The 72089-nt window shown below is 47.1% G+C and overlaps 2 long non-coding RNA genes across 2 annotated transcripts; both read right to left on the bottom strand.

The window, feature by feature from the left end:
- Nucleotides 1-28479: 28479 nt before the first annotated feature.
- On the bottom strand, nt 28480-49477 carry LOC121291742. Its single transcript, XR_005946062.1, has 3 exons — nt 49367-49477; nt 37030-37148; nt 28480-30893 (listed from the first exon to the last, which is right to left on the bottom strand). It is a non-coding gene; the product is annotated as an uncharacterized LOC121291742 (long non-coding RNA).
- Nucleotides 49478-51499: 2022 nt separating this feature from the next.
- LOC121292009 lies at nt 51500-71708 on the bottom strand. The gene is made up of 6 exons (XR_005946143.1): nt 71568-71708; nt 56401-56421; nt 56287-56313; nt 55882-55926; nt 52662-52754; nt 51500-52025 (listed from the first exon to the last, which is right to left on the bottom strand). It is a non-coding gene; the product is annotated as an uncharacterized LOC121292009 (long non-coding RNA).
- Nucleotides 71709-72089: the final 381 nt, after the last annotated feature.

The following is a 72089-nucleotide window of genomic DNA, read 5'->3' as shown; positions in this document are numbered from 1 at the left end:
ACTGGGGAGTACACTTGCTAATTCTGCTCCCTATGGGTGCCCAAGTGGCCCTAGCTGACTCCGTGAGGAGCTGGAGTGAGATCAAGCTGCCCTGCACCCCTCTCGCGTACACACTGTTGGAGGCCAATTATGGCGTCAGCGATGGAGTTGAGCCCACACAGCAGTGCAGGAGTGATGTCCTGGATCATGGTCTCCATGGCAGCTGCTATCCAACCAGTGTTGATCCCAGTGTGTTGACATGCCGGTGCTATCACCTCAGCCTGAAGGCGGACAGACTCCTCCATTGTGCCTTGCAATCTGAGGAGTGCAACAGACATCCCTTCCTGATGTTCCCGAGCTTGCTTTTGCAGCTCCAGCAACTGCCAGACACCTGGGAAGTCCCTGCCACCAGCTGCTGTGGATCAAACAGTGCTATGTGCTCACCAGATTGTGATTTCGAGGCTGCTGTAAAGCTAGGTCCCACCGAGGTGTGTGTGTCTCTGCGCTAGTCGGGGGTGTGGGTGAGCGCTGTGACGGGACTTCAAGGAGGGTGCCTCCAGATTACTCTTTGGGGATTGATTGGAGGCCCTGGGTCATGGACTCCATTGGCTGTTTCTCAGATGTGCCTGTGGAAGCAAAGGGAGACAATGGTGCATGGCAGTGGCTTGTGAAACAAGACACATCACTCACAGAATGGTTGTCTGATGGATATTGCACTGCTGGATCCTCACTTGGTAGAGCACCACCAACCTCACTGTCAGCACAGGACCGGTCCAGATCTTCAATGGCCAGCTGGAAGGCTTTGTTTTCAAAGTTCGTGAGGACTTTCATTTCAGGCATTCCTTCACTGGTCTGCATCTTGTTGTGAGCCAGCTAGTCCTGCATGAATAGAGATGGAGAGACCGTAAGCAGGACACCTGCAAGGCCAGATGGTGAGTATGCTTGGCATGTGTGGGTGGTGACCACCCCATGGATGGGATGAGGACAATGACGGTGAGTGTGAGAGAGTGAATGGTGATGTCCCTTGAATCGGCAGTGAGTGAGGATTCTGTGGATATGTGATGGGTTTGTAAATGCGTGAGTTGAGAGTGATGAGAAGAATGACTTACCCTGGCATAACGGAGGAAGTTATTCATCCTCTTGCGTCACTGGGTGGCTGTCCTCTTTTGAAGGGGTTTGGTGCTGACCACTGCTGCCACCGCCTCCCAAGCCAGATTAGTGAGGTTGCTGCCGATCCTGCAGCCAGAGCAGGGGGTAGAGAACATCACAATGAACCTCCGTTGCATCCAAAAGGTGCTCAAGGGGCACGTCATTGAACCTGGAGGCCATAGCCTTTTTGTCTTTCAGGACCATGTCTTCTTTGCAGCAGTCCTGGGTTGGAAGCACTGAGAGGTGTGCGCACAGCTGGACTTTAAATATGGCACCTGGTGTGCTGAAGCAGCGAGGTGATGGTGTGGCGGGCGAGTGACAGCCCACCCGTCATGGAAACGGCGTGTTTCCCGGGAAAGCATATTTAATGTGGCGGGTTTGGGACAATACAGTGTGAAAAGCTGCCATTGCAGCCAGCGGATAAAACATTGTTTTACTCACCAGCCACCGCACTTAGTGCAAATCTGGGACAATTCCACCCTATAAATTGAGAGACAGAAAGAGACATCAGAATTAGAGAGGGAAAGACACCAGGATTAGAAAGGGTAGCACCAGGAGTAGGGAGAGAGTCACCAGGTGTAGAGAGACACCATTTTTCTGCCTCTGTAAATTGTAGCTGAATCAGAGCTGTGCTGTAATGTTAATATTACCCTTGTAGAGATTGGTTCTGTGTGCTGTCTCCTTGATCTGACCTGTTGTTGCTGGTGTAACAGATTTTGGAGTGGGTTTAGGAACAAACAGCAAGCATGGTTATCAGACCCTAACAATTGAGGAGATCCTTTTAATTCTGGCAGAGCCGTAAGAATATTCCCAGTTCAACAGTGCTGTTTGTCTCTCACCCTCCCCAGTGCAGGAGGCTGACAGTGTTTGCAAGGATATGGAATAAAAGCTTGTCAGGAGGTATAACAAGGAACATTGTACAAGAAGCAAGGTGAGTACAGCGTGTTCTGTGTGCTGTCTCTTAACAAATGCAGACAAGTCGAGTTTGTCTGTGAGCTAGTGGCCTAGCAACATGCTTCCCCCTAGCAACTGACGTGGTGAAACTGCAGTGGAGCTTCCCTCTGTATATAATTGTTGTACAAAACATGGCCTAACACCAGCCTTTTGTCGGGTGAGGTTTGAATACCTTATACTTGCGACAAGTCAACATGTATGCGGACTTGCAGAGGAATTTAAGACAAGGAATTATCAGTAAAAATGAGAGCACGTGGAATTGGAGAGAACCTTGTGACAAGGTTTGATAATTAGTTGGGAAGTATGAGACAGAGAATTGGGCTAAAGGGCTTGTTCTCTGATAGGCAGAATGTGACAAGTACTGGTGCCTCAGCCTTTCACCATATAGATCAGTAACTTGGATGAAGGAATGGAGAGATGTACATCAATATTGAGTTTGAGAATGAAGTACATAAATCAGAAACTAGAGTACTGAACTTAAATAAAGCTAATTAAATAAGTATGAGGGACAAGTTGGCTAAAGTTGATTTTGAAAGTAAATTAAACAGATGATGGTAGATGAACAATGGTGAGCATTTAAATAAATATTTCATTGTTCAGAACAAATTTATATTCCATTGAGAAATAAAAGCACCATGGGGAAGAAAGCCCTCCAGGCCTAACTAAAGAGGTTATGGATAGTTTTGGATTAAAAGAAGAGGCATATAATATTGCCAAGATTATTAACCCTGAAGATTAAGAGAGTTTTAGAAACTAGCAAAGGATAACCAAAAAAAAAATAAAGTGGGAGAAAATAGAATGTGAGAATAAACTTGCCACATATATAATTAAATATAAAAATATACTGTAAGAGCTTCTACAAGTATGTAAAAAGGAAGAGGGTAGCAAAAGTAAACATAGGTCCCTTAGAGGCTGAGACAGGAGAAATTATAGGTGTTAAACTCGAGCACAGAACCATCTTCCTAGAGCAAGATGGCTCCCATCCCTAGATTGCTGGCATCAATGGCCACTCTAAAAGGTTTACTAAAGTCTGAGGCAGCTAGTATGGGCTCATTTACTAGGATGTTCAATTTTGCAAAGGTCTCTTGGCACTCCTCTGTCCACACCACCTTTGAATTTTTTTTTAATGCAGCTGTTAGTGGGGTGACTAGGTTGCTAAAGTTCGGGATGAACTTCCTGTAGAACCTGCACACCCTTAGAAAATGCTTGATTTCCCCTGGGTTTTTGGTAGTAGGGAAATTGACCAGGGGTAGCACGTTTCCCTGTCCCACTATATGTCCCTTGGCCTTTGTGAACTCGCATTTTGCTCTTTTCAGACCCTGGAACACTACCTTGAGATTTTCAAAGTCGTCATTCCAGGTGTCGCTGTAAATGATCAAGTCATCCAGTTTCACTGCATAATTGCTGAGTTCAGCTACTACCTGGTTTGTCAACCTCTGAAAGGTTGCTGGGGCATTTTTAAGGCCAAAGGGCATAACTTTACATTGGTACAGGCCATCTGAGGTGAAAAAGGCTGAGGTTTTTCTCACCTTGGGGGCCATGGGGGCTTGCCAGTACCCTTTTGAAAGGTTGATTTTGTTGAGGTAGGCTGAGTGGCCCACCTTGTCTATACAATCCTCAAGGTGTAGGATTGGATAGGGGTCAGCTCTGGTTACTGCATTTATTTTCCGTTGTCAATGCAGAGCCTTTTTGATCCATCCAACTTTGGGACTAGTACAATGGGGGCGCTCCAACTACTCTGGCAAAACTCAATTATATCATTATCCAACATGTACTGGATTTACTGTCTGACCTGAGCCAGCTTGTCAAGGCTCAGTCAGTAAGGGTTTTATTGGTGGGGTGACTCCCATGGCAACATCATGGACTGTTAGGGTGGTACAGCCTGGCAAATTTCTTTGAATTTTCTGAAAATGGTGGCCACATTCTCCTGCTGCTCTTTGGTCAGGTGTGTTAACTGGGCACATAAGTCTTCCAAGACTCCAATGTTTGCCAGTGTGTTAGCCAGGGGTTCAACCAGGGGACTCTCCTGTCCCCCCTCCTCAGTTGACTCCAGGCTGCCCTTAGATACTTCCCTCTGGCAAATACTCACCGGTTGACTGGGTTCTCGACTGTAATATCTTTTGTTAAGATAGCATAATCGGTGCTCTTTCCTCCAGATCAGATAATTGACTTTACTGATCCTTTTGACCATGCAGTATGGCCCACTGAACTCAGCTTGGAGTGGATCAGTGTATACAGGCAGCACAAGGACTTGGTCTCCTGATTGAAGAATCCAGGTCTTGGCACACCTGTCTGCCTGCTTTCTCATGGTCCGTTGGAAAGCTTCTAAATGCTCCTTGGCCACTGCACAGGCATTGAGGAGACGTTCCCGGAATGTGGAGATGTACTCCGGCGTGGAGGCGTCCTCCTTGGGCTCCAGAAAGATCTTTTAGTAGCTTCAGTGGACCCCACATCTCATGCCTGTAAATTAACTTAAAGGGGCTGAAGCCAGTGGAGTCATTTGTGGAGTCCCTGGTAGCAAATGGCAGGAAGCTAAACTCTTATCCCAGTCATGTGGATATTCGGAGCATTTGGTCCTAACCATGGTTTTCAGGGTCTGCTGATACCGTTCTAGGGCCCCTTGAGACTGAGAGTAATATACTGAGGACTTCAGCTGGGATATTCCCAAACTGTGTACAATCTCTTGAAACACTCAAGACATGAAGTTGGTTCCCTGATCTGATTGGATCTCTCTTAGCAGGCCATACTGGGTGAAGAATTGGGTTAGCCCTTCGATCATGGCCTTCGCTGTGATTTTCTTGAGGGGAATGGCCTTGGGGAATTGGGTGGCTAAGCCCATTATGGTAAGGAGGTATTGATAGCTGGTCTTGGTTTTGGCTCCACACAGCCATCCCGCACTGACTATCAGTATTTGGTCAAAGGGTTGACCAAATACTGAAATAGGTTTGAGGGGGGACAGTTTTATTGCGGCCTGGGGTTCCCCTGCAACCTGGCAAGCATGGCAGATTTTGCAGTACTCGGCCACACTGAATCTGAGATGGGGCCAGTAAAAGTGCATGCTTATGAGGGCTAAAGTTTTACGGTTACCCACATGTCCAGCCATCGGGATAGCATGGACAATTCTTAGAATTTCCTGATGGCATTCTGGGCGCAATACAATCTGGTGGAGCACTGTCCACTCCTCATCCACAGACCTTCTGTGGGGTCTCCACTTCCACATTACTGCCCTTTAGCAGGTAGTAGCACTCAGGGAGCTGGGTGGCTTCAGCTTCAGAGCAGGCAGTCTGCACTATACGTTTGACTTTAGGATCTGTCTCCTGTGATTTCATCAGGGGAGGTTCAGCTAAGCACCTCCTCCCCTTCAGTCAGGTTTTTGAAAGAGGTATCCGCTAACCAGACCTCCAGCTCACTCAGCTGGGGCACTGTTCTCTCTCAACTAAGCTTGCCTGTCTACCTCGGGATCAGGTCAGTACACAGCCAGGGAAGATCCCTGGAAGGACCCCCTGCAGCTGTTCAGTCTCTCTTTTTTTGCTTAGATGCTAACACCTTACTGCAAGCCAAATCATTCCCAAGTAAGAAATCTATCCCTGCTCAGAGACAAATCCTACAGTCAGTGGACCCGAAACTAACATCTAGGATTGAGAGGCCCCTGTGTCCCAGAGTAGTACAATCAACTTGCTCGCATTCTGGGAAGGGTACAAGTACACTGTTCCTTGGATGACAAAACTCAGATAGCTCTAAGGAATTTTGTCTGACTCAGCCACACATAGGGCAATAACTTCAGAGGGGCTAATTTCTGCAGTTAGGGACCCTGCCTGACCTGCTGCAGTACCTACTACTTTTGTGGAGCCCTATAAAAGCCACAGGCTTCCCTTTTAGCGTCCAGCATTCAGGTCTGGAGTGGCCTATTTTGTTACAGTGGGAACACACCGGCCTCCAGGTGTTCTCCTTTCGGGCTTGGGGAGGACTTCTCACACCCTCATTTGTACCTTCTTTTCTGGGCGTAGCCGCCTTCCTATCCAGTTCTTCCATCTTATCTTTCCAATGATTTTGGGAGTGGTTTGGAAAGGGTCTGTCTGAGTTGCCAGGCCTATGGGTGAGGTCAAAGCTATCTGCCGTGACTGTTGCATCTCGGGCTGTGAGAACTTTTTACTCCTCCAAATGCATTCTGAGGTTGAAGGGTAGGCCATTTTTAAATTCCTCTAGGAATATTAATTCTCGCAACCCATTGCAGGTGTGCTATATTTTTAAAGAGCAGACCCATCAGTCGAATGTGATTTGTTTTAGCTGTTCGAATTCTAGGTAGGTCTGCATGAGTTTCTTACGAGTGTTCCGGAATTACTGGCAATATGCCTCTGGGACTAACTCATAGCATTAAGAATGGCAGCTTTGGTCTGTTCATAACTAGTGGACATTTCAGGAGACAGCATAGAATATTGTCACAAAACTATAACAAGTTTCATAATATTATAGTGGTTTATTGTAAAGTAGTTTTGTGGGTGTGAGTGTAGATGGTTCTCTCTATGTGATTTAATTAAATTTGAGTCAGATAGATTGCAAGCTTGAAATTATCAAAAGAGGTTATGGGTAAAAAGCATTTGAAATGCTAATGAGTAAACATGGATGAGGTCTTAGCATGAAAGGTGTGAAAGGAAATTTGCATTTTTAGATAAGTGAAGGAATTGTTTGGATTTCAAAGGGATGGTAGGATGTTTACAACTAACAAGATAAATAGGGCAAGGTTATTATGTTTATTTTTCCCAAAAGGTACTGACCATATTGGCAATATGAAAGATTTTTATATTATGGGAAAAGTACATTTCCAAAGACATATAGAACAATAGAAGTTACAGAGTAAAGAGAGAGAAACATATATAAAGAAGGAAGGAAGGTGATGTTGTGGGGCCATATAAGAACTAAAAGGAATGTGTAAAACAACCTTGAGGAAGCCTCCAACCATGTTTGCAAAAGTCTGCCATGTCCAGTAACTAAAGCTGGAGAAAAGCCTTTGGAATTCCATTGTCGAGTGGGTGCTGAGGTAAATTTGCTGGCTTGCTATTTAAATTTAAAATCTATTTTGCACTATTGCCTGAAAGGGGGTGTGTATTTGGGAGTCAGTTTAATTAGGAATTTTGGGATTTTTAAATAGTATTAAGTAGCTGTAATCTTATGTATGTGCTTGAAATTTTTTTTTGTTAATAAATATTTTAATTTAGTTTTTAAAATTTCTAAAGGTGTTAGTGGACATATTACTTCTGAATTCAGTGCCTAAATCTTCTCATAATAAATACAAATTGCAAAACCATAGTGATAGTGTGCCAAGTTTCCCTTGTGGATCTGGTCTGCCTGGCACACATCACCTGCCATATCATAACAATAGACCTCCTGGGCCTTCCCTGTCAAATAACCTTATATTGTAAGGGTTCAGATTTCTGGTGGCCATAATAGCTGTCCTGCTACCTTCTCAAAAGTGGTGAAAAAAGATTCCACATCACCCTCTTTAAATTTGGGAATGAATCAAGCGTATTTAAGGACTTCAAAGCTTGGTTCTGGAGTAGGGTGATTTGGATGTTACCAGGTAGAGAGAGGTTTTCCTTAGCAGCTTCCAACTGTCTGATCTCTCTCTCTTTCTGAGCTTGTAACTCCATTTCCAATTTTCGAAGCTGCAACACCCTTTCCTTCTTTTCCCTTTTTTCAGCTTCCATTACTTTCTCTCTCTTTCTCTCTCTTGAGCTTCCCTTCCTCTGTCCTTTTCTCTGTCTTGAACTTCCCTTTCTCTCTCCCAAAACTCTGGCTGTATTTTAAGCTTTTTCAGCTCTATTTTGGCTATGGGAAGTTGATCGGTTTCAAGTTCTAATTCCTCGTCTACCTGTTCTGCTTGACGACTGAAGCCTAAATGCTCAACCAGCACCTGGAATAACTCAATCTTTTTAACTTACTGGGTAGTTTTAATTGTACCTCCCTAGCTATAGCTTTCAACTGTTCGGCACATCTTTGTGCCGATATTTGCCATTTTGCTCTAGTGTACGGTAAGAGAGTTTGCTGCAGTAGTTTAACTGTTTTAAAGATTGTTTCAGCTACTAAACTTTCCCTCTTGCCTTCCAATCAGTTCCTTGTGGTATCAGATTCAGCTCGTTTCTTAAATTTTGACTTCAGCTAGCTTCTGAGTTGCAGAATTCCTTTAAAGTTAATGGTGATGCAGCTAGATGGGATTGGTACACAGAAACTTGGTCTGTTCAGCAGGTGATGGCAGGAACCTTCCAGCAAAACAGGCTTAGACTTGATGCAGGTTGTCGATCAGCCTGGAGTGGTGTTTGCAGGCTGGAAGTTAAACAGCAGACCGAGTTGCAAGTCTAGAAATGTAATATTAAAACTTTCCAGTGGCCAGAAGCTTAGGTCATGTGATGTTGCCCATTAATGAGTCAGTTGCAAGCTAACAAGCAGCTGGTCAAAGTCCATTGTTTGCCTTAGGAGATAAATAGTGACTATTAGTGCTTCTGCAGGTATAACAAATTTTGATGACTCTCCCTTTGTTATAGGACCAGGCTGGGGAGATAGATTGGCTGCTGCTCCCTGGCTTTGTTGATTGTAATGTGTTCTCACAATGAGAGGTGTGAGATGCCACAAGGATGATGGTTGAGCTTTTGTCCTGTAATAGCTGTTGGAAATTTCCCGAAACTATAGCCAACTTGTGAGTCATGAGACCTAAAGTAGCCATCTTTTGGTTCAGCCACGTCCACTTTTTAAATAAGCATAAAAGTAAGCTTTGATTTAAACACAGTAAAATACACTAAAAAATACTAGAAATAGTGAGGAAGCAACATTTTAATGAGAGTGAGGAACATATTGTAATTAATACTCGTACAGAAAAAGTACTGGAGAAATTAATGGGACTGAAAGTGAACAAATTCCCTGGACCTGACAGCTACACCTTAGGCTTCTAAAAGATAATGGATACATTGGTTGTGGTTTTCCAAAATTCCTTAATTTTGTAATAGTCCCAGTGGATTGAATAATAGCAAATGTAACACTGGCATTCAAGAAATGAGGGAGAGAGAAAATAGGGAATCATAGGCCAGTTAACCTGACTTCATTCATCAGGAAAATATGGGAATCCATCAAGGTGGAGGTGGTAAGAGGGCTCTTAGATATCGAACTATGATTCAGCAGATTCAGCATGGTTTTATGGAAAGGAAAACAAGATTGACAAATCAATTAGAGTTTTTTGAGCATCTAACTAGCAGGGTCGATAGTGAGCCAGTGGATGTAATATATTTAGATTTGAAAAGGCATTTGATAAGGTGCCACACAAAAGGTTGCTGCACAAGGACCCTTGGGGTCGGAGGTAATATATTATGGAAAACAGTAGGAACAACTGAACTAGAATTCTTCAGTAGAGTGCATACCTCCACCAGGCTTTGTTAACTCAACGTTATTACAATGATGCAGCTCTTCCTTGAAGCTTTTCACTGCCTAGTTGATGCTCTGTAACCACAGAGCTGAAAATAAATATTTTTATTAAGACATTCCAGTTCACTGAAGAAGCTTCAAGCTAATCTACATCCAACAACCAGTTCTGAAAACTCTGCTCACAGTTTGACATCTGTGACAAATTCCACCACAAAGCTGAGGCAATCCACAACATTCTAAAACAATCAACATTCTAAATCAAACAGCCCACAACATTTTCCCAATTTTAATAGATGATTTTAAAAAATTCCAAGATCCATATGCAGATCTGCATCTTTTCCAAAAAACTAGTTAGTTCTTCCTTAGGCCATACCCTATCTATGCACCAATCCGTCCATTAGTCTTTGAGATACATTTTTTACAGACAAATAAACTTAACGGGAAAGAAACCATTACTTCCACCACCTTCAATGGCAGAGTTAATAAAAAGGTCATTTTCAGGTTGGCAGACTGTTATTGATGAAGCGTCACAAGGATCAATGTTTGGACCAATTATCAACAATTTTGGGCCCCAGCTATTTACAATCTATATTCATGACTTAAATGAAGGAATCAAGTGTAATGTTTCCAGGATTGCTGGTGACAGATGGGAAAGTAAGCTGTGAGGAGGATCTAAAGAGACTGCAAATAGATATAGATAGTTTAAGAGAATGGGAAAGAAGGTGGAAAATGGAATATAATGTGAAGGAATATGAGGTTATTTAGTTTGGTAGGAAGAATAGGAAAACTGAGTATGTTTTAAATGGTCCTGTCTCTCCCTCCTCCCCTGGCCTGCACAGGTAGCGCTGAGCACTTCTGGGTGTGTGTCATGCTGGGCGGGCCTTAATTGGCCCACCCACCTAAAATGGCGGAGCTGTCTCAAGGAGATTAATTTCAATATCAAAAATTGAAAAAGAGAATAAATAAAATTATTCAAACACGTCCCCTCATGTGACATTCGGCCTTCAAATGTGCCCAACACTTGTGCCAGCAGCAAATACCTGTGCGTTTTCCTTGTCGACAACGGCCAAGTCTACCGGTCATTTTAGATGTTACAGCAGATACACAAACTTTGGTTTGACATTATGTGGTCAGGAGACATGGTGATAATTTTTATTGTGACATTGTCACATGAGCTGGGACATATTTATGAATTTTCTTGAAACATTTTATTGAATTAATAAACCCTGTGGATGAGGTTCCATTAAAAATGCATAGGCCGCCTGGGCACTTCGCCTGCTTAAGGTTGGATGGCAGTCATTACACTTACTTAGATTAGATTATAAACAGCCTTAACAGGCCTTTGACAGTTCGGTGGACATGCAGCCGACTCCAGTGCCGCCCGCCAAACTGAAGATCAGAATGACTCGTGGTGAAGTCAGGATACACGCCTGACGTCACCATGCATCATTTTGTGTGTCAGTGTGCGGGCCCCTCCCTCGCACGCCGAACAGAAGATACTGACCATGGAATCTGTACTACCACTCCCACAGCCATTTCGGAGCGCTGAAGGCTCACAACGGGCCTAAAACTGGGACAGCTGGAGAAATTGGTTCACAAAGTACAGAAGTGCTTCTGGCTTACGCAAAAAAGATTTTAAAAACCAGGTCAGTACATTACTTTATGCAATTGAATCTATTGCTGACGACGTAATAGAAAGGCAGGGGTTGATGAGACTTCAACTGCTTACAAAGAAGTCCTGCAAGCTTTCAGTTCATACTTCAGTATCCATTGAAGCTAATAATTGAAAGGGCTAAATTTAACAAGAGAAAGCAAAGACCAGGTGAAAGCATGGATTTGGTCATTAACAATCTTTGTAGACTGTCAGGGAATTGTGATTACGGAATCTTAAGGAATGAGTTGATTCATGATATAATTGTTGTAGGGGTCCTAGATGAAGCATTATCAGATCTCTTACAGACAAAAGAGGATTTCACATTCGTAAAAGCAGTACAAATCGCAAGGCAAACTGAGCTCAGAAAACAGAATAAGGCTTTTGTTCACTGAGAAGGAGGTCCCACAGAGAAGATCAAGTGAGACCATCCAGTATGTAGGCCATAAAAGAGAAAGCATGCCAAAGCCTAAGTCTGCCAAAACGGGGAAAGCACGCCAACTGCCATCTTGAAATGTCATTGGTGTGGCAGAATGTCCAGCAGGGGGAGCTGTGGAAAAATAGGCCACTTCAAAACTGTTGTTCAAAAATACTGACAACCTGTAAGAAGAAGGAGAAAATGTTAAACCAAAGACAAACACAAAAAGTGGAAGAACCACAAACAAAGAAAGTAACCTTCCTAGGAGAGGTAAATGATACTGCAAATAAATACTGGAGTGTTAAATTCAAAGTGGATGGACACCCCACGGAGTTTAAATCAGACATAGAAGCAGGGGTTTCTGTTTCATCAGATGAAGTCAAATGGCTTAAGCAGATTACATTGAAACCCTCATCTATCAAATTACAGGGTCCTGGTGGGACTACATTGAAATGCATAAGCCAACTCATGGCAAAGTTGAAGTATAAACAGGGAAATCTTCAAACCTTTCTACGTCATTCAAAATCAAGAATGCTCTCTACTGAGCAACAAGACGTGCTTAAAATTGAAGCTAATCTATAAAATGGATGGAGTTGCTGATGAACGTTACAGCAGTACATTCAGGAATGAATTTCCAAAATTATTTACAGGCCTCGTAAAACAAAAGACAAAATACCATATCACCCTATGAGCTGATGCTAAACTAATTTGCCTCTTTACACTGAGGGAAGTCCCTCACCCGCTCTTGGACAAAGTCAAGGGTGAAATTGAGAAGTTGCAACAACAAGAAGCTATCTCACCAGCCACCATACCAACAAAATGGTGTTCAGGAATGGTCACCATTCCAAAGCCAAATGGCTCTGTAAGAATCTGAATGGATTTAACTCAGCTAAACAAATCAGTGGAATGTGAGATCTGCCAAACAGCCTTGGCAAATGAAAGTCTGGCCAAACTAGCCAAGAGTACACTATTCGCCAAATTGGATGCAAACAGCAGATTTTGACGGTTGCCTCTGGACAAAAAATCCAGATTGCTGACCACATTTATAATGCCATTCAGTCATTATTGTTTCAATAGATTACCAGTTGGAATTGCGCCGCTCCTGAAAGTTTCCGGCAAACAATGTCTCAAACTCTAGGCGGTATGTAAGGAATAATATGCCACATGGGCGACATACTTGTACATGGCTCCATGAAAGAAGAGCATGACTGCAGAGTCAGAGCAGTCCTAAGAGTCTTACAGGATGCAGGCCTAACATTACATGGACATATGATCAAATTTCTAGTTCACATAGTACAAGCCATTGGAATCACAGTGGATCCACAAAAACCAAAAGTAACCAGAGAATTTCCATAACCCAGGAACATTACTGAGCTTCAGAGGTTCCTCAGACTGGCCAACCAAGTGGGCAAGTTGCTACTAAATTTGGCAGAGGTTAATGAACTGTTGAGACAGTTGTGGAGACAGGGTCAACAGTGATGCTGAAACGTGGTCCAGCAAAACGCTTTTGAAAAGATTAAACAAATGTTAATCTCCTCTGAAATGTTGGCATATTTCAACCTAGAACTATTGATCATAGTAGCTGCAGGTGCATTGTCAACAGGTCTGGGAGCAGTATCATTTCAAGTGCAGAGAGATGGCAAGCGTAGACCAGGTTACTGTGTCTCAAGGTCATTACCAGAAACAGAACTAAGATACGCTACGATCGAAAAGGAAGCGCTGGCAGCAATGTGGGCGGGTGAAAAATTCTCAGTCTATGTTATACTGGGATTGCGGTTCAAAGTTGAAACAGACCATAAACCACTATTCACTCTTCTGAACATGAAAGAAATTGTGAAGATGCCGCCCAGAATCCAGCAGTTCAGATTAAGATGAATGAGATATGACTCCATAACAAAGTATGTTCAGGGAAGCATCAAATGACAGAAGACACACTGTCACAGATACCATCAGAAGGAACCAAAAAAGAGGATTTACACTTCATCAAGGAGGTGGAAGCAGATACATCGCTAATTATTCAACACTTACCAACTATTGTAAAAATGTTGCAGGAAATAAAACAAGCACAGCAGCAAATTATTAAGTGTCTCCAGATAAGAGAATATTGTCTGGAAGGATGCCCAGACTATATAGCCAATAATCCAGTACTACATCAATACCTGAACAATGCAAGCACCTCACAGACATTGACAATTTACTGTTTTTCAATGAGAGAATATTCATATGGAGAGCACTTCAACTTCATATTCATCAAAGACTTCACCAAGGTTCACTTAGGGATAGCAAAATGTTGTGTGAGAGCCCAGCAATCAGTCTGGTGACCAGGCATTACCCGTTCTGCAGAAGAAATGATTTCTAATTGGCTTATGTCTGCAGTAAACAACCAAGAGCAAAAAAAAAACACTATCACCTTTTACTTTTCCATCAAGGCCGTGGGAGCAGCTTGGAATGATTTTTTTTGATTTTAAGAGATAAACATTGCTTATTGTCATTGATTACTACTCAGCGTAGATTGAAGTAGAAAGATTGCAAAGCATCATGGCAGAAGCAGCATTGAATCACTGAAGAGAATTTATGCAATACATGGCATTCCAGACATCAGGCTGCAATTTGCTAATGAGTTCCACTTTGCAGAGGAATATGGATTCGTTCACATAACCAGTTCACCTGGTTATCCTCAAGCTAATGGAGAAGCTGAGAGAGGTGTATGAACCATCAGATTTGCTGAAGAAGAATGAAGACCTTAATCTAGCTCTTCTGAATTACCGAACCTCACCACTAGAAAATGGTTTCTCAACACTTGGTTATTGATGAGGAGGTGATTGAGAACACAACTTCCATCTCTGACACACAAACTTAAACCCAATATCACCATGAATAAAAAGGGGTGGGTAAAACAGCGTGAGGAAGAACAGAGAAACTTAAACCACAGGCACAAATGACGTGAATTACCAATGCTGAAGCCTGGGGAGAGAGTATGGGTACGAGAGCAACAAAGAGAAGGCGCAATCATTGAAAGAACTCCACAACCGAGATCATACAGGATTGCAGACCAGGATATCATAAGGAGAAACCACAGAGCCTTAATATCCTTGGAAAGAAAGCCAGTAGAAACTTGGGCTTACTGCTCAGATCCTGAAGAGAAAGTACAAAAGGACAAGTAAGACAAAGCTTCATAGCCATCCAGGAGAGGGACACTCACACTGACAGAAGGGAGAGTACGGAATATCTCGACCGATTGGTCAAGGCACCTCAGAGACTAACGCTGTGAAGCCTGAGACCTTGGTGGGAGATGTAGGAGGATGTAAATATGATAGGGATAAAGACTTGGCAGGGTGGGGGGAGATATAGAGGAAAGGGTTAATATCAGAATCACATGATGCTGATGTAATGATGATCTAACATCACATGACTGAGAAAGAGATCTGGAAGGAGAGGTTCCAACCTCATGCAGAGGTCCCAATAGGTACATAATTGTTGTAAATAAAACGTAATAGTTTTAAGAAACTATAATCTCGAGCAGCTTACTTTGCGAGAATAGACAGGCGCTAAAGAGCCCCATCTAGACTCTGACTATACAATGAAACACATGTGAGGAAGTGTAAGATCGTCCACTTTGTACCTAAGAAAGTCAAATTGGAATAGATTAGAAACCATGAAGGAACAAAGGCATTTATGGGCCTAGGTTCCCAAACCACTAAAAGCAAGTGACAGAATCAAATTGGTTAATGGAATCTTGGCCTTTATCTCAAGGGAACTAGAATTCAACCATGAGGAAGCAATGCTTCAGTTGTGTAGAAGCTTGGTCAGGACCCCATCTGGAGCACTGAGGAATAGGGTCTGGGGGAGAAAGGGTCTAACTGCCAGTGGGGTCTGGAGGAGCAGACTACCCTTTAGGTTCTTACTGTGGGACTCAAAATTGAAGAATTGGAATTCAGTTTAAAACAAAAATCTATAAATAAAAAGATGGTCTTAGTAGAGGTGACTAAGAAGCTGATGGATTGTTGTAAAAACCCAACTGGCTCACTAATGTTCTTTAGGGAAGGAAACCCTTGCAATGCTTAGATGGGAGTCTGGCCTACATGTGACTCCAGTGCAACATGGTTGGCTCTTAACTGCCCTTGGAAGTGGCCCAGCAGTGAAAAGCCATTCCATTGAATCAAAGCAATTCAAGAAGGCCCATCACTTTTTCAGGGCAACTTGGAAACAGGCATTAAAATTTGGCCTTGTCAGTGAAGCCAAGATCCTGTGAATAAAAGTAACTGGTACCAGTGGTACACTCTAAACAGCTGGAAGGAAAGTAAACAATGTCTTAAGAAATAGTCAGAGAGAAAGTAGAGTCTGTACAGGCATGTGCAGCTGCTGCTATATTGAGTATAACTCTGGTCCAAGTATAATAGCTGGGATTGTCCAGGAGGAGTGAGGCAGCGCCTGAGACTGAGCATTGGGTGGCGGTGGGGGGGTGAGGGGGGAGCCTGAGGTTATTTATTGGGGGAGGGACATTGTGTTATTGTGTTGTTTATTGGGTGCAGGGCCCTGTGTGGGTTATTGGAGGGTGGGGTTCAGGGTCAGGGATTGAGGCAGGCAGTGGGGATAGGGTGTGGCAGCATGGATTTGGACAAAGAGTGGAGGCAGAAATGGGGCAGGAAGTGAAGAATGGGCATGAGGTGCGTGGCAGGGAATGGGGAAATATAAAAGGAGAATTGGATCAATATCTGAAGGCTAGGTGTTTGAGAGACATTACTACTGGGTCAGGTTGGGTGAACTGTGGAGTTTTCTGCTCTTGTATTTTACTATGTTGAATATGGAGGACACAAGCTGACCTGGTGAGAAGGACGACTGGAGAAATGTAGCTCAGTGGTGACACCTGGAGGGAAGTGGAACAGTGCAAGAAAAATTCATACCAAGTGGGAAAGGAATGCACACCAGAGCTAGAAAGGAAAATAAAGAATTAAAAGGAAGAAAGGATGGGAAAAAGAAGAGAGGATGGTATGAAAACAGGGAAAGAACTGAAGGAAAAGACCAGGAAACTGAAGTAAAAACTTTGACTTACTGAAGGATAAAAATGAGTGAGAGAGAGGAAGATGGACAGGACCAAGTTGCAAATATATATATCTAGTATAGATTGAGAACCATACAACTAATGGAGGGGAAAGTGTGTAGATTACTGATAGAACGTTTGAAACAATCCCTGGGCTTTCTTAAAGCAACATTGTCAGAATGTTGGACACAACAATCTGTTCACATAATCATGCAGCAGCTGCTACAGCTCTTGAGAGCGGAGGGGGAGGAGGTGGAAAGTTTGGAGGCTGATGTCGATGAGGTAGCAGGAGAAAGACTAACAGCAGGAGGGGAAATGACAGATGGTGGCTGATTTACACACCCACTGGATCAAAATTCTCCATGTAGATGTTTGCGAACTCACAGGTAGAAAATAGCGAGCACAACTTTGCACAGCCATTATCTACACAATCTAGTGCTGCCTTAATTTACAGATTCAAAACTGAGGAGAGGGAGAACTGATTTGTGAATCTAGTTTAGTTTGCTCATAATTCTTATAATACCTGCTCATACCTGAAAACAGAACAACAACAATAACAACAACATGAAAAAGGGAAATAATAATAATGAACATACGAATATAGTAACTAAGAGCAGGAGTAGGTCATTTGGTTCCTTGAGCCTGCTCCGCCATTCAATAAGATCATGACTGGTCTGATTATAATCTCAAACCCACATTCCTGCCCACCCCCGATAACCTTTCACCCCCTTGCTTATCAAGAATTATCTCTCTCTGCCTTAAAAATAAAGACTCTGCTTCCACTGCCTTTTGAGGAACACAGTTCCAAAAACTCACGATCTTCTGGGAGAAAAAATTTGCTAACAATAACAGCAAAACAAGCACTTGCATTTTTATAGCACCTTTAAGGTAGTAAAAAGCCCCAAGGTGCTACATAGAAACATTATCAAACAAAAATTGCACCAAATCACATAGGAGGTGTTAGGACATAAAGGTAGGTTTTAAGAAGTGCCTTAGAAGTCAGGTAAGGAGGTGAGAGGTTTAGGGAGGGTATTCCAGAATTTAGGGCACAGGCAGCTGAAAGCATGTCAGTGGTTAAGTGATGAAAATCAAAGATGTGCAAGAGACTGAAATTGGAGGAGTGGGCAGATCTCATAGGGTTGTGGGGTTGAAGGAGGAAGAGCGAGGCCATGGAGAGATTTGGAAACATGAATGAGAAGTTTAAAATTGCAATGTTTCCAAACAGTAACAACAATAAAAGTAATGACAACAACAACAAGTTAAAATAACAACAATAATAATAACTTGCATTTATGTAGAGCCCTAACATAGTAAAATGTCCTACAGTGCTTTACAGGAGCTTCATCAGACAACACCAATAATAACATGAGTAAATTTAATAACAATAACATATCTGCTCCTTTACTAAGACTGCCTACTTCCATCTCTGGGACATTGCTTCACTCTGCTCTTGCCTCAACTCATCTGCTGCTGAAACCCTCACCCCAACCTTTGTTATCTCTAGACTTGACATTTCCAATGCTCTCCAGCCCAGCCTCCCATTTTCCACTCTCTGTAAACTTGAAGTCATCCACAACTTTGTTGCCTGTATCCTAACTTGCACCAGGCCCCATTCACCCAGTATTTCTGTGCTCCCTGACTGACATTGGCCCCCATAGCAATAGTTCAATTTTAAAATTCTCATCCTTCTTTTCAAATCCCTTTGTGGCTTTGCCTCTTCTTATTTCTTCAACCTCTTCCAGCCACATGATTGTCCACTATCTCCTGGCCTCCTTGCACAGCCTTGATTTTCATTACTCCGCTTTTGGGGCATTACCTTTAGGCCTTAAGCTCTGGAGTTCTCCTGCTAAACCTCTCCACCTTTCATTCCTCCTTTAAAACACTTTTTAAAACCCACCTTTTGACCAAGCTCTTAGTCATCTGTGCTAGTACCTCCTGAAATATTTCAGATCAACTTCTGTTTGATAATGCTCCTGTGAATAAGCACAGTAAACTGTAACTCTTTTGAGTACAAACCCATTTCCATCTGTTTCAGATGAAGTTACATTGTTTGCCATTGTGAGATTTGAACTCTTGATCTTGGGGTTACAAACCCAGTACCATAACCACTTGGCTATTTAGGCCCACAGTAAATTGTAGCATACATAGGAATTACTCTAAGTTAATTAAGAAAATAATTACATTAATTAAATAATAGATAACAATGGCAGGACAGGTGTTATGTTGCATGTGGAATGGTAGAGCTTTTGGATGCCAAGGCGATCCAGGACAAACACATCTGAAAGTGTAAGCAGCTAGAGGAATCCTGGATCAGGATTATTGATCCGGAAGCCGGACTGCAGGCCCTGCACAACATAAAGGAAGGGGAGAAATACCTGGACAATTTGTTCCATAATACGGTCACACCTCTTAGAATAAGGTCATCTGTTGTGGTCAGCAGTGAGGGGCAGGACAATATGACTATGAGTGAGGCAGGTAAAGAGAATGGGCAGAAAGCAGTGGAAAAGCCTCAGACCTTGCAACTGTCAAATAGATTTGAGGTTTTCGCAACCTGTGTGGACAATAGCGAGGCCTGCAAGGTGGATGAGCAGGCTGCCCATGGCGCCATGGTACAGGAAGCCGTTCAAGTGGGGGCAGCAAACAGGAATGCAGTCTTAGTAGTACAGTGAGGGGGATTGACACTGTTCTCTGCAACAAAGAGTGAGAGTCTAGATGGCCGTGTTGCCTATCTGGTGCCAATGTTCAGGGCTGGAGAGGAACTTTCAGTGGGAGGGGGAGGATCCAGTTGTCATGGTACATGTAGTTACCAATGACATAGGCACCAGCGACATAGGCAGGACAAAGAAAGAGATTCTGCATAGTCAGTATGAAGAACTAGGCACCAAATTAAGAAGCAGAACCTCAAATAAGCCGCGTGCAAATTGGCATAGGGCAAATAAGATTAGGGAAATTAATGCATGAGTCAAAGACTGGTGTGGGACAAGTGGTTTCTATTTCATGGGGCACTGGCATCAATCTTGGGGCAAGTGGGGGCTGTACTATTGGAATGGTCTACACCTGAACTGTGGTGGGACCAATGTTCTAGTGAGCCGCATAACTAGGAAAGGAGAGAGGGCTTTAAACTAAACAAGGGGGTGTGAGGGATCAAGCTTGGGTAGGTGTAGCAAATCAAGGGGTGGAGTCAAGGCAGGACAGTAGAGTAGTAATATGGGAAATGAGGGTCAGGGAATGGTAGGAAGGGACAGAGAAAAACCTAAGAATACACCAACAGTCAAGACTAGATGTTACAAAATAACAAAAATTCAAAACTAAAGGCTCTGTGTCTGAATTTACATAGCATTCATAACAAAGTAAATGAATTGATGACATATATTTAACTAAATAAATATAATCTGATAGCATTACAGACGTGGCTGCAGGGTGACAAGAATTGGGTCCTGAATATTGAGGGGAGTATGATATTTAAGAAGATTAGGAAGTTGGGTAAAAATAGAGGTAGCACTGTTAATCAAGGATTGCATTAGTGCAATAGTTAGAGATAACCTTGGTTCAGGAGATCAGGATGTAGAATCAGTTTAAGTGGAGATGAGGAATAGTAAGGGAAAGAAATCACTAGCGGGAGTGGTCTACAGGTCCCCTAAAAGTAACCATGATGTGGGGACAAAGTATACAAGAAGAAACATTGGGTGCTTAAGATAAAGCAACGGCAATAATCATGCGTGATTTCAATCTACATATAAACTGGAAAAATTAGATTGGCGGTAGCAACCTGGATAAGGAGTTTATAAAATGATTTTGAGATAATTTCTTAAAGCAGCACATTTAGGAACCAACCAGAGAACAGGTTATATTAGTCTTGGTATTGTGTAATATGACAGGGTTAATTAATGACCTCAGAGTAAAGACACCCTAGGTAGCAACAACCACAATATGATTGAATTTCACATCCAGTTTGAAAGGGAGAAGAGTGGGTCTAAGACTAGTATTTTAAACTTAAATAAGGGCAACTATGTGGGGATGAAAGCTGAGCCAGCTGAAGTAAAGTGGGATATGAGGCGAAAGGAAAGATCAATAGAGAAGCAGTGGTAGACATTTAGGGGGATATTTCAGAATACATAGAATAAGTATATTCCTATTATAAAGAAAAATTCTAAGAGGAGGACCCAGCAACCATGGTTAACTAAAGAAGTTAGGAAAGCATCGAACTTAAGGAAAAAGCATATAACTGTGCAAAGAAGAGTGGCAGGATGTAAATGACAGATGATTGGTCAGAATGTAAAGAACGGCAGAGAATGACTAAAAGGTTAATCAGAAGAAAGAAATTAGAGTACGAGAGGAAGCTAGCTAGAAATGTAAAAATGTATAGCAAGAGTTTCTACAGGCATTGAGAAAGGAAAAGAGTGTCGGTCCTCTAAAGAGTGACAATGGGGAGTTAATAGTAGATAATAAGGCAATGGCGGATAAAATGAACAAATATTTTGCTTCTGTCTTCACTATAAAAGATACAAAAAAGCATTCCAGTAAAGCTATAAATTAGGAGGTGGAAGAAAAAGAGAAACTTGATGAAATTCCAATCACAAGCACTGAGCAAACTGATGGAACTGCTGGCTGACAAGTCTCCAGGTCCTGATGGACTTCATCCTAGGGTCTTAAAAGAAATGGCTAATGAGGTAGTAGATGCATTGGTGTTAATTTCCCAAAATTCACTTGATTCTGGAAAGGTTCCATCAGACTGGAAAATAGCAAATCTAACCCCTCTGTTCAAGAAGGAAGGGAGTCAGAAAACAGGAAAGTATAGGCCAGTTAACTTGACATCTGTCATTGAGAAAGTGTTAGAATCAATCATTAAGGAGGTTATAGCTGGGCACTTTGAAAAACTCAAAACTAATCGGGAAAAGTCAGCATGGTATTGCAAAAGGGAAACACTGATTAATCAATTTATTGGAGTTCTTTGAAGGAGCAACATGCACTGTGGATAAAGGGGAGCCTGTAGACATACAGCATTTGGATTTCCAGGAGGCATTTGATAGGGTGCCATATTAAACATTATTGTGAATATCCCCATCCTCACTGTGGAGGAGCCCAGCACATCAGTGCAAAAGATGAGGCTGATGCATTTGCAACAATCTTCAGCCAGAAGTGCCAAGTGGATGATCCATCTCGGACTCCTTGGAGGTCCTCAGCATCACAGATGCTAGTCTTTAGCCAATTCAAATTATCAAGAAACGGCTGAAGGCACTGAGTATTGCAAAGACTATGGGCCCTGACAAAATTCCGGCAATAATACTGAAGACTTGTGCTCCAGAGTTTGCTGCGTCCCTAGTCAAGCTGTTCCAGTACAGCTACAACAGTGGCATCTAACCTGGCTATGTGGAAAATTGCCCAGGTATATCCTGTACACAAAAAAATAGGATAAATGCAACCCAACCAATTACTGTCCCATCAGTCTACTCTCAATCATTAGTAAAGTAATGGAAGGGGTCATCAACAGTGCTACCAAGCAGCACTTGCTTAGCAATAACCTGTTTATTGATGCTTAGTTTGGATTCTGCCAGTGTCACTCAGCTCCTGACTTCATTACAGCCTTGGTTCAAACATGGGCAAAAGAGCTGAACTCCCAAGGTGAGGTGAGAATGACTGCCCATGAGATCAAGGTAGCAATTGACCAATTGTGGCATTAAGGAGCCCTAGCAAAACTAGAGTCAATGGGAATCAGGGGAAAACTGTCCACTGGTTGGAGTCATACCCAGCACAAAGGAAGATGGTTGCGATTATTAGAGGTCAATCATCTCAGTCCCAGGACATCACTGCGGGAGTTCCTCAGCATAGTGTCCTAGGTCCAACCATCTTCAGCTGCTTCATCAATGACCTTCCTTCCGCCATAAGGTCAGAAGTGGGGATGTTCACTGCTGATTGCACAATGTTCAGCAACAATATACAGGCTTGGACTGACAAGCAGCAAGTAACATTCACACCACACAAGTGCCAGACAATGACCATCTCCAACAAGGGAGAAGCTAACCATCAAACCTTTACATTCAATGCCATTACTATTGCTGAATCCCCCATTATCAACATCCTGGGAGTTAAGATTGACCAGAAACTGAACTGGGTTAGCCATATATATATACTGTGGCTACAAGATCAGGTCAGAGGCTAGGAATCCTGTGGTGAGTAACTCACTTCCTGACTCCCCAAGGTGTCCACCATCTGCATTTGCAGATGATACCAAGGTAGGTAGGAAAGTATGTTGTGAAGAGGACATAAGGAGGTTGCAGAAGGGTATAGATAGATTGAGTGAGTGGGCAAAAATCTGGCAAATGGAGTATAATGTAGGAAAATGTGTGGTTGTTCACTGGCAGGAAGAATAAAAAAGCAGAGCATTACTTAAATGGAGAATGACTGCAGAATTCCGAGGTGCAGAGTGATCTAGGTGTTCTTGTGCATGAGTCACAAAACGTTAGTATGCAGGTACAGCAAGTAATCAAGGGCTAATATCCTTTATTATGAGAGGAATTGAACATAAAAGTAAGGATGTTATGCTTCAGTTTAAGGGCATTGGTGAGACCACATCTCAAATACTATGTGCAGTTTTGGTGTCCTTATTTAAGGAAGGATGTAAATACGTTGGAGATGGTTCAGAGGAGGCTTACTAGACTGATACCTGAAATGATTGGGTTGTTTTATGAGGAAAGGTTGGACAGACTGAGCTTGTTTCCACTGGAGTTTAGAAGAATGAGAGGTGACTTGACTGAAATATATGAGCTCCTGAACAGTCTCGACAAGGTGGATGTGGGAAGTGTCATGACTCACAGGGGATAGTGCACTGTAATATCGAACCCCACTACTCCCCGAGCCGCGACAAATGTGAAAAGTTTGACCAAACCACCAGATTGTCCCAACTTTAACTGTTTAATCTAGGTTAACAGAATACGAGCACCAGGTTTGTAAACTAAATAAGTAAATAACTGTTTATTGAACAAACTGTTGTTAATCAGTGGCATAAGAAAGAAATATAAACTGCTAATTTCTAATTCTATAACCTAATCACTACCCCTTCTTATACACACACATAGAAGACACATAACACACAAAAAAAACATGGATTTTACGGGTGGATAAAATTGTTCAATAGCGCCAAATCCAGAGGATTTGATGGGTTGATTTTGATCATTGTCTTCCAAATTCCTTTCAGTTCTTGTTGAAGACACGAGGTGATCTTCCAGCACTTTCAGTATTTAGTTCACTGGTTGAGCACTTGCCTTTCAATGTCAGTGTTTTTCCCCTTTGCCTCTTGACAGGGATTTTCAGAGAGAAAGGGAGCAGGTTATAGAGATACAAGGAGAAAAAGCCAACTAGCTATTATTGTGGAATTATTGGAATCTTCCACACACAGGAGCAAGAGGTTTTAGGTCTTGTTCCTTTCAGCTTAGGAGCTATTCAGCTGCACTGCTGTCACACAAAACCTGGTCACCTGGTCATAAGCCAATTAAAGTGCTTTAGTCAGGCAGCTCCTTTGGTCCAGGACTCCTTTCTGGCATTATTCTGTCTTTCATGGCACGCTCAGTTCCAGGACTGTAACATTGTATCTATTTTTCATCCTGTTCCAGTGGACATGTATTTCAAACTGCAGCCATTATAATCTTAATCCACAGTCCAAAAGAAAATAAAAAGATATGTTCTTTACAACAATCCAACAGAAATAAAAAGATATGTTCCTTACAGAAGGATGTTTCCTCTTGTGGGTGAGTACAGAACTAGGGGCACTGTTTTAAAATTAGGGGTCACCCTTTCAGGACAAAGATGACAAGAATTTTTTTCTCTCAGAGGGTTGTGCAACTTTGGAACTCTGCCTCAGAAAGCGGTGGAGATGAGGTCATTGAATATATTTAAGGTGTTGGTGGATTCTTGTTAGGCAAGGGAATCAAAGGTTTTCGGGGGTTGATGGCAATGTGGAATTTGGAACACAAACAGATCTGTCGTGGTCTTATTGATTGGCAGAGTGGGCTCGAGGGGCCTACTTCTGCACCTATTTTGTGTGCTCGTATGAAGTGCTTGGGTTGTTTTACTACATTAAAAGTGCTTTATAAATACAAGTTATTGTTGTAATAGCAGCAATAGTAACAATAATTAGAATAACAACAATAACAAATAAACAGTAACAAGAGCAGCAACATTGCTCCTGCACTGGTCAACCAGTCTCTCATTGAGCCCAAACTCCTGCTTTGAATCTCTACCAACAAAATATTAACCTTTTCACTCTCTCTCTGCCAAGGTTGCTGCTCTTCTGCTGCTTCCATTGCCCCTTTAAGCAACTGCAGGTTTTATATCCAGCTGCAGACTGGGAATTCCCTGTGGCACTATTCAAAGAAAAGTGGAGAGTTTTCCTGACTAATGTTACCAAAAGATTAACCAATTGTTCATCTCAGTGCAGTTCCTTCACTCTTGCTGGGTCAAAATCCTGGAACTCCATCCCAAACAGCACTGTGGGTGTACCTACACCACATGGACTACAGCAGTTCAAGAAGGCAGCTCACCACCACCTTCTCAAAGGCCACTAGGGATGGGCAATAAACACTGACCCAGCCAGTGACACCCACATCCCATGAATGAATGAATAAAAGTTCATGGCATACTTCTGTCTTGCCTCTTTAAACAACATGAACAATGTTGTTAGATATGTCTAAGATGTGATGACGTGTGATACAAGTCTTTCATTTCAGTTATTGCCCTTTTAAAATGGCTATGCATTTATTCACCAGTAGAGGTCGCCATTTACATGTTCTATTTAATAGCTAGCCAGCACAGAATGAACAAATCTCAATTGTTTAATTCATAATTAAAAAGGCTAATGGAATATTAGCCTTTATCTTAAGGGACCTGCAATAGAAATTATAGTTTGGTTATATAAAGCACTGGTTATTCCCCATTTAGAATACTGTCCTCAGTTGTTGGCACTGTACCTCAGTGAGGATATATTGGCCTTGGAGGGGATGCAGCACAGAACTAGGGTTCCATACTAGGGTTAAATTATGAGGGCAGATTGCATCGAGTAGGTTTATATTCCCTAGAATATTGAAGGTTAAGCAGTGATCTAATTGCGGTGTTTAAGATGATTAAAGGAATTGGTAGAGAAACTATTTCCTCTGTTGAAGAAAGAGTCCATAACAAAGGGACATAATCATAAAGTTAGAGCTCAGCTATTCTGAAGTGAAATCGGCAAGCACCTCTTCAGACAAACTCTCTTTCTCTAAAAGGCTATGGAACGGTGGGGGAGGGATTGTCAATTGAAAATTTCAAAACTGAAATTGATGGATTTTTGTTAGGCATTGGTATCGAGTCATTGAACCAAGACAAGTCAATGGAGTTGAGAATACAGATCAGCCATGATCTAAATGAATGGTGGAAGAGGCTCAAGAAGCTGACTGACCTCTTTCTGTTGCTATGTTCAGTCCAGAAGCATGACTAGATTTTCACACAGATACCATGATCAGCCTATGGATAACATTGTTTAAAACACCAGCAGGGTCAATTATGTATTTATATAGCATCTTCAACATAATCAACCATCGAAGGAAACTTTCCACAGGGTATGCAAACAGTAAGCACTAATGGAAGAGTTAAAGAATATTCTAGACACAGGGGTGGCTGCTCTAATATGTCCTGCTGTGATCATTTTATATTTCCAAGTTTGCAGATGACAAAACTAGATGGATGTATGAGTTTTGAGGAGGATGCAAAGATGCTTCAAGGGGATTTGGAGAGGTTAAGTGAGTGGGCAAAAATTTGGCAGATGGAATACAATGTGGAGAAATGTGAAGTTGTCCACTTTGATAGGAAAAACAGAAATACAGGGTATTTCTTAAATGGTGAGAGGCTGGGAAATGTTGAACATCGAGAGGACTTGGGTGTCCTTGTTTGTGAGTCACTGGTTCTTTGGCAGAACTATCCTATTAGTCCCATTTTCCTGCTCTTTCCCCATAGCCCTGCAAAGTTTTCCTTTTCAAATATCTATGCCCGAATTTTTGAGAGTTACTATCAAATCTATTTCCATCGCTTCTGAGGAAGTGCATTCCAGATCATGATGACTCGTTATGTAAAAAAAATTCCCTCATGTAGCCCCTGTTGCCAGTTATCTTAAATCTGTTTCTCTGGTTATTGATCCTCTTGGCACTAGAAACAATTTCTCCTTATTTACCTTATCAAAGCGCTTCATAATTTTGAGTACGTCTATTAGGTCTCAGCTTAACCTGTGCTGTAAGGAGAACAGCCTCAGCTTCTCTAGTCTCTCCACATAACTGAAGTCCCTCATCCTCGACACAATTCTAGTAAGTCTCTTCTTTACCTCTAAGGTCTTGACATCTTTCCTGAAACATAGTGCCCAGAGTTCAACATAATACTCCAGCTGGGGCCTAACTATGTTTTATAACTCAAGCTCCTTTTTCGATGAAAACTGCCAACTCAGATGGTCTGTAGACTCTTGATTTAAAGGAACAGTGTACACTACATTTCATTTTATGCACATGTGGGATGTGTATACTATTCACAGGCCTTTAACATCCATTCTCCCCCCGCCACCCCCACCCCCACCAAAGGATGGCCCACAAACAGCACCAAAGAACAAAGAAAGACAAATGAGGGAGGGTCAGCCATGCTGGAAATCCTTACACACGTGAAGAGAAGTCAGAGTGAGGCCTGTGGGAGGGAGAAAGATGGGAGCTGAAGTGCCAACAGAAGTTGATGAAATCTTATTATAGATGGTCTTTGCCTTATGCATTTCCTCAAAATATTACAATTCAGCAACTATTTTTCAAGAAGCACTGTCACTGCAAGCAAAGCTTGCACTATTACACTCTTCACTGTGTCACATCATAGGGGATGCCTTGAAGGAAGAGGTCAGCAAATGATGACATTTCACTAGAGGCATGAGCTACAACCTGAGCTGCTACCATTTCCTTACCCGGTCCATCATAGGACCTAACCAACACAAGGCCCAACAGAGGCATTCAATCAGGAGGAAAAGCTGGTGGTCAGAAGGGCTATAACTGGGCTGAAAAGTAAAGAATGTGGACCTGTTCCTTCCTTGGAGTATATTGGTGAAATATTGATATGAAGGTTTACTTCATCGGCTGCCAAGTCACAGATGTAATAAATCCAATTTCCCATCGTAGAATTTGAACTCACAAACACTAGATTATGAATCCAGCGCATAACCACTAGGTTCTCATCCATCAGAACCAGTGATCTCATGTGGAGATAATGTGGACTATAATTGATATAATGGACATACAGGAGTCCTTTATCCCCTGGAGACTGTGATATCCTAGGAGATCTCTGTGACAGCAAGACACCAGCAACAACTACTAAGGACATTAATCAGTGGCTTCTAGAGTGGCATCTACCAGTGACCCCGAGGGTCTGCCTGAATATCACATTTTCAGTGGACTTGCAATACCTGTCTAACCCGTTCTGTGCCCAGGGAGTTGCGAGGTATGGAAGCAGATATCACTGTCTCTCTAAAGACTTATTCCTTTAAACTCCATCAATCCCTCCACATGAAGGATCTTCTGAATCCTTGTTATTGCAAGCAAAGGGCCCCAGCAGCTGGTCCCTGAAATAGCTTCCTCCCAAGGTGGAACTCACCTCAGCTAAGATTCCAAGTGACTTTATCCATGCACCATTCATTCCTGTCCAGTTCAAGAGAGCATCTTGTAGGAATCTGAATATGTCTTGCTGAGTCACTCCAGAACTGTCTAATTGACTCTGGGACACCTGCCTTCCATGGCTGTGGTACATCCAACACATGGAACCACAAAACGTCAGTCCAGTCTAAGGGAGGGGGGGGGGGGGGGGGGTGTGCCTAGGCTCAGTCTCCATTGATAACTGCATTATGGTGTCAGCAGAGCAAATATTACAGACAATAAACATTACAAACCCAATTTCTGTTTCAGTAGCCCAGGAGGAGCATGTAGCACTGCCAAGTTTCTTTGTACATGTTGAGAAATGTGTTGGCAATTCAGACAATAAACCACAGTGTTCCTGACTAAGGGAGGCAGTGTCCAGGTTTGCATGAGAGCTGTGACTGAGAAAGCCTGAGCTGCATTCCAGTACTGAGCAAAGTGCACTGTGTTTGATGAGCGTTCTCCCTTAGGCACATTCCGGCTGTCACATCTGTTTGTGTTTCAAACCAACCCAATGTTCTGTGAAGCGTATGTAGGGCAGCTCCAGGCCGGGGGCCTGTACTTATATAAAGAAAAATCTACAAAACCAATAATATCAGCTGTTACGTAACTTGCATTTTAGTGTCACTGGAAGGTGTCCAAACAGTTGCCCACAATCGCTTGTAGATGTTAACCCTGAGAACCTGTCAAACCAAATAAATAACACAACAGTGACGATGAGGGGATGGGGTTTGTCTAATGGCAGAATTTACAAATACTCCTGATCCTAGCATCAATGAATTTAATGAGTTCAGATTTGTTATGTTCATTCTTCAATGCAACTGTGAAAATCCTGGCACCAACAAGTCTAATTTTGTGTTAATTTTCAGGCTTGGATAGCCTGGAGCTGGGCGATGGGGTGAGCTAGGTGATAACTAAATGGCTGAATTACTTTGTTTTGTTCCAATGTTTAAGTTCAAATCAGCACTATGGCATTTTTATTCAGGTATGAAAACACCATGATAAAAAGATCAAAGCAAAACACTGCGGATGCTGGAAATCTAAAAAGATAAAAAGATCATTTGTCTCGCAAGGTACTGCTGCTGGTAGGGAGCAAACGGCCTTACAGAGCTGTTCTTCAAAGTTAACCTATAAAAATTGGCAAATGTTGTCCTTTTCATTATCTGTAACTTTATCTGCCAGTAGAGGCACTAGTATGCAGTTAACTCCCATTCGCCAGTAGAGGGTGCCAGCACATGCTGCTCACTGGCACCACTCACTGGCAGAAGTACAGCACTGCAGCAGCTACAATTTGCCCTTGAGTTTCCAGTCATGGACACAATCACTGTTACGTCAGCTCGCTACAGTGCTGTGCTTACTATCTATTAACTATACATATTATTTTATTGACATGTGTTACTACAGGTTCCTTGTATAAGCTGCTTGTAGGCCTTCCCAAAGTGGGAGGCAAACAAATACAAATTAGAATCTATGACTTAAACAGGGGCATATTAGTCAGTCGTGGAGCCATTTGACAGGTTTTTCCACTCTGGCCTAGTCTGAAAGAGCAGCTGATTTTAACTAGTTCAGTTTGTCTGATAATTAGGTTTGTCAACTCTGGGTGGAAGTATTCCTGGAGGCTTTATCACATGACCTCCCACCTCCTAGCTTGCCACCCAAACAAATAGTATTTTTCTCCATCTCTGACATTTGTATAACCAATAAACAAAGATGTTCAAAGAAAATGAGAACTTATATTTTTAATGCCCCTATGATTTTTTCCAAGACTTGCCCACCATAGCATCCAGGAGATTAACCTTTAAATCTTGGAGACTCCAGAATATTCCAGGAAGATTGGCAACCCCACTGATAACAAGTCCATTTTCCACACATCGATCTTTAAATTCTGAACCATTCCTAAATATTAAAATTATGCCATGCCAGGATATGGTGCTTAAAGAGGGGCATCCGAACTACAACCTTTGTCCCAACACCCCAGTCAGAGCCCAACAATCAGATGGGATACACAGGTGGAAAGACCCTAATGTTATGAGTGATGGGGTACCTCAGTAAGAGCTTGGGTTATGAATGATACTGAGAACTTAAGTGTACAATGATCATATTTGCTGCCAATATAACTGTTAATTTGTTCCACATGTAACTTGCTGCTTAATCACAGTGACACCTTGTACTGGACCTCAAGCCAACTTTCTGTCTGTTCTCTCCCAGTGAGAAGGAATAGTGATACATGAAGAGATTGCCTGAGGCAGTAACAAAAATTCTCACTGTCCCATTGACCACATTCAGGGAGTAGTAGGAGCAGCATCTGTATCAGTCATTCATTTTACCAACTACTCCTCTTAATATGGCTCGTCTATTCAGATAGAATGCAGAGAGGGGACCACTTTAAGTGACGGGAATCATGTGTCCATCTGTCCATTATCCACTTTGGCGCAGTTCATTCCTCTCCTCCGATGCCCCTGTTCCAACAACTGCACTGGTTTCAGCTGCTTCAGTCATTCTTCTGGTGCTATAGGAGGACAGACCGATACCCCCTACAGCTAGGAGCAGTGCAGAGAAGTTAATGAGTCGGCCAGTACTCTGGACCACAGCTTCACCCGCAAGTTGCATCTGTGCAAATCAGAAAACCACCAGTAAATGAGATGCCTGTAATTCCCCATTAATCCCCTCCCCTCTCCAGATCTAGGGGGAATATTCCCCACTACCCAGTTCTTTGACTACAGTTCCTATTTGCAAAGATCTTTAGATAATAATGATCGGTGGCTCTCCATCTATCCCCCAAACTTCCCTCAGTATTCTGGCCAGCTGACCTTTTCAACTTTCAGTTCCATCTCTTTTTTAAATACAAGTTTCTTTTTGAGTTTTTCGCTCTAGTCATGTCTCTCTTGCATCCTTCTCAGGTACTCGTACTACCCCATCATCTTCCTCCATAACACAGAGGAGAGATTCTTAAAATCTGCTATTACTTTCCTCTCAGTTGCACAGTGGCTCCTTCATCCCCCTGACTATTCTGTTTATTTCCCCTTCTGTTGATTACCAGTTTTTCATACTGCCTCACCTCCCTGTCTTCCTTTTTGTTTCCTTCTCTATTTTCATCTGTATTGCACCCCCTTTTGATCATATGACTCTTGTTTTACAACTCTGTCCTACTTACCCATGAATCCCAGCCTTTGGTAAAGCTTCTATAGCTGGAGGAGTATATTTATCCTGTAAATTCTCTCACATATTTACATATCTCCCACTTGTCCACTGTTTGATTTGCCATCTTTTGCTGGTCTAGGTCCCCTGTCCTCCCACCGAATTATCTCATTACCTCAGATTGCAGGTTATTGACAACTCTTTCCATCACTTCACTGATGGCTGTAAGGAGACTGGAAGGGTGGGTAATGGGCCACCTTAGATTTTTCCTGTTTTTACTTTGTGGTTAGATCATCCTGGACAATCTCCACATTGTGAGTTAGAGGCCAGTGTCAGAACCAACTAGGCTTAGGGAGTGATTAACTAAGGTAGAGAACAACTGGCAAGCCTTAGTTTTGCCCAGAGCTCTCAGTCATGGAATAATATCAGTAGGTAGGACACTGGTTTTCATGATGTTGGGAATCTGGAAGGAGGCCAAATAGAATCGTGCATTCAGCTTGGACACTGGTGGGAATGTTTATTGGGTTTCCACTCCTCTTAGCTGCCTGATTGTTCACCAAGTGGATGTGGTAGGTGTGCAGAGCTTTCTTTCCCCCCATTCGTTCATGGGCTATGGGCATCACTGGCTGGGCCAACATTTGTTGCCCATCCCTAACTGCCCTTGAGGTGGTGATGGTGAGCTGCCCTCTTGAACCACTGCAGTCCATGTGTTGTAGAAATTGCTGTAACTTGGGCCTGAAGCCTGCAGCTTAGCTGCAGGCAGGTGTACCTGGCACAGCCTTCCATACTTTGCACAACCAGGACTGCATTACAACGTTTTTTTACATTACAACAGTGACTGCACTTCAGAGGTATTTAATTGGCTGTGAATGATGTTTTCTTGACTTGATAGTGATTCAGGATTGCAGGAAGGGCCAGTTCACAGGGGCCTGGAGATTAGACTTTGGGCACTCAAAACTTTACCACATGCTGTGCATAGCACTATAAGGGTTAAAAATCAAACCATGCGAGCCAGTAACAATGATGCAGTTTGGCAATTGGGATGTTGGTTTTAATATTTAATCTGTCTCTTATAAAACAGCCGCTGATTCTAATCCACTGAGAGTCGGAATCAGTGAAGTGAAAGGACAAAAACATCCAGCTGTCACTCCAGGATGGGTCTAAGAACCTTACAAAAGAATTTCACATCCCTCCCCCTGTCAGCATCCCCCACCTACACCTCTCCTCCCTAAGTCAATGCCACACCCCCAGACAGACTAGACCATAAGACATAGGAGCAGAAATTAGGTCATTTGGCCCATCGAGTCTGCTCCACCATTCAATCATGGCTGATAAGTTTCTCAACCCCATTCTTCCGCATTCTCCCCGTAACCTTTGATCCCCTTACCAATCAAGAACCTATCTATCTTGGTCTTAACTACACTCAATGACCTGGTCTCCACAGCCTTTTGTGGCAATGAATTCCATAGATTCACCATTCTCCGGCTAAAGAAGTTTTTCCTCATCTCTGTTCTAAAAGGTCTTCCCTTTATTCTGAGGCTGTGCTCTTGGGTCCTAGTCTCTCCTACTAATGAAAACATCTTCCCCACATCCACTTTATTCAGGCCTTTCAGTATTCTGTAAGTTTCAATCAGATTCCCCCTCATCCTTCTAAACTCCGTTGAGTATAGACCCAGAGTCCTCAAACGTTCCTCATATGTTAAGCCTTTCATTTCTGGGATCGTTCTTGTGAACCTCCTCTGGACCCTCTCCAGGGCCAGAACATCCTTCCTGAGATACGGGGCCTAAAATTGCTCACAATATTCTAAATGTGGTCTGACCAGAGCCTTATAAAGCCTCAGTAGCACATCCCTGCTTTTATATTCTAGTCCTCTCGAAATAAATGCCAACATTGCATTTGCCTTCCTAACTACCGACTCTACCTGCAAGTTAACCTTAAGAGAATCCTGGACTAGGACTCCCAAGTCCCTTTGCAATTCTGAATTCTGAATTGATTTCTGAATTCTCTCCCCATTTAGAAAATAGTCTATGCCTCTATTCTTCCTACCAAAGTGCATGACCTCACATTATATTCCATCTGCCACTTCTTTGCCCATTCTCTTAACCTGTCCAAATCCTTCTGCAGCCTCCCCGCCTCCTCAATACTACTTGTCCCTCCACCTATCTTTGTATCATCTGCAAACTTAGCCAGGATGCCCTCAGTTCCTTCATCTAGATCATTAATGTAAAAAGTGAAAAGTTGTGGTCCCAACACTGACCCCTGCAGAACTCCACTAGTCACCGGCCGCCATCCTGAGAAGGACCCCCTTATCCCCACTCTCTGCCTCCTGCCAGACAGCCAATTTTCTATCCATGCTAGTACCTTGCCTCTAACACCATGGGCTCTTATCTTACTGAGCAACCTCCTGTGCGGCACCTTGTCTGGAAATCCAAGTAGATAACATCCATTGGCTCTCCTTTGTCTAACCTACTCATTACCTCCTCAAAGAATTCTAACAGATTTGTCAGGCGTAACCTCCCCTTGATGAAACCATGCTGACTTTGCCCTATTTTATCATGCACTTCCAAGTATTCTGAAATCTCATCCTTAATAATGGACTCTAAAATCTTATCAATGACCAAGGTCAGGCTTATCGGCCTGTAATTTCCCATCTTTTGCCTCACTCCCTTCTTAAACAGGGGGGTTACATTAGCGATTTTCCGGTCCTCTGGGACCCTCCCTGACTCCAGTGATTCCTGAAAGATCACCACAAACGCCTCCACTATCTCTTCAGCTATCTCCTTCAGAACTCTGGGGTGTAATCCATCTGGCCCAGGTGATTTATCCACCTTCAGACCTTTCAGTTTTCCTAGCACCTTCTCCTTGGTAATGGCCACCATACTCACCTCTGCCCCCCGACTCTCTTGAACTTTGGGGATGTTACTCGTGTCTTTCACCGTGAAGACTGACGCAAAGTACCTATTCAGTTCCTCCACCATTTCTTTGTTCCCCGCTACTACTTCTCCGGCGTCATTTTCCAGTAGCCCAATGACCACTTTTGCTTCTCTCTTACCCTTTATATCTAAAAAAACTCTTGCAATCTTCTTTTATATTACTGGCTAGTTTACCCTCATATTTAATCTTTTCCTTCCTTATTTCTTTTTTAGTTGTCCCCTGTTGATCTTTGTAGGCTTCCCAATCCCCTGGTTTCCCACTGCTCTTCGCAGCATTGTATGCCTTCTCTTTAGCTTTTATGCTGTCCCTGACTTCCCTTGTCAGCCATGGTTGCCTCGTCCTCCCTTTAGTATGCTTCTTCTTCCTAGGGATAAATTTTTGCTGTGTCTCCCAAATTACTCCCAGAAACTCCTGCCATTGCTGTTCCACTGTCTTTCCTGCTAGGCTCATCTCCCAGTCAATTCTGGCCAGCTCCTCCCACATGCCTCTGTCGTTGCCTTTATTCAACTGTAATACTGTTACATCTGATTCCAGCTTTTTCCTCTCAAATTGCAGGGTAAATTCACCAGCATTCCATGGATAGTTCCTATTCCCACTCCCTTCACCCCTCCTCCACTGGGATCCTGGCTGTGGATAGCGTCATGGGAACTGGGGACCTGACAGTGCCTCAGTTAAGAGGCCATGCTTCATGTGAGCATGAGTGTCAGGACCTTAGCCAAGCCATTTCTGTGAGCTCCCCTAGTAACCTTGAGAGGAAGTGACCTGACAGCTCGCTTGTGACTTGTGTAAAGAAATAGAAAAGCTCATGATATAGAAAGGGGTGGAGAATTTTTCAGCAAATGGTCACAGGCATAGTAGGTTAAATGGCTTCCTTTTATGGTACAATTTGTGGTCCAGGCTGAATCAGGAGATTGCAATAGGGGAAATAGTTATGTTGCTAAAGTTAACCTCAGCACTCCAGGTTAGGGACGGTTACGCTGACAAGTGCGGTTAGGTAAGGGCAGGATAAAGATCAGGATCTGTTGTGATGCCCCTCCTGGTGAACTAACTTGCTAACACATACTGTTGATGTTCACACACAAAGGATAAGGATTTATGTGTGGTGAGATGCTGTTATGGAACTACAGCCCAGCTTATTCAGGAATAGTGATTGATAGAGGAGGGGAGAGAGAGAGGGAAGGAAAGGAAGTGAAGGAAGGAGAAAGAGATAAGGAGGAAAGAAGAGAGGGAGAGAGGAATGAGATAAAAGGGGGGAGGAGGTGAAAGAAAGATGGAAAGATATAGGGAGAAAGGAATGAGAGAGAGAGAAGTGAAAAAGGAGGTGAAAGAGAGAGAGAGAGACAGTGAGAGGAGAAAGAGGATCATGAGACACTCACACGCACACACTGCTGCTGCATCACACAGATAATGACTGCAGGCTCCATGTTGGATAAGGAGGTTTTTATAGAAACACAGATTTGTTAAAATGTGATACAAGGTCATTGACTGGCTAAAGCCCCAGAAAACAATCTCCTGTTTGTGAGAGTGGATTTGAAGATTATACTCAGCAAAATCCAACAAATCACCAGTTTAAGGATTGAAATGAAGGAAAAGCAGAATTCTTATCCCCGAGAAACTTCATCAGCTAAACAGTTTCTTTATACAAACTGATGATGTCACTGCTTGTTACCGACTGCAGACTAATGTCAATGCATGTTAATGTCACGGTGTGTTACTGAATGTATATTACATGCAATTACATGCAGTTTACAGCACAAAAACAGGTGATGTGACCCAAATAGTCTTTGCTGATTTTTATGCTTCATGACATGATCATTTTTCCACCTTATTTCATTTCACTGCATCAACATATCCTATTCATTTTGTAATATAGCAACCAGAACTGAGCACAGTACTCCATGTTGCCAGCCAAGGTTCTGTACCTTGTTTAAGATAGGTCCTCTGTTTTTCAATTCTTTTCTTCTAGAAATTAACCCTAGTACTTTGCTTGTTTTTTTTTTAATGGCCCTGTTAAGCTGAGTTGCTATTTTTAATGATTTGTGAATCTATATCCCTAGACCCATTTGCTTCTCTACCCCATTTAGACCCTTAATTTCCAAGGAGTATGTGGCCTCCATATTCTTACCAAAACTGCCGTCTCTCACTGAACTATATTGAAATTCATTTGCCAATTACCTGCCAATTCAGCGAGTTTATTAATGTTTTCCTGTATATTGTCCTAATTTATTTTGGTATTAACCATACCCCCAAATTTAATGTCATCTGCAAATTTTAAAATTGCACTCCAATTTCTGAGTACAAATCTTCAGTGGAAGTGATGAGCAATGATGGTCCCAGCATTGATTCTTGTGGAACACCACTACCCACCTTTTGCCAGTCTGAGTAACTGTAACCCCTTGCTTTCACTTTGCAGCCAGCTTGCTATGCATTCTGCTACTTGTCCCCTGACTCCACGTGCTCTGACCTTAGATATAAGCCTATGGCACCTTATTGAGGGACTTTTGAAAAACCAAATATTTTACATCTACTACAGTACCCTCATCTATTCTTTCTGTTGCTTTACTGTGCGTCATTGTGTGACTGTCACATCGTGTTACTGTGTGAATGCCACTGCACGCAATTCTGCACCCTTCCCTGCACATTCCCCACTCCAATTAAGGAAGTTCTACTAACCTGTAATAATCGGAAGTAATTGGGAGTTAATCTGTTCAGCCGAAGTATCATGTCCAGGGAGACACATGGATGGTAGTTGATTCTAACAAGAGCAGCGTGCAATTCCAAATGTTCCTAGTCTGTGGAGAGGAAGAGTCTACGTTATTGGCAACATAGTTGGATCCCGGTAAGATGACCAGTCCTGCCTGATGGAGTGGAGTGTAGCGCAGCCTCCGGTCTGACTGGATGCTTATGGTGACTGGCCGAAAACAGCTTTTTATACCATGCCTCTCGCACTCAGTGATGTCACTGAGCTATTGAGCTGTCTGTCAAAGGGCATCAGTGTTATATGTTCCGGATATGCATTCGCTTCACCAAGTCCCAGACTCAGACGCATCAGCTCTCTCTGTGATCACTGCACTGACAGGACCTGCCTTGGGCTGAATCAAAACAACACAGTTTCAGCAATATCTATTCCTTGCTTCCTCTGTCCGACAACACAGGACTTTGAGATGACTCAACTATTCGATAGTCCCGCTCCAACACAGGAACTGACACTGGATGTACCAGCTCTCTTCCCCCCAGCCCACCCCCACCTTAGTTAACAGAATTCACCCCCACTGCCACACCTCTGTTATCAACACTCATCCTTGCCCCAACCATTCACTCCTCAATTACCAGCATTCATTCCCCTGCCACCTCAGCCTTTTCAGATACCAGCACTTATTCCCACTCCTAGTTTTCAGCACTCACATTCACCCCTCCCTCATCTGTTATCAGCACTCACTCCTGGCCCAGATACCAGCACTCAGCCCACCACTCAGACCCCCAGTTACTAGCATTTACCCTCGACCCCCAGTTACCAATCACCCCCTCTCTTTGCTCCTTCCTGTTACCAACACTCACACTCATCCCTCCAACCCCCACAGATATCCCCACCATCTACTCTCCAATAACCAGCATTCAGCCCCACCCAGCTTTCCTCCAAGTCTCAGCACTCAAACTCCACCACCCACCCTTGCTGTTATCAGTGTTCAACGCTGCCCCTCCCTCCTTTCAGTTTGGACACTGCATAACCCAAGAAGTGAGCAGATTGCATCAGTGATTGTCCAGCTAGTGTTAGATTACAGCAATTCAAATTCAGGACACAGTGTGACAGATGCATTTAAAATAGAGAAGCAACTCAATTAGTGTATTTTCTCAGTGGATGGTGAGGTGGCAGGGGGGTGGGGGAGTTGCTCTGTAGACAATAATTTCCCACTTGTGATCACAGTTCCCTAGAACCATACCAACTCTGAAAATACAAAATTCAAATGAGGAAGGAAGCAAGATACTGGCCTCAGTCCCATCGCACTTGGCAATCACCCAGGAACTCTGATTTAGCCTCTGGGAGGCGCCCAAGTGCCAGTGGCCATGGGACATTGCCTCACCGGCCTCCTCAGTACATAAGAATTTTTTAAAAATTAATTCAGGCCAGCATTTATTGCCCATCTCTAGTTGCCCTTGAGAAGGTGGATTCATGTACAAGGACACCTAGGACCCTCTGTACTATAGCATTCTGTAGCCTCTTGCCATTTAAATAATACTCTGCTCTTCTACTTATCCTACCAAAGTGGACAACCTCACATTTTCCCACATTATATTCCATCTGCCAAATGTTTGCTCACTTACCCAACCTCCCCCCACAATTTAACCTCTCCAGATCCCTTTGCAGATCTTTATATCCTCCTCACAACTTGCTTTCCTACCTAACTTCATACCATCAGCAAATTTGGCTACAATACAGTAGGTCCCTTCATTCAAGCCATTAAATGTAGATCATAAATAGTTGAGGTCCCAGCATTGATCCCTGTGGCACTCCACTAGCTATAGTTTGCAAACCGGAAAATGACCCATTTATCCCAACACACTGTTTCCTGTTGGTTAGCTAGTCCTCTATCCATGCTAATATATCACCTCCAACACCATATGCTCTTATGTAGCATATGCGTAGAAACCTTTTATGTGGCACCTTATTGAATGTCCTTTGGAAATCCAAGTACACTACATCTACCTTTTATCCACCTTGTTTGTTACATCCTCAAAAACTCTAATAAATTTGTCAAACATGATTTCCTTTTCACAAAACCACATTGACTCTGATTGTATTATGATTGGCTAAATGTTCTGCTACTACTTATTTAATAATAAATTCTAGCATTTTCCCAATGATAGATGTTAGGCCAACTGGCCTAGTTTCCTGCTTTCTGTCTCCCTCCATTCTTGAATGCAGGTGTTATATTTGTGGTTTGTCAATCCACTGGAACCTTTCCAAAATCTAGGGAGTTTTGGAATGTTACAACCAATGCAGTCACTATCTCGGCAACCACTTGTCTTAAGGCCCCAGAATGCAAGCCATCAAGTCCAGGGGATATCGCAGCCTTAAGTTCCATTAGCATTCCCATTACTTTTTCTTTAATGAGTGATTGCTATCTTCGTGTGCTTAGCATGGCCACCTGTATTTATACTAGCTGAAATTCCACAGAGGAGTCAATACTTCTGACTAGAGAAACCTGTTCCAACCAGCTACCTAATTAACTAACTGCAACTGCCTCTCCAGTAGGGAGCTTGTTTATCTCTAAGACTGAAAGAAAATTTAACATTAACAGTAAATTGTAGTTAAATGCTAAATGCAAACTAGACTAAATTTTAGAAATCTTTTAACCTTTAAAATTCCCTCATTCAACAAATTCCCAAGCTCACACTCTGTCTTGAGCTGCACTCAGTGATGAGCTGCTAACTTTATGCTTAGTAATTCACTCTCTTCCCACATCGCCAAGATGATACAATTCTCCTTCAGCTCTTCCTTCTGTCACCAGCCCACATTTGAGAGAATGAGTTTCTCCCATTCAGGGCAAGGTGACAGCAGCCTGTCCCACTCCGAACAGGCTGCCTCTTCATAGGGATCAGGTCCCTGGGCACTGGTCCGCTTACACTGGCCATTCTTCATGTGGTGCCCAGGCACTGATTGTTGCTGAATGTTTATTCATAAATCTATCCTGTTCTCCCTGTGATAACTATATACACCAACAAGAGTCACTGCAAGCAATGAGAATTCTGTTTAATTCACCCAAAGGTGCGGAGGTCAAGAGTCATGCCCCAGGCTCAGAAATGTTAACTCAGCACAAATTGAGGGTGGAACTTGGATTTTACTGCTTTGCATGGCACAATGCACTGTCACTGATTATGTTACTGTCTGGTCCCTTGACACCTTCCTCCGCTTAGTGCAAACACAGCCTGTGGGAGAATGCAGATGTAAAGCAAACCCTTGCACTCATAGGAACAGCAAGAGGCCATTCATCCCCCTTGCAGTCATAGAAACAAGGGCAGGCTATTCAGTTCTCACACTCCAGGATGAGTCACAGGGTGCTTTACAAAGACTAATGTAGGAGAATTCATAAAACTCGCAGCCTTGAGGGGAAGATGAAAATAATCTAAAATTATAGAATTTCACATCGCAGAAGGAGACCATTTGCTCATCACAATTGTATCAGCTCTTTGAAAGAGTTGTCCAATTAGCATCATCCCTCTGCCCTTTACCCAGACCTCTCTGAAATTTTATTTTCAAAACATTTACTCACTTTCCTTTTAGCAGCTGTTACAGATTTTGTTCCTACCAGCGATCAGATATTGCAGGTCCCAATAAACTGCTACATAAATACACTTCTCCCTCTTCACTCTCTTTAAATTACATGATGATTTCAAGCTGTCACCTAATTATTAATTCACTCATGATCAGAATTCATGTTTTCTAATTTAGCTTATCAAAAATAAATCAAAATTTTGAACAACTTCTGCATGCATTCCCTGTCATAACACTGGTTGCTCAAGTGCCTCATGAAAAGCCTTGGGCCTTCTGCAAAAGGTCTCATATAAATGCAAGTTATATTTTTTTTAGTTCTTTTTAACCTTCTCTGCTCTAAATGAAAAGAGCCTAAATTAATCTCCTCTCTCCTCATCCCTGGGATCATTTTAGCGAATCTCTTCTGCGCTGTCTCCATGGGCAGGATCTTTAGGTAGGCGAGCGGGAGGGGCTGGGGCCCGCTTGCCGACCGTAAAGTGACGTGGGTTGACGTTGGGTGGAAGTCCTGACATCACCCTGCGTCATTTCCATTTTCAGGTCGGCGGGGGCACTGCCGGATCAGCTGTGCACCTGACGACCTGTCAACGGCCTATTGAGGCCATTGACAAAGTACTTAATGTAATTAATAGACCTGACCGTCCAACCTTAAGGTTGGCGGGCAGGCTGGGAGCCCTGGCGGGCTTAAGAAAAAGCATGAAAACCTCATCCACGGGCGGAATGAGGTTTCATGAGGGTTTTTAAATTTTTAGTAAAGGTTTCACTGAAAGCAATGGACATGTGCCAACTCATGTGACAGTGTCACATGAGGGGTCATGTCAGGGAAATTTTGTATTTGTCTCTGTAACATTTTTAAATTTGGAGCTGATCTCTCTGAGGCAACACTTAGCCTCAGGGAGATCAGGGCGTGCACGCGCGAAAGAGCACACTCTCGGCTGAGAGAATCTTCCTGCCCCCTCCCCCGCCTGCACAGGGAGCGCATGGCACTTCCTGACAGACGTTACGCTGGGCGGGCCTTAATTGGCCCACCCATGTAAAATGGCGGCATGCCCCTAATCAGGGGCACCAATCGGAGGCGCTCCTGCCCAGGCCCGCTCCTGCACTTTCCTCTGATGGGGGAAAAATTCTTCCCCATGGTATTGACATCCTTTCTTCAGCAAGGCTTCCAAAACTAGACACAATATTCCTGCTGCAGACTGATCAATGATCATTACAGGTTTAAAGTTACCTATTTTCTTTTATACTTTATCTCTAAAAAAATCCCTAAAAAGGGGGAAGCCAAAAACCTGGAATTATTGAAGAAACAAAAGGGGGAGGGTTGTTGGGATCTCTCTGGATGGATGGATTAAGATGGGCCAAATGGCCTTCTCATCCATTATTAATTTGTGATCCAAGAGAATAGAAGTATGGAATCCTCTGTCAGCCCTCAATCTGCTTGTCTGGCTGATCCCATGAACAGGGACACCTCTCCCAGTGTCTGGTATAGTCTTCCTCTCTCTACCAAAGCCATCAAACAAATAGATTAACTGACTGTCCCACAGGCGCCAGAGAGGTGGACAGTGTGCACAAAATGACAGCTATGTCCAGCAGCATAACAAGTGACTGCATCTCAAACAATTCATTGTTCTTGAAGCGCTGTCAGATGTTTTGACAAGGAATTAATAAGAAAAAAATCTGAAATAAATAGTTTCCACGTTATTCAGTTGACAAACCAGGGATTTGGTACCCAGAGCTTGAGCCTGCGCCATCCCTCAAATATCATGTTCTGGCCATTGTATTAATTCCCCACCACAAAGTCTAGCCCTCCCCCGGCCCACCGCCTGAGGCTGAACTAGGCTGTTTGCAAACTCATCATCCTATCTGATCCCAAGTTGCGCTTCTGACCCTACAGCCTCTCCACATCAAGGCTGCCTATTTCCACCACTGTAACGTTACCCATGTCCACTCCAGCCTCAGCCCAACTGCTACTGAAACCCTCATCCATGCTATTGTTACCTCCAGACTTGTTATCCCAATGTTCTCCTGGCTGACCTCCCATCTTCTACCCTCCATACACTTTGGCATATCCAAAACTCGGCTGACCGCATTCTAACTCACACCTGGCCCCATTCACCCATCACCCCCTTGCTCATTGACTCCATCAACACCTCCTAATGTAAAAGTCGCATTGTGCTCAATACCTTCAGGGGCTCGTACCCTCCTACAACATGGGATTTAAGCACACTTAACTGCAAAGTTAAGAAAGGTATTTACAGAGAATATCCACCGCTGATGCTCCCGATCTCTGCTGTACGCAGGGCCTCAGCTTCTCAATGCGGTGACTCACCAGGCATGTTCGGCTGCCCTAGCTCCTTGCTCTTTAATCCACACTCCAGGCTTAGGTTCCACCCCTGGCTCCTACAAGACTTCAGCTCTTGTTGCAAGGAGAGCCCCAGGCCGATTGGATCCCCCTGCCCAGCAACGTCCCAGGCCAAAGACCTCTGCTGGCGGGGACCTAATGCTCTGTGCAGTGGGCAGGGCTCAGCCTCCAGCCCTCGGTCCAAATTTGGAAGCCCGAAGTCAGGATGCCAAGGGCCTGCTCACCTCTCCTGGTATACCCTCCCCCGTTCCAGAAACTGTGTATCACATAGTGACTGTTTGCTAAGCAATCACATGATCAACAGGTTCAACTGAGCTATGATAACTTTCAAAGCCACATTGGTAGCAACATTTCCTTTGTGCAGCACTGATTGGGGCAAATGGTAAGGATTGGGATGTTATCTGGCATTTGACAGAGATGACATTCTCAGTCCCTTATCCACACTGGTACTTTCAATGGAATCCAGGCTTTGGAATGGATCAGCTACATAGGAGTCCAGGTTGGTCATGTTGCCTGGGATCGTACTATTGGCAGCACTTGTCGCTTCTGCTGCAGCTTCACCCCAGGTCATCTCTGTGTCCTCTTTCAATACTGGAGAAGGTCTCCTCACAATGGATATATTCCCTGGGTTCACAACACACAGGTCACTCCAGATTCCTTGTCACTATCTGAGTCTCCATCGCACGAGCCACTGCCCACTGACACTTTCAGCAATGCTGTTGAGTGAGCTGCTTGCCCCCACTTCACCCACCAGGCTTCTGGCCTCGAGCATCTCCCCTCTATGAACCAACTTCTGAAGCTGTCCTCTGGCTACAGGTTCAACAACACAGATGTTGCCCCCAGCGTCAAGCCATTTGATGACTTTGTTGGGTTCAGGATCCCAGACATCTTGTATCTTATTCTGACCCCAATATTCCTGTTCTGGGGGAATACTCTTGCAACGATTGGAAGGTCCACCTTGTCAGCTTTGTATTGAGAAGCATTTTTCTTCACAGTACTTCTTTCTCAGTCTTCTTGGACGCCATCTCGAGCACCTGGTTTCGCCTCAGGTGATGCTCAGTAATCCATTCATCAATGTAGCCATCTCCATCTGGATGTGCGGTGAACCCAAGGAGATGATCCACGGGAAGGACTGGGTCTCTTCCAAAGAAGAGATAGTGTGGAGAGTAACCCACGGAGGAATGTGGGATACTATTACAAGCATAGACCAACCCCAGAAGATACCCAGGCCACTTACATTTACTCTCAGGTGGGAAGCTGTGCAATCAGAGTACAGTTGAATTGTTTGCACTGTCCATTACCCTCTGGACTATTGGGGGTAGTGCAGCTCTTGACAATGCCATACACCTTGCACAGCTCCAGTGGGATCCCACTCTCAAAATTGAGCCCTTGGTCAGTGGACCCGGCAGGAAGTACTAAAATGGACGAACATTAGTTGAGTGTTACTAACGCCATAGTTGAGACTTTTGGTCACAGGTGTGAATAATCTGTGTAAACTTGGTGAAGACAGATGTAAGTATAAGAATGTGCTAGGTCCCATTAGCACTGGGGTCGAGGACAGTAAAACCCATTGCGAGAACCTTCGGGGGCCTAGTGGCAACTAGCCATGTTGGGGTGAAGCCGCTTCCCTGGTTTGGCCAAAATACACCTCTCACGGTAACCACTCTTTCCTCCCTTGAACAAGTGATGGCTCCGCTCCTAGGCCAAGGAGACTGGCTTTGGTTTCCAATATGAAGGGGAGACAGAAATCTGGGCAGCCAAGAACAGGTGATAAAATGAGCTTATGCTTGACAGGGCAAAAGGAGTCTTCACACACTGGGGTCCATCTTCCTGTGATGGTTCGTGGAGCATCATGTCTTTCCCTCCCCACTCCCTTGTCACTCTGGTTTCCTCAGCAAGTTGTGGAGCAGGATGGCCACTGAACACAAACCTCCTTTAGTGGTCAGCCAGACCAAGAAACCCACGCAGTCCCTCTCCACCTTAGGCAGGTACCACTCCCATACCACTCGGATTTTCTCATTGTCAGGAATGATGCCTTCCCTGGTGATGAAGTACCCGAGGTACTGTACTTTTGTCTGGAACAGGCACTTACCTTTCAAGTTAAGCCTCAACGAGCAGGCTAAGACAGTGTTTAGTCTTTCAAGGGTCTCTTTGAGCATCAAATCGAAGATGAGGATATCATCCAGATATACAAGAAGGGACTGAAAATTTTTTCAAAAACCTTATCCATCACACACACGAAGGTGGCCGGGGCATTACAAAGCCCAAATGGCATTCTTGTGTATGCGTAGAGTCCTTCGGTGCTCATTCAGAATGCCATCATTTCAATGCCTTCTTCAGTGATGGGTAGCAGGTTATAACCATGGGCCAAATCAAGACTTTTGAAATACTTTGAACCTTTGAGGACTTGTAATGCTTCATCAGTCCTAGGTAGCGGCTAAGCATCCTGATGAGTCCTTGCGTTGCGTGCCCAGTAATCAACACAGATCCTCAGTTTTACATCTTTTTTTCTCACGAGGTCTGTGGGGGAGGCATACGGACTCAATGATTCCCAGATGACACCTCATTCCACAGACTTCTGCAGGTACTCCCTTCCCACTTCCTCCCAGTGATGGGGTCGGATCCGGTGATGAGGAATCCTCACTGGGCAGTCATCTGCCATTACAATCTTGTAGCTCACTAGGTCACAATACTCGGTGTCATTATCACCCTGACTGAAAGCTGTCCCATACTTGGTGAGTAGCAATGAACCATCTCCTCTGGGTCTCCTCCAACTTGCTGATGTTCATCTTTGAAATGAGGTTAGAAATGTCTTCCCCAGTTGGTCCACTCTCCATGACAGTCGCAGGTTTAAGGATACCTAGGGACATTCTCAGTTGGAGGTAAACATCCTTGCTGCTGAAATGGTGATCTGCATGGGTACCCTACCCTTTTCTCTCACAGTGATGAGGATGGCTTCCATAGTTACACCAAGTGGTCGCTCCACTACATGCAGGATGTGATGCTCAAGCAAGGCCTGATGTCGGCCAGTTGCGGACAACTGGCGTAAGCCTTTGAGGACAGTGATTGGGCAGTTGGGGGTAAAAACAAAACCCGAGTTCCTCCTACCCTAACAGTCTTAAGGTTCTGTGCAGGCTGATACACCTTGAGTGCATAGAGCAAGGCTGAGGACTCTTGACATCCCTCCGGCTGACTTAGTAACTTCCTGCTCATACCAGTCATCATACATGCCTTCCAAGGATGCCCGGATATCTCTCAACATTTTCACCCTAACATCACAGGTATTGTCAACTTTCCTTACTTCCATTGGAGTATCAATCGAGTCACAAACCACCAGAAACCCCAGGGTATGAAAAGTGTGATGGAGAGCAGATAGATGGAGCTTGATGTAGCCGTGTTAAAGGACGCCCAATTCTTGTGAAGCAGAGATTTGGAGGAGGGAAGAAATGTTGATCAGGTCACGCCCTTCAGCAGGTTGCTCTTGGAAGAACTGGTGAGTAATGGTTGACACCTCTGCTCCGGTGTCAATTAGGCACAATACTTCCATCATTCCAAATCTCTCAGCCACCTTAGGACAAGTCCCTATCACTCGGCAAAAGACTGAGCCTCTTCCCAAAAGAACCTCGCCCCCTCCCTGCCTGGCTCTCATTGGAATGCCCAACTGGTTTAATGTCTATTAAAGGGAGGCCGTGGCATTGGATGGGGTCCCCATGTCTAACGTCTGTGGTGGCTGTGGTTGTTGAATGCAGTCTCATTTGAAGTGTCCAGCCCTGTTATAATTCCAGCATCTTTTTGGACTATCCCTTGTGTGGGATTGGCCATAAGGCGTGCCGTGGAGATAGGACAGCAAGGACTGGATTTACGCTTGTTGTGCAGCAATCTGTACCACTTGCCTCCTCAGCCTGAGGTCCAAATCCCTGTCCGTACTAACAGCCACCTTCCTGATGGTGGCCTCTTTCCTGGTCTTTGGAGTCCCGTCTTTTCCCATGATCCAGATGATGTGGCCCCAAACATCAAAGGAGGATAATTGGGGTTTGGCACTGTTAAGCCTCCTCAACTTCAGCTGGACGGTTCCATCCCTCACTGCTTCAGCTTGGCAGGCCTTCAGCTGTGTGTCCCTGGTCAATTTGAGGGACAGATCGAGGAGGATAAAGCAGCTGAACATCTTCACGGTTTCAAGGATATAGAGAACAGGTCCTCTCCCTCAGCTTGTTTGTACTCATAAACTTCTGTAGCAACTGTGGCAGGATATTGCTGTCCCCAAAAACCCATGCCAGGACCTCAAAGATCCGCTGTGGACTTCTGTGAATGTCCTACCCACCGATAGGTAGAATATCTGACCAGCAGTTCTGTGTTCTTTGTTCGCAGAATCAAGGGAATGCATCTAGGGAGCCTCTGCCTGGTTTTGGCTTGAAGGTTCAGTTCCCTCTGTTGATGCCCCGAGCTACCACTGGTAGTGGAACAATTTCAGCCTCCCCCTTGGTCATCGCCGGTTTCAACTCTTCCATCTCTTCTGCCATGACCTGATGCCTGTGCTGTGGAATCCCACTTTTGGCACCAAGATATAATGTGGGATTCAAGCACACGGACTGCATCAGGGTTAAAAAAAAGGTTCTTTTATTCTACTTGCATCAAAACTGCTTAAACTTTCAAGGGAAAGTGTAACTCCAAGAAACAAACAATTTACAGTGAATATTCACTACCGATGCTCCAGATCTCAGTCCTCTTCGGGGCCTCAGCTCCTCAACACAGGGACTCACCAGGCTTGTTTTGCTGCCCCAGGTCCTGGCTGCTGTCCTGCTCTCTTTCCCCCTTCATGAGGTCTCTGGTGTGTCCTTCTCCTCCAGCCCGCATTCCAGGCTTAGGGTCCGCCCAACCACCCCCAGTTCCTTCAGGACTTCAGCTCCTGTCCTAAGGACCCCAGGCCGACTGGATCCTCCTGCCCAGCATCCTGGCATCTGGCCCCATTCCAAAAATCAGGAGTCAGAAGTCAGAGTGCCCCGCAGTAGGTGAGGCCCAGCCTCTGCTCACCTCCCCTGCTACACCCCCTATCTCTGCCAACTCCTCCAGAAATCTCAGCTCCTTTGACGCTGGCCTCTTGTACATCCCCAACATCCTTCTCTCCATCATTGGCTGCTTAGGTCCAAAGCTGTAGAATATCCTCCCTAACCCTCCCTTTCCTCTTTTAAAAAAACTCTTTAAAAAATCCACTTCACTCAGCCTGATCCACCCTTCTAATGTCTCTTTTTTGTCTTGCCTATTTGATTTTGACTTTAGTTAAGCATCTTAGGACCATTCTCCTACATTAAAGGCGCTATACAAATGCAAGTTGTTGTTTTAAGAGCAGGAGAATTACAAGCTTCAGTTCCAGTGTTGGATTTCTGAAGTTATTAACCACAGTTTGAATTCTCTCCTCATTGCCTAGGGCACTAATTCCGAGTTTAATCAGCCACTGTCAATCGAACGCGGTCCTCTGCATCTCTTTCTTTTGTAACTCTTTCGAGTACAAACCCGTTTCCATCTGTTTCAGATGAAGTTACATTGTTTCATAGTGTGCCGTTGTAAGATTTGAACTCTTGATTATATTGTAACTCTTTCGAGTACAAACACGTTTCCATCTGTTCCTATTCAGAGGAAGTTACATTGTTTCATAGTTTGCCATTGTGAGATTTGAACTCTTGATCTTGGGGTTACAAACCCAGTACCATAACCACTTGGCTATTTAAGCCAAGCTTGCGGTCCTCTGCATCCAGAACCAATTCTGAACTAGAAGTAATTGAGAGCAGAAAAAAAAAGTTCTTAACCTCTCCACACCCAGACTGTGTCTATCCCGGAGTATAAAGCTGGAGCAAGGACTCATGGTGGGCTACTCCTCTCTTCATTGGTACAAGGAAGCATTTAGTTCAATAACTCATTGGTCATGAAACCGCTTGGAACACCCTGAAGCTGTGATTAGGCGATATATAAATGCCAGACCTTTCCACTGTTTAGACACAAGCTCCGCCTCTTAAGAATCTGACCAATTAGGGCATTTTTCTATTCGCTGTTCTCCCCCCGCCCCCAAAGATGTTATGTATCCACTTTGCCTATTATAGAGTGCACATTACATAACTCAAATGTTTTTAGGTAATTGCATTGTAGTATACAGTCTCACCTCTACAATATACGCTGTGTTTATTACAGGCTGAATGTTAATTGCTGAAGTTTTAGTTTTTTTTCTCTCTCATTTGCCTGTTAGTCAGAATCCCGACTCGGTCCCAATTCCCCAGGCGGGATTTGCGACTCAAGAGTGCGGCCCCTGAGCTGCTCCAACATTCCGCAGTGACGCCAACCTCAAAACTAGACAGCAACCAAAAAATAAATAAATTGCAGAAACTTACAGGGCGAGGCGATAAGTTACCAAAGAGCCCCAGAGCCACTCCCGGGCCCGGGTTCCGGCCGGGATCACAGCACAGCGAGGCGAAGAATGGCATTAAAAAGGCAGATTCTCCACACCCACCCCTGTCCCAGCCCCCGCCCACTGCGCGATGCCCGGGGCACTGCTCCCAGTTGTAGCTGCAACCAGGGCTCAGGCGGATTAGCGTTCAATTGTGTCGTTTTCCGACTCGGACGCAGACCAACCCTAGGAGTTAGGTAGTCGGTTAGTGTTAAATCGGGAGTATATTTACTCACTGGACCAGTTCATCCACATGCCCCAGAAACAGGGGGACTGGTTGTACCTCACTCCTGACCACTGATAGCCCGGTAACCTAGTCATACTGATACCTCATGAAAACATAAGTTCTGACGAAAGGTCACAGACCTGAAACTTTTAACTATTTCCTCTCCCCACAGAGACTGACCTTGAACACTTCCAGCATTTTCTGTTTTTACGGACCTGGAAGTTTCACAAATTAAGCTTCATGTTTTGTCATTTTTGGGGGGACCTCGTTTCACTGGGGCCAAAGCCCACGATAAAAGCTACTTTTTTTTAAAAAAAGTAAAAACAAATGTTCCTTTCAGATTGGTCGCTGCCCAAACTTCTTCATTAAATCCAACGCCTGGAGCTGCAAATGCAGATGTGAAACAGCAGGAAGGACCATGGAATCATCCCCATGGCTAAATCCAAGAGCTCAGCAATGGGGCTGAATTCCAATCTCAAATGGAAGCAGATCAAGGAAACTATTTCACTCTCTGGTGAAGTTAAGGATTTTAAAATACATATGAAAAATAGTTGGATTTGTTTGTTGCCAAACCACAACGTAATGATTGAAATTCACTACAAAATATCGTGTGATTTTAATTCTTGTGTTGCAACTGCATCAGAACTCGTTATGCTCTTCCCTTCACCCAGAACCAATAACAGTAAACAGGGTTTCAGGAAGCAATCTAAATCATAAGGAGAGCAGGGGCCACGCATTATCAGAGCTAGAACAAAGAGAATGGACAATTGACCTTGGGGGGAGAACAGAGACCAGAATGCACAGTGATCCCTGGCTGAGCGGAGCATGGTACAATTCTCATGCATTTCCCTGTCTAAATTATCATTTTTTAGTTCTGATCAACGATTGCACACGCAATGTGAATCTCAGTTCTCTCTGCCGATGCCACTGAACCAGCTAGGCCTTTCCACTGAAGACAATAATTGGCGAATATTGATTTGATTATCTTCCGTCTCACAGCTGAAAGGATCTTTAAAAATGAAGTTCTGGCGCCATCTGGTGTTTCACTGGGAACGGAGTGTCTAAATCGGAGGATTTTACCGCACCGAGTGCGTAGAGGACATGAGCCAAGAGGCAAGAGTCTGAAGTTAGAGGTCTGTGTATGCCCTTGTGACTCATTCGTTGCACTTTGGGATATTTTTACTAGGTTAAAAGGTGCCAAATAAATGTAAATAGTTATTGGCTGGGTTACCAGAAGACAGGCAAGAGCAAAAAAAATCTTTAGCTACTTCAACAGCCCATCAGCTCAGTTGTGGGAACAATTAAATCTGCAGGGGGGAGAAAGGAAGGAGGAAACAAAAACGGATGGTTAAAAAAAGTATTCTAGGAAACCAAGGATATAAAAACATCTCTCTTGAGAATTGCATGGGTAAATGTTGATCAGAACTGAAAAATTATAAACAGGAGGAACAAAAGAGGGAATTACATGGAAATTGTACCATGTTCCCCGTTCTGCCCCACCAGGGATTACTGTGCATTCTAGTCTCTGTTCTCTCCCATGGTCAATTACTCATTCTCCTTGTTAGAGCTATGATAATGCCTGACTCCTGCTCCCTGTGAGATTTAAGATTGCTTCTGGAGATCCTGATTACCGTTATTGGTGCTGGGCGAGGGGAAGAGCATAACAACTTGTGATTTCAACTCAAGTTACAATTTCATAAAATTTTTGCTTGTGACAGTGAGATATTACCCCACCATGTGACCTTTCTCCCATGGACCACTCTAGAGACTCTGTGTAGGCTGAGGCACCAAGAATGGCTAATGTCAGTGGAACTGTGGTTTCAAGTGTAGAGAGACAGACAGACAACTTCATTCCCAAGCATAACAGTATCCAACTTTATTTAAGTAGCAAATTTAAAACTCCATGATACTCAGCAAAATATGATTGAATTCAGAAAACTGAGTCAAAACATATTCCAAAGAATATTCACTTTAAAACAGTAATTTTAAAAAAAGTTACATTTTTCATTGTCAAATTGTCAAGCAAGAATGATAATTTCACATGGAGAGCAAAATATGCCACTAACAGCTACCAACATTACAAATACAGCTTCAACTGACAGTACAGATAGAAAATGGTCAAATTTTGGGGTTTAGGGAGGGAGCATACAACAGTTTAATGTCAAGCAGTTTCAGCATGCATCATGTCAGTATACAAAGTCTACAGAAAATAAAAACACACTGCAAGAATTCGCAACATCTGCCCACTCAACCTACAAAAATGTTGCATTTATAAAAATTGATAAAAATATTCCTTTCAATTGTACAAGTGACAGGAGATTGGCAAACTCTCCAGACTTGGACAAGACTTTCGCCCATCAGATTTCAATTCTCATGCCTGAAAAGGAAAAGGAAACCATTTAGATTAGTTTTCAACTACTACTTATTACAGAATTTATTCTGATGACATAGCTGAGAGGACAATGTGGGCGTGATTATGGATGCAGGAAGAGGAAGGTTGATGCCGAAGACCAAGCCCTGAGCCACAGCTCTCTCAGACCCTGCTGGTGCCCTAACTTGCCCACATAGTGAGTGGCATTGCCACCACCACGGCTCAATTCTGCCTTTAACAGTTGTCCTCACAGGCACTCTACAGGAGGAGTCATTCGACCACAACTGGCTGGTTTACTGCTTTTGAGTTCAGGGAAGGAGGCAGAATGTAACATCCCAACCCGGCAGATCAGGAATCAAATCCAGGACATTCTAAACTGTACAGCTCAACTACTCATTCATGAAATTTGGAAAAACTCAACGGTTTTCATCTGAGTGTTAGCTAGCTGGTCACCATGAGCAGGGAAACTGGTGATGCAGCTGAAATTAGACAAGATCCTAAAAGCAGACCTTAAACAAATTGTATATTTAGATCAAAGCAAGGTTTCAGCTCTAGGACACACTTCAGCCACCCACCTCCTGAATCCTATATGTGGCTCCAATGAGCAAAGACAGTGTGTGTATGGGGACTGCAGGGTTTTACCTCTTTATTTTCCCCATTTTGGGCTGGAGCAGCATTAGGATCCTGGTTTGAATCACTCGCTTTCCCTTTGGTGACCTTTGGCTTCTTGGCTTTCTATAAGAGAGAAAAACATTACTGTTTAAAACAAGAGAATGACATTCAACCCATAGCCATTTAGTTCTTTAAAAACTGGGTGGATGGGTGGGTGGGAGCTGATTGTTTAGGTGCACAGAGATATCCATTGAACCAAATGGCCACACAGCAGTTTTCCCCTCTCTCTCATTAACCTCCCCCCAAAATAAAGTTACAGCACCCAACTGTTCCGATTCCAGGACTTCTGCCTGCATTGTTCCACCCAGATTTCCCAACCCTACCTCCCACCTGCCTCACCCCCTAACACCAGGCCATCACTCATCATTTGGATTGAAGAGTTGATGCAGTGAGGATTGGATTTCTCCCTTTGTAATTCACATTTTTTCCACAAAATTGCACTATTTTTCTTTGAAAATATTTTTCTAATGCATATTCCTGAGGTTGTCCAAGCTCCTGGGATGATTGAAGAATTCAATTGGGTCCATAGCAAGAAATTATTTCCTCTGGTGGAGTGTCCACACAACGGAGGAGGCAGAGGTGTAGGGGAAAATAATCTTAAAATTAGAGTTAGGCCATTCAGGAAGATACACAAAGGGTAGAAACATGGAACACTTTCCCAAAAAGTTGCTTAGGTAGAGGGTTAACTGACAACTTTAAAACTAAGATTGACAGACTTTTGTTGGGATTGAAAGTACTACATATTGGGCTTGTTAGCAAAATTGAAACCCATGGGGTAAACAGGACAGTAGCAGCACAGATACATATTGGCTAAGGGACAGAAAACAGAATTATGGTGAATGGCTGCTTTACACACTGGAGGGAAGTATATAGTGGTGTTCCCCAGTTTCCACGACTGAGACCACTGCTATTCTTGATATATATTTCTGACTTGGACTTAAGAGGAATTTAGAAATTTGCAGGTAACACAAAACTTGGAAGTGTAGCAAACAGTGAGAAAAATAGTAATAGACATCAAGAAGATATGGAGAGTGGCAAAATGCGCAAACACATGGCAGATGAAATTCAGTCTAGAAAAATGTGAGATGACACATGTTTGTAGGAAGAATGAGGGACTATTCAAACTAAATGGTACAATTTTAAAGGGGGCGTATGAAGAGAGAGACCAGGGGTGTTTGTGCACAAATCTTTGAGGGTGACAGGACAGGTTAATAAAGCAGACAATAAAGCATATGGGATTCTGAAGTTTATAAATAAAAGGTATAGGATAAGCCAGGAGGTTATACTAAACCAATATAAATCTCTAGAATGTGCCCAGTTGGTGTAGTGCGCCCATTTCTGACCATCACACTTTTGAAAGGGTGTGAAGACTTTGAAGAGGGTACAGAAGAAATTTACTAGAATAGTTCCAGGGGTTAGTGATTATCATTATGTGGATACACTGGAGAAACAGGAATTATTCTGCTTAGAACAGAGGTGGCTAAGAAGAGATTTAATAGATGTTGAAAATCATGAAGGATTTAAACAGAGTAAATAAAGAGAAACTCTTTCCAATGGCTGAAGGGGCAATAACCGGAGGGTACAGCTTTCAGGTGACTGGCAGAATAACCAGAGGAGACATGAGGAAAAATGTTATTACACAACGAGTGGTTAGGATTTGGAATGCACTGCCTGACATCATTGTGGATACATGTTGAATAACAGCCTCGTTATTGAATAATAATTGGAATGGGAATTGGATAATTACGTGGAGAAAAAAATGGCAGCATTATGGGCATAACTGGATTGCTTTTCAAAAGAGCTCATGTAATCTCAGTGGACCAAACAGCTTCCTCTGTGCTGTAATATTCTATGATTAAAGGTTACCAAACCAAGAGAGGTAAAATGGAATTAGATACAGACCAGTCATGGTATAACTAAGTGGTGGCGAAGACTCAAAGGGCCTGGTCTCTTCCTGTGCCTATGCCCCATTAGGAAACAGCACAGTGATGACTGTGGATTGTAGCATCATCTTGGCTCTGGTGCAGCTATGGCTCATTTGCAATAAGCAGGCCACATTTAATTCAGCCAATTTAAGAGCCCAGTAAAGTGATGGAAGGAGTCATCATTAGTGCCATCACCTGCTTGCCGATAACCTGCTCACTGATGCTCAATTTGGGTTCTACCTGAATCATTCCAGCTCATATCTCATTACAGCCTTGCTCCAAACATGAATGGATGAGGTGAATGCCACAGGAGAGTTGACAGTAACTGCTGTCGACATTAAGGCAAGGTGACACCACAGAACTAAACAGAGGTCAAAAGGATAAAAGGGTAAACCCTGGAGTCATATCTGGTACAAAGGAAAATGGCTGTGGTTGACGGAGACAAATCATGCTGTCCCAAAACAACTCTGCAGTTCCCAAGGGAAGTGACCTTGACCGGATGGTCTGGTCTCCATCACAAGGTAAGGAGTGGAGGTATTTTCTGACAATTACACGATATTCAACTCTGATAATAAGGAAGTCTATGCCAGCCTGCAGCAGCACCTGGGCAATATCTGGGCTTGCGTCAACAAGTAAGATTTGCATCACAAATGGCAGGAAAAGATTAATAAGATACTAACTACCTCACCTAGACTTTCAACATCACCACCCTAGAGTTCTCCACTGTTTGAGGGTCATTACTGCCCAGAATCTTAACCGGACCAGTCATATTCACACAGTGGGCAGAGTGGGGCACTTTGCAATAAGTGACTCACCTTCTAGCCCCTCAAAGCCTCTCCACCATCTATAAGGCTACTCAACAGTGCAAGGAAATATACAGCGCACACCTGATGGACACGTTCTACAGATAGAGCAACTTGTCACTGAGCTTATCAACTCTTCAGAGCAACAAGGGAGGGGCTATTAAAATACAGCAATGCTGGTGTGACAGTAAAGCCCAATCTTGGCCTCACTCAACCTTGAGTGGGATCCACTAGATCGCAACCAGGGTCAGGAATGCTGACAATTCCCACCCATCCTAATCATTTCAGGAGTGTTGAAGGCAGTGATAAAACCCCAAATAAGATTGACTAATTTAACAGTCCATGATTAAATTGAGGTCAGTTCTGATCATCAATATCTGGTTATACAATTAAAGTTAGCTACAGCAGAGAATTAATTGAAATTGAGCATTGTGTCAGGTGAGAGTGTGGTGAAAGGCTTACCTTGGCTGGTGCCTTCTTGGTTGGAGCTGCAGGTTGGACAGAATGCTGTTGTGAATCAGAGTAAGAAAGAGACTAAGTAACAAATCTTCAATCAATAATTGATTAAAACAAGTACATGCAAGCCACTTGGGAGACTATCCAATTTGCTTTAGTTATCACTTCCACAAATTAAGCAGTATGCTGAACATTTCCATGTGAGACATACTCTGTTCTTTTTAATGTACCTCATATTATCAGCTAATTTTCCTCATTGCCTCCAGAGAGGACAGTAGCCTCACAGTTAACTTGACACACACTAGACATGCAGCCAAGCCTTTGAGGGATCTGCACTTTCAGAAGTCTGTGACTATACACCTACAAACTTAAAACCCAGCTGACTTGACTCACTAGTACTCCGATACCTACCTTGGTTCGTGATGACCTCCTTAGTTCCTGCAAAGCAAAACAGACAGTTTAGAAATAAGCAAGTCAGCTTTTAATGAATATGCGTAAAACATATAATATGAAAAATGTACTTACTTCAGGTTTTGGAGCCACAACCTAGGACAGTAAAGAGAGGAGTGTTAGTGTTTTACTACAAGGTTTAATAGTTATTTCTGCAGCAATACCGTGAAAACAGACAGTAGATAAACCTCACAGTTAAAAATCATGCCAGTTAGCTGTTGAAAATCCAAATCCCCTCCAAATGCATTAGTGTGTTTCAATCTATTTAGAACCCCTGAAAGTATCAAAGGTACATATGGTGTTTGGGTGAGGCCAGGATTAGTCAGCTGCTGACCATCACTCATTTAGTCAAGGTATGTACATGAAAGAAAAGTAGAAAATGGAGACAAAGTTCACACAAATTTCAATGCTTAAACGATTAATCAAAAGCTCACCAGACCTTTTAAAGAGAGTTGAAAAGCTACCTTCAGAGAATCACAGTTTGAACACAGAATATACACAGGCTGCTTTTTTATATTTAAATATATTCTGGGTCCAGAAATTGCAAACAGATGTGGCCATTAATATCAATTGATCCTTGGACACCCCTATAGTGACCTAATTTTAACAACTTTGAAAATCAATGTATAAATACTGCACTGAAACCCTCCAACTTTTTAAATGGATTTCACTCACTGAGTTTGCCTATGTTACCTCAGTGAACAACCGTTGATTATCAAAATCCAAGAACGAGTCTATAGAAAGTCATTAAATATCTCAGCACTGCATCAAAATCGAACAGAAAGTGTGTGCTGCAAAGCATTTGATTACATGCCATTTAATGCTAACTAAAAAGAAAAGGAGCTTGCTTTTTCCCATCTATTATACCCATGATACCTGCTGCATAAACAATACAAAAGTTTCACGTACCCATTTTAGATGAGGAGTCCTGTATAAACAACTAACCTGGATTTAAAAATCCACTCTGCAGTGAGCATCTAAAACTACTTTAAACAGATCACTATCATGACAACCATTAACCAGACATAACCACAGCTTTCATCTGATTCCTCAGACAGCAAGACTATTGCTTTTAAAATGCAACAGAGTGAGAAATAAAAATTCTAAATAGAAGCAATTGTAATAAGATAGAGGCAGTGTTCAATTCAAACATCTTACACTCTACCTGAATTCAGGGTGTACATGTGTTAAATTGGTGCTCTACTTTAGGCAGCAGGCCCCGCTATAATGCTAACTCTATCAACTCACATGGACTATAGTTAGCAATGCAATACTATTACTACTGAATGACAGGCTGGGAGCTGTGATTATTTTAACTGAAGATCAGATTGTGCATGATTAAGAGCCCAAGTCAAGTAATTTCCTTAATTTCATTTGGATGATATCAAAAGGCTTATTTCATTGTGAAGATATAGTCATGCAGGGCTCAGATTATCCTTTATAGATCATTTTTAAACCAATAACTGGAGAGAAAGTATTGAAAAAGTCAGATTTCAGAATCAGAAGCTGTTCTCATAGTGGGTAATTGACCCATTAGCAACTTTTAAAAAAAATTTATGTAACACCATTCGCGCCCTTTAAGTCCCAAACGCAATTAAGTACTTTTTTGTATTTAAGTATAATCACTGTTGTAGTGCAGAAAAGGCAGCAGTAAACAACAAGATCCAAACAACAATGTAATAATGACCAGATAATTTATTTTTCTGATATGGAGTGATAAATACTGACCTGAACACTGGGTGCTACTACTCTGTTCTTCTTTGAATCGTACCATGGGATTGGTGTCTCATCCAAAATACAGCATCTCTGTCAGTGATACACTCCTTGCATACTACACTGAGGCTTAGATTTTGTGCCCAACTCTGGTGAGGGGCATGACCCACAACTTTAGGCAAGTGTGCTACCAATTGAGTCTAGCCTCACATTTCATTGTACTTTTACTGATCATCGTGCTTCCCATGATTAAATGCAGTTTCTTTAGACTATGCTGTGATATTCACCATGTCAGAGATTATCCCACATTCCAAGTTATACCCAGAGAACAGAGTGCTGCACACAATGGTTAGCCAGGGCGAGGAAGTAGAACTGAGCCAGGGCCTAATCAACAAGAAGACATTAACACCGATGCCAAACTGGAAGTCAGTCAAGCAATCTGAGAACAACAGAATTAGGAGAGAAGGTGAAGATAGAGCTGGGCATTATTGGTGTTGTTATGAAAACTATACTTACCTCAGCGTTGAGAGTGGAGGTCAGGAACTTCAACTCCCCATGGACCTCGGAGATTTTGCGCATGCGCAGACCGGGAGCGGGCTGCACGTGCGCAATTCTGTAGTGTAAGTTCTTTGTGCCCAGGACAGGCCCAGCATGCCTGTGCATAAAGAGAAAAAAGAAGGGCGTGAAAACCCAGGTCAGGTGACTGGGAGCAGAGTGCCATGGAAAACTACAGTCCCAGGCAGAGGCCAGGGAGAGGTCCCAAAAGAAGAATCCCAGAAAGGGGTCGGGTATAGGAAAAGGTCCAAGTTCATTTAAAAAGAGAGAAACAGTGAAAAAAGGCTCCAAACAGGAAAAAGGCTGCAGGGAGCAGACTTTAAGTGAAGAAGGCAGCCAAAGGTTAGTGACTCCGTGCTGCAGACCACTGGGGCAAAGGTACCCCTTTGGAGCAGCGGTGTTCCGCTCCACACGGCTGAAGAGTTGAAGTTGTGCTTGTGAGTTGGTGTTTGAATGCATACTTGGGAATCCAGGGGGATGTAATCTTGGGTGAGGAGATTAAAATCCTAAGAAGTGGGCTGTCGTTGGCACCATTAGACTTTTGGACAGAATTCCAAGGCAAGGTCTTCGAAGGTGAAGATTGGAATCCCCCGTGAGACAGACGAAGTTTCAATGAGATTGGTTGACTATGTTACTGACATCTGGGTGGGTTTGTTGAGAAACCTGTGGAATCAGTTTTGGTTGCATTTGGCATTCATTGTGCAGTATGGTGTGTTTGACCAAAGTTTGTCTGTTAATTCATATGCACCTCATATTAACCCTGAATATTAGAGTATAATATAGATGTTGTAAATTATTTTATCTTTCTGACCTTGTATAGTTTATTTTTGTTTCTTCAAAACCCGTGGAATCTTGTGGCTTTCTTCATTAAGTAAGTGTCTCGAATCTCAAACTTTGTCTAGTTTAAACAAAACGTTACTGGTTCCTAACTGGATCTCACCAACAACTTGGGGGTCTGGCCAGGATCATAACAGTGTACATGTGGAAGCTGATCTGAAGCCTTTGGATGATGCCACCATGGAGCAGCATGTAAATAAGAGAGAGGGATGGGCAACAGATGCTTGGGAGGTGATTATGCAAGGGTGGATAGAAGAGACATAATTTAAATTAACTGACAAGAGTTTAGGGCAGGGAGGAGCAGGTGGAAGAATACACTTGATTTTAATGGATTGTAATTAACTGAGATGTGGGTAAAATTAGTAAACTGCAGCTTCCCGATATGAAAAACAGTGGTATGGAAATTTTCAGACGACTACGCTGTGGGCAGCATTAGATGTTGGGTTCAAAATCACACCCTATACTGCAGCTGGATGCTGCTCACTTTTACCAGCTTTAAAACTCCGTGAACAGGATCCCTGGGCTGGACTCAGTATATCTCCTTCAATGTAATTCCTCAATAACAGTACTACACTTCGAAAGTACTTAATTTGCTGTGAAGCACTTCCAGATGTCCTGAGGCCATGAAAGGCACCATATAAACTTAAGTCGTTATTCACTCTAAAACAATACACTTGCACTATCCAAAAGTTCACACTTTAGCAAGATTTCCCACAAAGCACCAGAGTTTGCCACAAAGCTTCCCATCAAGTTTTTAAGGAGACCCTTTTAAAGATTGCTCTTGGGTCAGTTGATCTCAACTACCTGCTTCTATGCAGGACTGGTTTCTGCATAACCCACTACTTCCCATTTATGGTAACCAGTAGTAACACGGGCCAAGCAGTGATGGACATGAGTTATATCTGGACACTATTCAGGGCGAGAGAGACAAACCTCTAAAATTAAGTGGATCAGCCAATTGGACCCACATCCACCTGAAAATACAGTTTGTAGAAGGGAAGGAAGGCTTGGTACAAAGAACTGGTTCAAAATGGTTACACACTTCCCGTTAAGTAATTTCATAACTTCCAACTTAAAGCATGTTTTTCATTTTCTGAAAGCAGCTATTGATGTATGTGCAACAATAGCAGTGTCTGTGTCCAGTGCAAATCAAACTGTAAACAACCCCTACCCCAGAATTTATCACCTTGTTACAATCATACTCAGTTCCAATTTCAAATGGTTATGCTTACTTTGCTATTGACCAATGAAGGTAGGCTTGTGGTAGACCGTGGCGGGTTTCTCAACTAGTACATCAAGGAAGGGGAATTCATTTGACTATTCATTTCAAAGGTGAATTTGAGCACAGGATGGAGCCCATCATGACATGCAACAAATTATTACAAGCGGCTGCGGATTTAAATAGAGCGAACGTATCATCCACATATTGGAAATATGCAAGGGGTAAGCGGTTTGATGTAATTCCATGAAAGACACATTTCTCATGGAACCCAACAAAGATGTTTGCAAGAGCTGGGCCTAGAGGGGATCCCATGGCAACACCATCTATTTGGGCATTCGTGGTGTCATTAAAACTGAACTCAACTGCGTGAGTTGTTGAGTTCATAAGTTCTATGGGTTCCCCTTATATGGGTGTATTGCAAAGTGTCTTAATGAGTGCAAGATGAAAAGCTTCGACATGTCTCTTTTTCAGCAATATTAAATGGTTTAAAATAAGAACCCAAAATGGAATAGTGGCAGGTTTTCCGGGGCTAGAGTTCATTTAAACAAATTCCAACATACTTTTGGAAGTTACTTCTAAACAAGAAAGGTCTTGTTTGACTTGTTATGAAACACATGTTCACAATCCCCTCCCAATTTTTCACTACATCAGGAGGCAGCTACCAAACATGAAGAACTTGACAATCAGGCTCTCAGTTTTGCACAGGATAGTTTCCTCAATCATATCCCATGCAAATTTAAAATTCAACATCATTTTAACCCTTTTCTTGTCAACTCACAGGTTGGGATTAATGATACTAACTTTAGCATCATCTACACTGAGCGCACATATTCTCAGTCTCTTGGATTAAATAACTGCTTCTGATCATTCCTTAGGAGGCAAAGTTGCTAGCAGTCATATCCTGAATGTGAAAATGTAAATAATACTTTACTGTCACACTAATGGAACAAAGAGTGCCCAAACCCATCGGAAACATTCCATAATTTTAATACTTGTACCAGCACCAACCCATCATATCACATCCAACAATATTGCAGCCAGATGCTGGGAAAAATGCGAACAGCAGCAAACTGAGACTAGCTCCCACATGGTAGCACAAAGAATTCAGCAAAGTTGAAAGCACTTACTGTTTCAGTTCTAGATTCATAAGCAGGCTTGGGGCACATCCAATATGCGCCGATTAAAAACCAATCAATTATCAATCTTATCACTAGCAAAACCCTTTGAAAATATAAATTGAGTATTGAAATGTAAAACACCAGGAAAAAAAATTCCAAAGTTAAGTTCCATTTAATCCAAACACACTCTAAAAAGTGCGAGAAATATTCGAGCAAAATGCAGGTTATGACGGCCCTATTCAGTCATAAAGCAGAGCAACACAGATTTACCTATCATGGGGGTTACCCCTCTGTCAGACAGACAAACTGAGGAATAAAGAGCCAGGTTAGAGAAGAGATTCCAACAATTTCAAACAGTGGAGCAATATTTTATTTGCATTTTGTCCAGATGGCATGGGGCTAGGAGACTCTAACAAAGCCCTGGGAGGGTGTCAGGCGGAAAGGGAGCCAATTGCTGGACTCAGGGAGAGTGGAGTAATCAACCTGCAGTTTTAGTTTTATCAGTCTAGGGACATTTTCCAGCATTTTCTCTTATTTCAGATTTCCATCATCTACAGTATTTTGCTTTTTGAAAATTTGGGGGCTTGTTTGCTTAAATCTCAGTTTGGGCATTGATTATTCATTAATTTAGTTCCTGAGATTTAAGCAAACAAGCCCCCAAGTTTTCAAAAAAGCAAAATACTGCAGATGACGGAAATCTGAAATAAGAGAAAATGCTGGAAATACTGAGGGCAGGAAACATTTGTAGTGAGTATGTCCAATGCTTTCCGCTTTACCCAAAATCCACATCCCTGAATAATTTGTCACCATTAAATTGTTTTTGAAAAGTAAATCAGTCAGAGGTAAACGTAGGACAAGTAGAGCCAGGAGTGGCACGGATGAGGGGGTAGCACTGTGGGGAGGGGCTGGGAAGATGACCCTGTGGTGGGGGGTCCCAGTGGCACAATGGGCCAGGGAATGCAGGGTGCTAGAGGGCTGAGCGCTTGGGAGGGGGTGCGGGGGCGGTGTGTGCAGGGATGGGGGGCATGGGAAGGGGCCTGACAAGGAGGAGGGTACAAGGGGATTGGAGCAGGACCGGGGAGCAGCGAGAGGAGGGGGATCAGGGAGGGGGCTGGGACTGGGGAGGACAGAGAACCGGGGAGGGGAAGGTGAGAGGAGTGTTGGGTCAGGGACGGGGAAAGGGAGGGGACGGGTACGTGGAAGGAGGGGAGGGGGAAGAAGGGGAGGGACGGGGAGAAGGGAGGGGAGAAGGGGAGGGGGGGAGAGAGAGAGGGAGGGGGGGCAAGATGGAGGGGAGGGGGAGGGTGGAGGACGGAGGGGAGTGGAGAGGGGTATGGGAGGGAGTGAAGGAGCGGGCGAGGGGGAGTGAAGGAGCGAGGGGGAGTGAAGGGGCGAGGGGGAGTGAAGGGGCGAGGGGGAGCGAGGGGCGAGGGGGAGCGAGGGGCGAGGGGGAGCGAGGGGCGAGGGGGAGCGAGGGGCGAGGGGGAGCGAGGGGCGAGGGGGAGCGAGGGGCGAGGGGGAGGCGAGGGGCGAGGGGGAGCGAGGGGCGAGGGGGAGCGAGGGGCGAGGGGGAGCGAGGGGCGAGGGGGAGCGAGGGGCGAGGGGGAGCGAGGGGCGAGGGGGAGCGAGGGGCGAGGGGGAGCGAGGGGCGAGGGGGAGCGAGGGGCGAGGGGGAGCGAGGGGCGAGGGGGAGCGAGGGGCGAGGGGGAGCGAGGGGCGAGGGGGAGCGAGGGGCGAGGGGGAGCGAGGGGCGAGGGGGAGCGAGGGGCGAGGGGAGCGAGGGGCGAGCGAGGGGCGAGGGGGAGCGAGGGGCGAGGGGGAGCGAGGGGCGAGGGGGAGCGAGGGGCGAGGGGGAGCGAGGGGCGAGGGGGAGCGAGGGGAGCGAGGGGGAGCGAGGGGAGCGAGGGGGAGCGAGGGGAGAGCGAGGGGGAGCGAGGGGCGAGGGAGAGCGAGGGGGAGCGAGGGGCGAGGGAGAGCGAGGGGGAGCGAGGGGCGAGGGAGAGCGAGGGGGAGCGAGGGGCGAGGGAGGAGGGGGAGCGAGGGGCGAGGGAGGAGGGGGAGCGAGGGAGGAGGGGGAGCGAGGGGCGAGGGAGGAGGGGGAGCGAGGGGCGAGGGAGGAGGGGGAGCGAGGGGCGAGGGAGGAGGGGGAGCGAGGGGCGAGGGAGGAGGGGGAGCGAGGGAGGAGGGGGAGCGAGGGGGCGAGGGAGGAGGGGGAGCGAGGGGGCGAGGGAGGAGGGGGAGCGAGGGGCGAGGGAGGAGGGGGAGCGAGGGGCGAGGGAGGAGGGGGAGCGAGGGGCGAGGGAGGAGGGGGAGCGAGGGGCGAGGGAGGAGGGGGAGCGAGGGGCGAGGGAGGAGGGGGAGCGAGGGGCGAGGGAGGAGGGGGAGCGAGGGGCGAGGGAGGAGGGGGGAGCGAGGGGCGAGGGAGGAGGGGGAGCGAGGGGGCGAGGGAGGAGGGGGAGCGAGGGGCGAGGGAGGAGGGGGAGCGAGGGGCGAGGGAGGAGGGGGAGCGAGGGGCGAGGGAGGAGGGGGAGCGAGGGGCGAGGGAGGAGGGGGAGCGAGGGGCGAGGGAGGAGGGGGAGCGAGGGGCGAGGAGGAGGGGGAGCGAGGGGCGAGGGAGGAGGGGGAGCGAGGGGCGAGGGAGGAGGGGGGAGCGAGGGGCGAGGGAGGAGGGGGAGCGAGGGGCGAGGGAGGAGGGGGAGTGAGGGGCGAGGGAGGAGGGGGAGTGAGGGGCGAGGGAGGAGGGGGAGTGAGGGGCGAGGGAGGAGGGGGAGTGAGGGGCGAGGAGGAGGGGGAGTGAGGGGCGAGGGAGGAGGGGGAGTGAGGGGCGAGGGAGGAGGGGGAGTGAGGGGCGAGGGAGGAGGGGGAGTGAGGGGCGAGGGAGGAGGGGGGAGTGAGGGGCGAGGGAGGAGGGGAGTGAGGGGCGATGAGAGGAGGGGGAGTGAGGGGCGAGGGAGGAGGGGAGTGAGGGGCGAGGGGGGAGGGGGAGTGAGGGGCGAGGAGGAGGGAGGGAGCGAGGGAGGAGGGAGGGGGAGCGAGGAGGAGGGGCGAGGGGGAGCGAGGGAGGAGGGGCGAGGGGGAGCGAGGGAGGAGGGCGAGGGGGAGCGAGGGAGGAGGGGCGAGGGGGAGCGAGGGAGGAGGGGCGAGGGGAGCGAGGGAGGAGGGGCGGGGGGAGCGAGGGAGGAGGGGCGAGGGGGAGCGAGGGAGGAGGGGCGAGGGGGGAGCGAGGGAGGAGGGGCGAGGGGGGAGAGAGGGAGGAGGGGCGAGGGGGAGCGAGGGAGGAGGGGCGAGGGGGAGCGAGGGAGGAGGGGCGAGGGGGAGCGAGGGAGGGAGGGGCGAGGGGGAGCGAGGGAGGAGGGGCGAGGGGGAGCGAGGGAGGAGGGGCGAGGGGGAGCGGAGGGAGGAGGGGCGAGGGGGAGCGAGGGAGGAGGGGCGAGGGGGAGCGAGGGAGGAGGGGCGAGGGGGGAGCGAGGGAGGAGGGGCGAGGGGGAGCGAGGGAGGAGGGGCGAGGGTGAGCGAGGGAGGAGGGGCGAGGGGGAGCGAGGGAGGAGGGGCGAGGGGGAGCGAGGGAGGAGGGGCGAGGGGAGCGAGGGAGGAGGGGCGAGGGGGAGCGAGGGAGGAGGGGCGAGGGGGAGCGAGGGAGGAGGGGCGAGGGGGAGCGAGGGAGGAGGGGCGAGGGGGAGCGAGGGAGGAGGGGCGAGGGGGAGCGAGGGAGGAGGGGCGAGGGGGAGCGAGGGAGGAGGGGCGAGGGGAGCGAGGGAGGAGGGCGAGGGGAGCGAGGGAGGAGGGGCGAGGGGGAGCGAGGGAGGAGGGGCGAGGGGGAGCGAGGGAGGAGGGGCGAGGGGGAGCGAGGGAGGAGGGGCGAGGGGGAGCGAGGGAGGAGGGGCGAGGGGGAGCGAGGGAGGAGGGGCGAGGGGGAGCGAGGGAGGAGGGGCGAGGGGGAGCGAGGGAGGAGGGGCGAGGGGGAGCGAGGGAGGAGGGGCGGAGGGGGAGCGAGGGAGGAGGGGCGAGGGGGAGCGAGGGAGGAGGGGCGAGGGGGAGCGAGGGAGGAGGGGCGAGGGGGAGCGAGGGAGGAGGGGCGAGGGGGAGCGAGGGAGGAGGGGGCGAGGGGGAGCGAGGGAGGAGGGGCGAGGGGGAGCGAGGGAGGAGGGGCGAGGGGGAGCGAGGGAGGAGGGGCGAGGGGGAGCGAGGGAGGAGGGGCGAGGGGGAGCGAGGGAGGAGGGGCGAGGGGGAGCGAGGGAGGAGGGGCGAGGGGGAGCGAGGGAGGAGGGGCGAGGGGGAGCGAGGGAGGAGGGGCGAGGGGGAGGGAGGGAGGAGGGGCGAGGGGGAGGAGGGAGGAGGGGCGAGGGGGAGCGAGGGAGGAGGGGCGAGGGGGAGCGAGGGAGGAGGGGCGAGGGGGAGCGAGGGAGGAGGGGCGAGGGGGAGCGAGGGAGGAGGGGCGAGGGGGAGCGAGGGAGGAGGGGCGAGGGGGAGGAGGGAGGAGGGGCGAGGGGGAGCGAGGGAGGAGGGGCGAGGGGGAGCGAGGGAGGAGGGGCGAGGGGGAGCGAGGGAGGAGGGGCGAGGGGGAGCGAGGGAGGAGGGGCGAGGGGGAGCGAGGGAGGAGGGGCGAGGGGGAGCGAGGGAGGAGGGGCGAGGGGGAGCGAGGGAGGAGGGGCGAGGGGGAGCGAGGGAGGAGGGGCGAGGGGGAGCGAGGGAGGAGGGGCGAGGGGGAGCGAGGGAGGAGGGGCGAGGGGGAGCGAGGGAGGAGGGGCGAGGGGGAGCGAGGGAGGAGGGGCGAGGGGGAGCGAGGGAGGAGGGGCGAGGGGGAGCGAGGGAGGAGGGGCGAGGGGGAGCGAGGGAGGAGGGGCGAGGGGGAGCGAGGGAGGAGGGGCGAGGGGGAGCGAGGGAGGAGGGGCGAGGGGGAGCGAGGGAGGAGGGGCGAGGGGGAGCGAGGGAGGAGGGGCGAGGGGGAGCGAGGGAGGAGGGGCGAGGGGGAGCGAGGGAGGAGGGGCGAGGGGGAGCGAGGGAGGAGGGGCGAGGGGGAGCGAGGGAGGAGGGGCGAGGGGGAGCGAGGGAGGAGGGGCGAGGGGGAGCGAGGGAGGAGGGGCGAGGGGGAGCGAGGGAGGAGGGGCGAGGGGGAGCGAGGGAGGAGGGGCGAGGGGGAGCGAGGGAGGAGGGGCGAGGGGGAGCGAGGGAGGAGGGGCGAGGGGGAGCGAGGGAGGAGGGGCGAGGGGGAGCGAGGGAGGAGGGGCGAGGGGGAGCGAGGGAGGAGGGGCGAGGGGGAGCGAGGGAGGAGGGGCGAGGGGGAGCGAGGGAGGAGGGGCGAGGGGGAGCGAGGGAGGAGGGGCGAGGGGGAGCGAGGGAGGAGGGGCGAGGGGGAGCGAGGGAGGAGGGGCGAGGGGGAGCGAGGGAGGAGGGGCGAGGGGGAGCGAGGGAGGAGGGGCGAGGGGGAGCGAGGGAGGAGGGGCGAGGGGGAGCGAGGGAGGAGGGGCGAGGGGGAGCGAGGGAGGAGGGGCGAGGGGGAGCGAGGGAGGAGGGGCGAGGGGGAGCGAGGGAGGAGGGGCGAGGGGGAGCGAGGGAGGAGGGGCGAGGGGGAGCGAGGGAGGAGGGGCGAGGGGGAGCGAGGGAGGAGGGGCGAGGGGGAGCGAGGGAGGAGGGGCGAGGGGGAGCGAGGGAGGAGGGGCGAGGGGGAGCGAGGGAGGAGGGGCGAGGGGGAGCGAGGGAGGAGGGGCGAGGGGGAGCGAGGGAGGAGGGGCGAGGGGGAGCGAGGGAGGAGGGGCGAGGGGGAGCGAGGGAGGAGGGGCGAGGGGGAGCGAGGGAGGAGGGGCGAGGGGGAGCGAGGGAGGAGGGGCGAGGGGGAGCGAGGGAGGAGGGGCGAGGGGGAGCGAGGGAGGAGGGGCGAGGGGGAGCGAGGGAGGAGGGGCGAGGGGGAGCGAGGGAGGAGGGGCGAGGGGGAGCGAGGGAGGAGGGGCGAGGGGGAGCGAGGGAGGAGGGGCGAGGGGGAGCGAGGGAGGAGGGAGGAAGGGGAGCGAGGGAGGAGGGAGGAAGAGGAGCGAGGGAGGAGGGAGGAAGTGGAGCGAGAGTGAGGGAGGAGGGGGAGCGAGGGAGGAGGGAGGAAGGGGAGCGAGAGTGAGGGAGGAGGGGGAGCGAGAGTGAGGGAGGAGGGGGAGTGAGGGAGGAGGGGGAGTGAGGGAGGAGGGGGAGTGAGGGAGGAGGGAGGAGGGGGAGTGAGGGAGGAGGGAGGAGGGGGAGTGAGGGACGAGGGAGGGAGGAGGGGGAGGGAGGGAGGAGGGGGTGAGGGACGAGGGACGAGGGGGAGGGAGGGACGAGGGACGAGGGGGAGGGAGGGACGAGGGACGAGAGGGAGGGACGAGGGAGAGGGACGAGGGGGAGGGAGGGACGAGGGACGAGGGGGAGGGAGGGACGAGGGGGAGGGAGGGACGAGGGGGAGGGAGGGACGAGGGGGAGGGACAAGGGAGAGGGACGAGGGGGAGCGAGGGAGGAGGTACGAGGGGGAGCGAGGGAGGAGGGACGAGGGGGAGCGAGGGAGGAGGGACGAGGGGGAGCGAGGGAGGAGGGACGAGGGGGAGCGAGGGAGGAGGGAGGAGGGACAGCGAGGGAGGAGGGACAGCGAGGGAGGAGGGACAGCGAGGGAGGAGGGACAGCGAGGGAGGAGGGACAGCGAGGGAGGAGGGACAGCGAGGGAGGAGGGGGAGCGAGGGAGGAGGGGGAGCGAGGGAGGAGGGGGAGCGAGGGAGGAGGGGGAGCGAGGGAGGAGGGGGAGCGAGGGAGGAGGGGGAGCGAGGGAGGAGGGAGGGACGAGGGGGAGCGAGGGAGGAGGGACGAGGGGGAGCGAGGGAGGAGGGACGAGGGGGAGCGAGGGAGGAGGGAGGAGGGGGAGCGAGGGAGGAGGGACAGCGAGGGAGGAGGGACAGCGAGGGAGGAGGGACAGCGAGGGAGGAGGGACAGCGAGGGAGGAGGGACAGCGAGGGAGGAGGGACAGCGAGGGAGGAGGGGAGCGAGGGAGGAGGGGGAGCGAGGGAGGAGGGGGAGCGAGGGAGGAGGGGGAGCGAGGGAGGAGGGGGAGCGAGGGAGGAGGGGGAGCGAGGGAGGAGGGAGGGAGGAGGGGGAGGGAGGGAGGAGGGGGTGAGGGACGAGGGACGAGGGGGAGGGAGGGACGAGGGACGAGAGGGAGGGACGAGGGAGAGGGACGAGGGAGAGGGACGAGGGAGAGGGACGAGGGAGAGGGACGAGGGAGAGGGACGAGGGGGAGGGACGAGGGGGAGGGACGAGGGGGAGGGAGGGACGAGGGACAGGGAGGGACGAGGGGGAGGGAGGGACGAGGGGGAGGGACGAGGGACGAGGGGGAGGGACGAGGGACGAGGGGGAGGGACGAGGGACGAGGGGGAGGGACGAGGGACGAGGGGGAGGGACGGGGGGGAGGGAGGGACGAGGGGGAGGGAGGGACGAGGGGAAAGGAGGGAGGGGGGAGAGGGGGAGGGGGGATGGAGAGAGGGGTTGGGGAAGAGGAAGAGGAAGGGGGAGGGAGGTGAGGGGTAGGGGTGGAGAGGGAGGGGTGGGGAGAGGAGAGGGAGGGGTGGGGTGGGGAGAGGGAGGGAGGGGTGGGGAGCATAGAGGGAGGGGGAGGGGGAGCAGGTGGGGGAGGAGGGGGAGTGGAGAGGAGAGGGGAGGAGAGTGGGGGAGGGACGAGGGGGAGGGAGGGACGAGGGGGAGGGAGGGACGAGGAAGAGGAGGGAGGGTAGAGGAGGGAGGGGGGAGAGGAGGGAGGGGGAGAGGGGGAGGGGGGAGAGGGGATGGAGAGAGGGGTTGGGGAAGAGGAAGGGGGAGGGAGGTGAGGGGGAGGGGTGGAGAGGGAGGGGTGGGGAGAGGAGAGGGAGGGGTGGGGAGAGGAGAGGGAGGGGTGGGGTGGGGAGAGGGAGGGAGGGGTGGGGAGCATAGAGGGAGGGGGAGGGGGGAGGTGGGGGAGGAGGGGGAGTGGAGAGGGAGAGGAGGAGAGGGGAGGAGAGTGGGGGAGGGACGAGGGGGAGAGACGAGGGAGGGGGGGGAGAGTTGGGGGATGGGGCAGGAGCTCATTGGGGGAGGGGCAGGAGAGAGGGAGTGGAGAGGGGGAGAGAGGGAGTGGAGAGGGGGAGAGAGGGAGTGGAGAGGGGGAGGGCGGAAAGAGGGAGGGGGAGGGGGGAGGGAGGGGGGAAAGAGGGAGGGGGAGGGAGGGGGGAAAGAGGGAGGGGGGAGGGAGGGGGGAAAGAGGGAGGGGGGAGGGAGGGGGGAAAGAGGGAGGGGGAGGGAGGGGGGAAAGAGGGAGGGGGGAGGGAGGGGGAAAGGGGGAGGGGGGAGGGAGGGGGAAAGAAGGAGGGGGGAGGGGGGGAGAGAGGGAAGGGGGATGGAGAGTGGAGGGAGGGGGAATAGGGAGGGGGAAATGGGGAGGGGAGGGAAGGGGGAGGGGTGGGGTGGGGAGGAAGGAGGGAGGAATGAGGAGGGGAGAGGGAGGGGTGGGGAGCGTAGAGGGAGGGGGGGGAAGTGGGCCGGGGGCGAGAAACGGGGGGGAAGTGGGCCGGGGGGGAACGGGGGAAGTGGAGGGGGGGGGGCGGAATGGGGGGAGTGGGCCAGCCGGGGAGAAATGGGGGAAATGGGCTGTGGGGGGGAGGGGCGAGGATCGGCGGAGGGGAGGGGACAAGGATCGGGGGAGGGGCGCGGATTGGGGTGATGGGGAGGGGAGAGGATCAGCGGAGGGGAGAGGATCTGCAGCGGGGTGAGGTTTGGGGGAGGGGCAGTGAGAGGGTGGGGGAGGGGTGGGCATGGGGGAGGGGTGAGGATCAGGGAGGGGAGGGGCCAGGATTGGCGGAGGGGAGGGGCGAAGATAGGGGCGGGGGGGATGATCGGGGAGGGGGAAGGATCGGCAGAGGGGAGGGGCAAGGGGAGAGGATAGGGGAGAAGTTATGGGCGGGGAGAGGATCGGGGATGGGGTCAGCGGTAGGGATGGGGAGCAGGATAGGTGTTCCGGGGGAGGGACGACAATTGGGGGTGGGGCGGGGTTCAGGGAGATGGGCGGGGAGAAGGGAGGATCAACGGAAGGGGAGGGGAATTGAAGGAGGGGTGAGGATCAGGGGCAAGGGGAGGGGAGGGGATCAGATCGGGAGAGGAGGAGGAGGAGAGGTGCTCGAATCAGGGGAAGAGAGGGGCTCGAATCGGGGGAAGGGAAGGGAGGGGAGGGGCTCGGATCGGATCAGATGGGGGGGGGCGAGGGGGAGCTTGGATCGGGGAGAGGGGAGGGGCTTGGATCGGGGGAGAGGAGAGGAGGGGCTTGGATGGAGGGGAGGGGCTTGGAACGGGGGGAGAGGGGAGGGGCTTGGACCGGGGGAGAGGAGAGAGGAGGGTCTCGGATCGGGGTAGGGGCGGGGCCGGGCTCGGATCGGGGGAGAGGAGGGCGGTCAGCGGTTGGGGTGGGGAGGAGGAGGATAGGTGTTCCGGGGGTGCGACGACGATCGGGGGTGGGGCGGGGTTCAGGGGGAGGAGCGAGGATCGGGGAGGGGCCGGGGAACGGGCGGGGATCGGCCCACACGCTTCAGATGCAAAGGACGCCAAGCGCGCTCGTAGTATCCCGCCTCTTCCCTTGTATATGATGGAACGGGAGAAAGCAGCGGAAAATAATCTCTGTTCCCGCCCCGTAATCGGGCCCAAATCTCGGCGCAGCGCAGAGTTTAAGCCTCTAAATCAGGCTAGAGAACCTAGCACTGGAGTCCTGCCAAAGCCCAGGGAGCTCAATCTGAGTATTGCCCCGGTGCACTGATTAACTAACTCACCGGCTTGCGGGGCATATTGGCTGTCGGTTAAACGGGTGGAGCCGAGCTGTATGTCAGGCTGCAATCCTGAGCTGCGTATCTGCTTGGCGATGCTTCTCTACGACTGCCCGCGACCCGGGAACCGGTTCTAACCAGCTGCCCATCCTCGATTGCCATTGGTCAGAGCGGTCACGTGGGGCGTCCTCCTCAAGGGGAGGAGGGAGGAACATGGGGTGTTCACCCCGGTACAATGCCCAAAATTTCCCATCAACCAGCAGAGTATTTGTATTTATCTCTTTGCTGCTTTGGGTGCTTGCTGTATCCAAGCTGGCTGACGCGTTTCCCTGCATTCTAACGGTGATTACATTTCTAGGCATTCTATTAAAGCACTTTGCGACGTTTTGAGATGGTGAAAGGCACTATATAAATGCAGATACTTTTATTTCTTAGCCTGTGGTCAAGCCGTCTCTTCAAAGGTCAGGATATCTCCATGTGGTAAACTTGGGTTAAAATTAGTACTGGGACCCAAAAGCAAAGGCTCCT

The sequence above is a fragment of the Carcharodon carcharias genome, chromosome 19 (genome assembly GCF_017639515.1).
Source record: "Carcharodon carcharias isolate sCarCar2 chromosome 19, sCarCar2.pri, whole genome shotgun sequence".
In the NCBI taxonomy this organism is placed as follows: domain Eukaryota; kingdom Metazoa; phylum Chordata; class Chondrichthyes; order Lamniformes; family Lamnidae; genus Carcharodon; species Carcharodon carcharias.
Note: the sequence above shows the minus strand (reverse complement) of the source record. Positions and strands in the feature narration are given on the sequence as shown.